This window comes from Mercurialis annua, linkage group LG5 (assembly GCF_937616625.2).
Source record: "Mercurialis annua linkage group LG5, ddMerAnnu1.2, whole genome shotgun sequence".
In the NCBI taxonomy this organism is placed as follows: Eukaryota; Viridiplantae; Streptophyta; class Magnoliopsida; order Malpighiales; family Euphorbiaceae; genus Mercurialis; species Mercurialis annua.
Genome location: NC_065574.1, coordinates 40167571 through 40239659, shown reverse-complemented (window position 1 = coordinate 40239659; position 72089 = coordinate 40167571). Strand labels below are relative to the sequence as shown.

General features: G+C 35.2%; 4 protein-coding genes and 1 long non-coding RNA gene across 5 annotated transcripts; 3 read left to right on the top strand and 2 right to left on the bottom strand.

Moving 5' to 3' along the window:
• The first annotated feature begins 31467 nt into the window (after positions 1-31467).
• On the top strand, positions 31468-36973 carry LOC126683188 (probable protein S-acyltransferase 4). Its single transcript, XM_050379029.2, has 6 exons — positions 31468-31856; positions 32206-32394; positions 32684-32992; positions 34097-34318; positions 35564-36286; positions 36713-36973. The coding sequence occupies exons 1-5, from the start codon at positions 31791-31793 to the stop codon at positions 36245-36247; spliced, it is 1470 nt and encodes a 489-aa protein (XP_050234986.1). The 5' UTR covers positions 31468-31790; the 3' UTR covers positions 36248-36286; positions 36713-36973.
• A 424-nt stretch (positions 36974-37397) lies between these two features.
• On the top strand, positions 37398-38962 carry LOC126680394 (magnesium-protoporphyrin IX monomethyl ester [oxidative] cyclase, chloroplastic). Its single transcript, XM_050375522.2, has 4 exons — positions 37398-37923; positions 38003-38330; positions 38404-38502; positions 38578-38962. The coding sequence occupies exons 1-4, from the start codon at positions 37427-37429 to the stop codon at positions 38839-38841; spliced, it is 1188 nt and encodes a 395-aa protein (XP_050231479.1). The 5' UTR covers positions 37398-37426; the 3' UTR covers positions 38842-38962.
• A 168-nt stretch (positions 38963-39130) lies between these two features.
• On the top strand, positions 39131-40406 carry LOC126680395 (uncharacterized). The gene is made up of 3 exons (XM_050375523.2): positions 39131-39628; positions 39700-39847; positions 39930-40406. Exons 1-3 carry the CDS (start codon positions 39278-39280, stop codon positions 40154-40156), a joined length of 726 nt encoding a protein of 241 aa, XP_050231480.1. The 5' UTR covers positions 39131-39277; the 3' UTR covers positions 40157-40406.
• On the bottom strand, positions 40337-42479 carry LOC126680397 (probable aquaporin SIP2-1). The gene is made up of 3 exons (XM_050375525.2): positions 42020-42479; positions 40705-40965; positions 40337-40627 (listed from the first exon to the last, which is right to left on the bottom strand). Exons 1-3 carry the CDS (start codon positions 42290-42292, stop codon positions 40460-40462), a joined length of 702 nt encoding a protein of 233 aa, XP_050231482.1. The 5' UTR covers positions 42293-42479; the 3' UTR covers positions 40337-40459.
• A 15895-nt stretch (positions 42480-58374) lies between these two features.
• LOC130015605 (uncharacterized) lies at positions 58375-61992 on the bottom strand. Its single transcript, XR_008790835.1, has 3 exons — positions 61864-61992; positions 60165-60264; positions 58375-58908 (listed from the first exon to the last, which is right to left on the bottom strand). It is a non-coding gene; the product is annotated as an uncharacterized LOC130015605 (long non-coding RNA).
• Between the last annotated feature and the right edge of the window lie 10097 nt (positions 61993-72089).

Sequence of the window (72089 nt, the reverse complement as noted above, 5' to 3'; positions counted from 1 at the left end):
GTATACGTGATAGAGAGGGAAATCCATCGACAAGATCGAAAAGGAGTAACTTAGACCTTTTATTGATAGTCGATGATGAAAAGGCTAAAACAAGAAGTGCAAAGAGATGTAGAAAAAACGATAACACAAAGATAAGAACCTCAATGGACTATGATAAAGAACTCATCAGTCCTATGTTCATAAGAGCCAAGAAGTATCATCTACAACATGCACATTGGAATAAGATGGATAATCAGAGTATTACAGCGAAAGCGCGAAAGAAAAAGATAAACGTAGACATGATCAGATGCGAGAAAGACGAGAAACGTCAAGAAAGCTGACGTCGGGTTCCGATAAACTCGAAAGTTATATGATAAGAAACAGAGATAGGAAAACGATAAAAGAATTTCCAAAGTGAATAAATTGGAATTGGCGACGACAGACGCGGTGCAAAGTTAGCCCACGAGGCTGTGTTCCGGGCGAAGTTCAGACTCCGAGACTCGATGATCGTAAATCGAAGTTAATGGATATGGATAGATAGTATCACATAGATTAAATTCGGATAATTTAATCATGGAATTACTTAAATGGATGGAATTTTTTGCAAGCTCAAAGATGAGCGAAAAACACAAAATTATGCAAGGAATACAAGTGTGGCTAGTAGCTAACTTCAACAACGATTTTGGAAATTGAAAAGATGTCGAAGGAAGTTCGACTCTTCATAAAATTTGTTGATTGGATATTGAAATATAGGAATTAATATTTATAAAAATAATATCGATAAAACGGTTATCGATAATTATTAAAATGAAATTTGAACGAAAAAGTTGGAAAAAGTGCATTTTAGCTCAAATTGGAAATTGAGCGTTTTAGGGCAAAATTTCCAAAATAAATCATCGAAAAGTGAGATTTAGAGATATGGAAATAATATTATTTATTTGAAATAAATAATACGGAATTTATCGGACCTAAAAGATTTAGCGTTCGACGGATGAAATTTGATAATTTATAAGTTAGAAATAGGAACGGTTTGAGTCGATTTCTTTGAGGACTAAATGAGACTTTTTCCATAATTATAAAAGGCATTAGAATTGAGTTTTAAACTCCGATTGACATTTGAAACTCAGCACCCAAAGAAAGACCATCTTCTCCAAATTGAAGAACACATGCAAAAACATCAAATCATCATATCTTCTTCGTTTTTGATCCGTTTTGGACGATTCTTGCAGCCACAGAAAGAGGAGGAGGAGCTCTACTGATATAAGCCTATTAATAAAGGTAAAAACTGTGATATGAGGTTAGGAATTAGGGCTGTTATTCCAAGGTTTAATGATTAAGATGGTGATTATATTTTTAATGCTAGAAATGAAGTTTTCGATGTGTAATTAAGTGAGTCTTGGCTGAAAATCGTGATGTTTGGAGTGAGGATGAGAGTTGTGTTTTCTGAGTATTGGTGAGGGTTTGAGGTGACTGTCCAGAGGTTGCTGTAATGGCCGGGCCTTCTGGACATGGCAGCCCAGCAAGCGCACCACCGTGTTGAATGCACGGTAGTGTTGAGCTGCCATAAGCAGCAACTCTTGTGCGTTGTACCAGAGCATAAACAGCCCTCCCCCTTGATGAAACAGAGGAGGGCATGGTAAAGGGGAAATATCTGAAGGCCAGTCCTTTCCCGAGGTCCAATGTAGCTAAGGTTTGACGAAAATGTCAAGCTACGTAACTAGTTCGAATTGGACGTAAAATATGTTTGAAAATGGACAAATGGATTAAGGTTTTAATGAATTGTAATGGATGAATATGGAGTATATAGGTCGGTTTTAAATGGATTAAAACATTAAGGAAATGAGTTTTAAGTTAGGCGTTTTAACTTAAAATGTTAATTGTTACGAGATAGTCTCGGTTTAAACGCAAAATGATTTTGAAACCAAACCTTAAGCTAAAGTTTTAATAAATGAAAATGGATGAGTATATTGAGGTATAGGGGCTGTTTTAAACATATAAAATGGCAATAAATTGAGTTAAGAGTTAAGCATTTTAAGTTTAAGACGTAAGTTTAAAATTGACGAAAAGTGCGAAATTGACGTAAAAAGGATTATAAGTCAAGTTAAATGTATAAGTTGGTTATAGTTGATATAAACATTAAGAATATGTTTAATAAAGCTTTTGAAAGTGAAATTTGGGTTATACGTATTTAAAACGATTAAATAAGTTGTCGGTTTTAATAAAACCGTTGAAGCTTATAAAAGTTAAAGTTGATATTAAAGAATATCAAACTTAAAGATTAAGTTTATATTAAAAGGGTATCGACCTAAAGTAATAAATTAGGTCTATGACTATTGGTTATACATTTATTAGATTTAAATGTATTTGGTTGTGATTGTGTAATAGGCATCGACGAGCTATGAATTTGACGATTGTGACTTGAAGGGTTCGCCCAAGCCAAATAAATTGTGAAAAGTGGAATAGAAAGTCATGAGTATATTTTACTCATTCGTATTATTGTATCAAGATTAATATTTGATATCTATATTGTATAAATAGAGTGAAACGTGTCGCATAATTGTATTGTATGGAATTGATTGTATTAGTTGATCTATACTTGATTGTATTTGTTTTGCCTATACTTGATTGTATTTGTTTTGCCTATTTGATGATTATTCACAAAAGGTGTATTGTGTACGATCTGAATTAGTATGTGATCACAAGTCGAGTCAGTCTCGACGAAATAAATAGATCGAAATAAACTAACTTATGTCGCTTTAAATACTAGGTTGAACTCGGTAAGAAACTATCTCGGGACCTATGTCTAAGAGTTGAACTCAGTGGAAATATCCCGGTTTACCCTTGTATTGTATGGATATAAGTGTGATAACTTTAAACTCGGTTGAATTATCCCGGGACTGTATCATTAGGTATAAGTTGAACTCGGTCGAACTATCCCAGGACTTTACCTAAAAAGAACATGAGAAAACAGTACTCTCGCTAAGCCTAGGAATAAGCCTAGGTTAAGAATTGTCCAGGATTAATATTAGGATCGGATCAATTTTTTGCCTAATTGAAATTGATTGAATTCAATATGATTGTATCGATGTGATTGTATATATGAAAAATGGTTTTTAAACGCGATGCTTATTTTGATAATATGTTTAAGTAACATATATCGCACTCAGCTTATAGCTGACCCTGTGTATTTAAACTTTTTTCAGGTTCCTAGATCCAGGACTTGACTAGAAGTCCCCTTTTTCTCGGAAGTCAAATTTTTCGCGTACAGTCCTGACATCCGTAGTCCGCTGCAATAGTATATGTTCGACCAATGCCGTAGCCTAGAGAGACAACGTTTTTGATATTGTATATAGTGTTTGTATTTATGGATACGTGTAGTTCGCTATGATATTGGTACTTTGTCTACAGGGGTAGATTCTCGTAGTATGACCCTGAACACTAAGTAGTTGTATGCCGGGTTTGTACGTACGAGATACGGAAATAAAAACCTGAGGTAACTTGTATTGTTTTTAATAATGTATATATGTACATGTGTTTGTTGAATGCTATCGCTTATAGGGTCAGTATGTAACTGTTAATTATATTATTTGTGGAAACGTTTTAGTGTATTTTTGGCTTGCTACGGGTTTCGGAACTACCATTCCCATTCTCTAGCGTCGGTCTCGGCTCGAGAATTCGTGTCATGACACTAGCGCCGGTGTCGGCTCATGAATTTGGGTCGTGACAAAGTTGGTATTAGTGTAATGGTTTTGTGTTCCTATACCATTGTTCTTTTGTGATTGGAGTAAAGGAAAGAGTCAATCAGTACCTAGGAACTACTATGGATTATAAGGATTTCCAGTCATGTCTTTTGAACGTTATCATCGTTTTCATCGGTTTTTCAAACGTTTTACAAAGATGTCCTCTCCTATATGTGCTATTAGGATTTGATTTAGATGTGTATATTAGCACAATCTATGTTCTGTGATTACTCGAGTGAGCTATACGCTTTTGAGTATCTATGTGTGAAGAGTTGCATACTCTAGAAACTTATAATATATGAGATTATCGTTGTTAATTATTATGAGTTCAATTTGATTGAATGTTATATAATGGATAAGCTATGTTATGTTTGCAGCCCGATAACTTAGGAGAGTGATAAGCTCACAGGTATGTAAGCCTGTGATAATTTATGCGATAAGTGAAATGTATGTTGCTATTGATTTCTATATGTAGAATTTGTGCATTATGATTAAATGCTGCTAAGTTAGATAAGTCAATGGTGAGCGGAATGCTTGCAAGATTTAGGATATGACACATAGCAGAGGAAAATCTAAGGGACACATATTTTCTTTGGATTTGGTTAATATAAATTGTTTATAGCTACGATTGGGATATAAGTAGAGTATGTACGTCATTATTACATGCTTTTTGAGTTTTTCTAAGTCCGCGATGCGTGAAAGGCCTAAAGGAATGAAATATTCCTAAGGTTCAACTTACGCATATGGCGTTTAGTTATGATGGCTTGTATATGCTATGTTTTAAGGAATTCCTCGGGATTCTTTAAATATAGTATGGCGGAACAAAGTAGTTAGCACGTGCTGTGCACAGCAAGTAAATAAGGCCCGAGAAGAGGCCAGAGGTAACAAAGGCGAATATGACCCAGTCCATTCAGCAAGTAGAGACCGCAGACGAGGTAAAGGTTAAAGGGAACCTTGAGTAGACCAAGTTGCGAAGGTATAGGCACCGGAAGTGCCACAACAGCTTAATGTCGATGTCAATCAGTTGACCATAGAGGTAACTGATATACGAAATTGTATGCTAATGAAGGGAAAGGTTGTACAAAGACAGTATCGAGGTGAAGAGATAAACACAAATAGATATTTGATATTGACATACATGAAGTTATATCCAAAAGAGTTTGACAGATCAAGCGACGCGCTAGATTTTCTAGACAAAGTGGAGAAAATTGCTCGTAGACTTCAAGTAGACGAAAGACAAATGGTAAAATTGATTGAGATATCAATGAAAGGTCCAGCCAAAGATTGGTTTCGACAAATAATTGAACCAATAATTTGTTAAATAACATGGACGAAGTTGGTGACCCGATTTAAAGGATTCTTTCTACCGTTTGCTTTGATTAAGGACAATTGAGAAAAGCTAATGTTGTTAACTCAAGGAGACAGACTACTTTGAGAATATGCTATCAAGTTTAATCGATTAAGTGGATTTTCCCCAGACTTGATGACAGATCGAGTGTGAGTCTATACAAGATTTGTGAAAGGATTAGGATCACAGTTTTGGGAATGTTGACCCAGACTAATAAAGAACTTAATCAGCTTGTCGATAGTGCTTGACAAATGGAAATTCATTAGTTCATTTTGACAAAATTCCTGATTTATCACATCCAGGTCAGATAAGAAATGAACGTACAAATTATGAACATTAGATATTTGAACAAACGAGTAAAGAACCCGGAAGGCGACATGGCGTAACTCATAAGAAAGGTAGACAACGGAAAGTAGCCAAAAGGGCTAGAATCAGTAGTTGCAAACGGAACAAGGAAGTTCCAGTTTTACAAATCGCATGTGCCCGCAATGCGGTAGAAAGCACTTAAGTAACTGTCAAGCTATGACAGACATAGGTTTTCAGTATGTACATCAAGGTCATTATGTAAGAGAATTCACACATTCCGTGTAATGGAATACCATGAGTAATACGAACCAACCGTCTCCGAAAAGACATAGTTTTGTTGCGATGGTTTTTGGTTAGATACAACCAGATAAACCATATAGTAACAGTGAATATCATAAAGTTCGAACACAAAAAGCACAATGGTAATCAAACCTTTTGAGCTAGTCTATTACAGACAAAAGCATTTAGGACGTACTCTTCGAACGACGTCTGAACAAGATGAGTAGAATTACATCTTTTTATTTGTAAATGATATATATAGTTTACGAATGTTAGAATGGTAAATGATAAGAATAAGTAGTTATGCAGAGTCTTATGTCAACAGAAACAAACGCAAATTCTGTTTTGTGAAAAGAAATGTATTTGATAAAATTAGATGTTTTGAAAAGACATAAATGTGCTGTGAAACGAATTATAAAGACATCGCATTGGCACGGATAGAATTGCATCACTACATCCATATTTCATTCACTATTGGGACATGCATAATATACATTGTGTATGTCTGGAATGAAAAAGAAGAATGCCATTGCAACTCTTGTGATGAGAGAAGTCATCCCACCGGCGCACAATTATGACATAATTTGAGATATGAAAAGTAATATGATTTGAAACGGTTGAGTTTTTAAACGTAAGTAAGCTTAGACAGTGACTCTGTACATAGAGGCATACGACAAGGAGGATCACCTTGTTAGGCCTACATAAGAACATCTGTATATAAGACGACGAGTGGTGTAATGCGATATAAAACGTGTCGAGATTTAAATCGCAGAATCTCTAGAGAAGTCTTGTATTGATTGTGAATACAAGGACATTGACGCTACTTTACAAGTATGTAAAGTAATAGCGACCACGTTTTAACTAATAGCACGTTTACCTTATAGAATGAGGAAATAGAATATGGAAGTTACTAACGTCATGGAATATGAACTCTGTGTGAAAAGAAGATATTATTTTAGAAGATCGAAGAAAGAAGAATTGATTCATAATAATTATTAATTAAGTATTAAGAAGATATCCAGTTAAGGATTGTTGGCATAATAAGTTACTCGATAAGTATATCGAGGAATTCCCACCCAAGAATGGTATCAAACGGAATATCGTATGAATCTAACTGTAAAGTCGACAATTAATGAATGATTAATCAGAGTATTGCAGCGAAAGCGTAGATGGAAAAGATTGATGAGGGAAATTGAAGATAATAACCTCTATGAGATACCCTTATAGCCTCAACAAGAAGGAATGAAGAGGAAGTATAAGTTCCATTCAATAATAATAGTTAAAGGAGATTATGAAAATTCGAGGATGAATTTTTATAAGGGAGAAAGATTATAATACCCTAAATTTTTAAGGGATTAAGTAATGTGCCTCGAGGAATAATCATGAAAATTAAGATTGAGAAGGTAGGAAATAATAAGGATTTATACCGAAGCGGGTCTATAGGAATTACTATAAAATAATAATTTAAATGGATTTGATTGGGACTAAAGAAAGATCACTAATTGAAATTAAATAATTGGTAAGTCCCGACCTAATAAATTTTACGATAAAGTTCGTAAAATATATTTATGGATCTAAGATTAAATTTTGTAAAATTTCGACCAAAGTATTTTAGTAAGCGGATTTTTAATATTCGGAAAAATAATATTATATAAATAAATTATTAGACCCGAATAGATAAAATAATACGGCAAATTTCATTATTTATCTGTAAAGAATTATCGTCGAGGTTTCATAAATTTACGAAATCGTTTTAAAACTTAAGCACGACGATTAATTGAAAATTTGGGTTAAAGTACAATTTAGCCCTCTAAGTTTAAATGGATTTAACCATTTAATGATGTCATTAACTTCTTAAGGAAGGAGTTGACATCTTCATCTTCATTTGATACAGAGATCAAAAAACTCCAAGCTAGCATTTCTCCTCTCCATGGCCAAACCCCTCACCATACATGCTAGGGTCATGATTCCTCAACCAAATTCAAAAATTCTTGAGACGAAAGGATCATGGATTGAAGAGTAATCAAGGTAAGTCAATTAATTATGGTTTGTATTGTCACGACCCAAAATCTCGAGTCGAGACCAGCGCTAGAGAATGGGAATGGTAGTTCCGAAACCCGTGGCAAGCCTTAAAAATGTTATAATTTTTTTTTGAAATCTTTCAATCAATCATTCATAAAAATGTTTTAATTAAAACTTTTCAAAACTCGACGTTTAGAAACGTCTATTCGATTCTTGAAAATGTTAAATAGGAACCTAGGTCTTATAATGCGATGTCTCACATCCTAGCATAGCACGTTCCACATTAACAAAACCATAAGGAGTAAGTATCCCGTAATTTTGTTCCCGAGATGACTCTGACGAGTTAACTAAAACCGTATGACTCTGAAGATCTCACTGGACTTTGCGCTTATTACTAGGCTGGAGTTTGACGGTCAGCCGATACCTTTTGACAGTAATTCTATGACCTTTGATTAGCGTGTAATATCCTGTAATTTTAAAGGATAAAATATTGCCACATGTCTAATATTTTATTAGACTGGAGTACGTAGATTAAAAGATAATATTAATTTATAAGTGTTTCTAAAAGTATATTATGGCAATAAAATTTTAATTTTAAATTTTGGATATTTATATAGTTTACGGGAATAAAATAAACTTATGGATTAGGTGCAGAATAATTCATAAGTCCCGTGCGAATATTTTTGGTGTCAATATTTGCGGAATATTTTAAAAGGTTATCGTGAAAATTTGAAAAAAATTGGAAGTAGAAATGTTATCAAGCGCGGTCAATATAGACCTAATAAATTAAAAATGATTTATTAAAAAAAAAATATAAGTCGGATGCAAATAAACATAATATTTTTATTTGTTTTACATTTTATTAGATTTTTGGGTAAATTTTCACGAAATTCGGAAGTCGATTCCGTTTGAGCTACGGACGATTATTTAAGAATTTGAGTTAAAGTGATACATTAGCCAAAGGATTAAGTTGCCAATTGACCATTACTATATATCAGTTGGCCATTTGAATGAATTGAACACACAATTCATTTGCTCCATTCTCAGAAAATAATTGAGCTACTTAGCTCTCAAAGAGTTATTGAGAAACTAAAGCTTCAATTCGTTCGTCCGCTTCTCAATTCTAACTCTGTTTCCTCGACGATTACTAAAGTAATCGAGGTATTAAACTCGTATTAAACGTTTATTGCGATATATTTCGAATATATATTCGTTTATAAAGGTTACTGAATCGAATGATTTGTGAGTATTAATGTGTTTATACCATAAGTGAGTATTAATGTGTTTCTCTTGTCTGTTTTGTGTGTTTTACCCGATTAGCTGTCAAGGATTCAGAATAGGACGCAGGGAAGTCTGTCATACATACGACAGGGCTAAGTAGTAACTTAGCAGTACTGTGAGTTTACGTGTTTACTTTTGAATATCAGTATTCAACTGTTTTAAATCCATAATCGCAGTAGTATAAAATAGCCAAGAGAGAGCCATTGGAACGAGCTACCTAATAGGGTTGCGTGATTACCGACACTGATTCTAGATATACTTCTATCGAGGCATAGAGGTATGTCTGTCGTGTTAAGTCATTGGGAAAGTGAATTCCTTGACTTCACGGATGAAGCCTAAGACGGCAGTAATATGGATACGGTCGCGGGTCAAACCGCGATGGCAGTTTCATGATTATGGTCCAGGTTTTAGAGATACGGAAGTGGACGACAGTGATTCAGTTCACGGTCCTTAGTCTGTAGTCTGTAAGATCAGGATGTGAGTATGTTTGCTAGGACATTTGTAGACTAGGGTTTCATATGGATCAACAAATTGGTAATATTTTATATATATAACTGTTTTATATACGTGCTGCGATTTTGGTATTTATCTGTAAACTCTTTACTCACTCAAAAATATTTATATTTCTGACACCGTTATTGTTTCCCATTTTAAGGCGATGAGCTTTGAGGTCAGTCAAGCTTCCACTTGCCTACTTCAGGGGAGCTCTTCTTTTGGTATTGTACATATGTTTTGTACTCTTAGAATGCTGCATTAGTATAAGTGTGATACGCCAGCAGCCGTGCCACTAGTCTTCTATTTAGATACTCTGATAGGATCTAGTGCACTTGTATGTACCTTTTGGGTGGCTGCGTAGTGGCATTATCTATATAGGTACCGAGTCGGCCTCATGTATTTTTGGGTGTGTCCAAAAAAGTATATTTTATATACGCCGGCTATGTGTAACCGGTCCGATGTGTATTTTAATATTTTTAATACCATCGTTGTGAGACATAGAGGTGTCCGTATTATTTTATTGAACATATTTACATTGGCGTGCAGTTTGGAACAGGGCTGCCTATGTGTTAAGGCAAGCTAGTTATAAGTCTCTGGTTTCCAGTGCTTACCATGCCAGGTGTTGAGATAACACGGTTATCCAACCAGTACTTCTGAAAACCAGTTTTCGCTTATATGTGTATTTTAGAAACGTGTTTGTGTTAAATGAGAAAAAATTTAACGGTATTTTATGAAAACGGATCGTCTGCGAGACGCGATCCAGTAACAATATTTGCGAAAAATTTCTAGAGGTTCTAGGCTTGCTATGGGTTTCGGAACAACCATTCTCGTTCCCTAGCGTCAGTCGTCACTTGGTATAGGGTTGAAATCGGGTCATGACAAAGGTTGTATCAGACAACGTTTCGAAGTACTCAACTATTCAAAGTACTGTTACTGATACTGTTAAGTAAGTTATGTTAGGAATTATGGGGATTCTTACTAGACTATTGCAGCAACATAGGATTCAAGTCATGTCTTGATCAATTTTCAGTTGTTGAAAACATTCAGTTATAAGTTATAAACCGAATACATGTGTTGTATATGTGATATTTGATCAGGAACATATGAGATGTTCTTGTGTTTGAAACGCGATACTAACGAGGGGACATGTAAGATGTTTATGTGTTTGAGATACGCTATTAATGTAGTGTGGAATGGTCATATTAACTGACCAGTATTCGAGGAAGATGATTCTGTTCGAGTACAGAACGAGGCGAAGACTCCAGAAGAATCGTTTGTTCGAGAAAATAGTTAGATTTTCTCTGAACTATATATGTGATTGCAATGTGTTTTGTTTCTATGTATTTATAAGATGTTGTGTGTTATATGAAAATATGTTTTTCTATAACTGTTATATCGGGTACTAACGTTATGGCTACATGTGTTTCAACATGTATGGGCCAAGTCGAGCTTAGTCGCATGTTGTGTCTGATCCACATGGTTTGCCTGATCAGCCAGTTATGCCTGATAATCTATTAGAAGCTGGAGATTTTGCTTCGGTTTATTATATGGATATTGAGATTGATGCTATCAGATCAAAGGATATGAAAGGATATGTGGAGGATCATGATAGTTCTGACGATAGTGACGAATCAGAATATGATTCTACAACCACATCAGCCTATACGGGGTTTAGGCTAAAACAATTTTTAGGAGAAGTGAACCATCTGAGAAGTATCCATAAAAGGATCAGTCATTCCTCGAGTCAAAAGTGGGAAGATGTGTATGCTAATGAGGAGCAAGAGGAACAAAGTCTGAATAGGCTGAAGCATTCTCAAAGTATGTTCACAAGAAAAGATTTACCAGGGGGAGCCTATGATATAGAGTTCACTAGAATAAGTGAAGAGGTTCCGGAATTAATGAGAGATGGAGTAGAAGTTGGTGAGAGGTTTGTGAGAGGCTTGGGTCCAGAGTTTGATGAACTGCTGGTAGAGCAATCTGATTTAGTGATGTTATTTGACTAGGCGTGTCATGCAAATTGAGCAGCGATTGGTGAGTAACAATACACCACCACAGCTTTTCTACAACATCAAACCTGACGAGCCTACCTATACATTCCCCAAAATTAGCAGGTCTGAAGCTGAGTGGAACAACCCTTACTTTGCTCAGCGAGGAGGAAAAGCAAAAGGAAAACTTGTGCGCTGATGCGAACGAGGAAAAGGTTTGATGATTCGAGAGGCACTACCGCCTCGACAATCATCCTAAGGTATCATTTAGATATGTGTCATATGTTTAAGTTAAGTACGTTTATATGTTTTAGTATGCGATACTAAAACTAGAAAACATAAAGTACAGATAGAAAGAATATCCTTAAAAAAGAAAACACATACTAATGAATAATAGTTGTTAATAAACAACCTGACGATGAATAATAACATATAAGATAAATGTTAAATAAAGAATATTAAAGCCTAATATGATAATTAGGAAAACCTTGAAATGGCATAGAGAAGTAGTTTGAAAAAAACTTATTAAAGTTTTGTTTTACATATGAACGTATGAATGTGCTCAAATGCATTAAAGGTGCATGTTACGAAAATCACTATAGAAGAAGCATACCTGAATTTTATACATTATACATATATACATACAATGATTTTGATTAGGGCATGCATCATATTATGAGCGGAGCGGGTTCGAGGGTCGCTCGCCCAAGGCTTATGGCTGACTTCTCGATCTGAAAATGGTTTGAAAAATGAAGTCGCTACCCAGTTCAACTAGGAAATGCCTTTCAACCGACTAGATAACCTTACTCGCCTCTGGTAAGATTATCGTGCATCGGACCAAAAACTAGGGTTCGTGGACCTCTCCGAGACTCTAGTGCTTGGCTTATTTGTTACCGGCTTTATTTACAGGACATATTCACATTTATTCTCATCTCAACAGTATATGCAGTTCATATGATATGAAAGTTGTAGATAAACATGTATCAAAGCATTTAAACACGTTTGACGCGCATATGACTCGATCTGCACTGGCATTTGAGGAAAGTAGCAAGTACCCCTAAACATACATCTAACCTTAGAGGTTTCTAACAAATAGGCATAAGTCTGGCTGGTCTGGATATTTTACATGCACAAAGCCTAAACCGGATGTAAATGTTTGTTTGATTGATTTTATTAGGCGAGTCTTGAAAAACCTATACAACCGCTACTACATTTTTGTGGCAGTCCTACTATGTCTAAGTGATGGGCTGGAATTGCATTAATGGGCGAATTTTGAGTGATTAGTCCTTGAACCAATTATTATTTGATTTGGAATGATTTTGGAAAGCAGTAAACAGTGCGGGAATGTTCAAGGTCAGTTGGATATACATATAAGGTTAGGAATACTTTTTAACCTCGTTGACTTTTGAGTGCCTGGAACTCGCGCGTGTTTTGACCATTGGTCAGGTCAGAATGGGCTCTTGGTTATATCACAAGCGTTGTGCGTCTCGTCAAGCCGGTTCTACTGGTTTGATCCAGAGTCCATTCCGAGTTCGGGTTAGCCCGGAATTGGCTCTGGAAGTTGCTGGTTTGCTGGGCCTCTGGCTCGTGGACCCGGTTTATATACTATGTTACATATTTAGATTTTTGGGTCCATTTTACATATGTTCTGAACCGTTACATTAGAGAATATTAAAGTACATGAAATTGTCTACGTCTGGGTTCAAACAGGGCCTGATTCGGAGTCCAGATGAGCCCGGAAAAATGTTTTAAACTTCGGATCGAAGTATGGAGGATCTGCGAGGCGATTCTAGAAAGCTGACGATGAAGAACATGGCGCCAATTTAAGCTGCCGGAGCCGGCAGGTTATTGTGGTAGCGCAGCCACTTTATCTGGCGGCGTAGTCGGGTTCAGCGGCGGCAGCGGTTCGTCGGCAGGTTCATAGCTCGTTTTGTTTCACTTCGTTCTTGTTGTTTTAAGTCCGTTTCTCATGCAAAAGTAGTCAAAATCACATAAATATTGAATAAGGAATCCAAATATAGCATTTGCAGAGTGTTTAAAGCTCATTTAAACAGAAAATATTTTCTGGGCAAAAACTCGAAAACAGGTTTTTTTCATGGTAAAAAACACTTAAAAACACCTTCAAACATGCATTCTAAGGCATCTAATCAATTATTTTCTGGGTTTGAACATTAAAAATAGCTAATTATAGTGATTAACATGCTTTTTCATCGAATTCATGGCAATTTATTGAAAGCATAGAATTTAGCTAATATGGCAATTTTAATGGCAAAAGCAATAAAAAGATTAAAAATGCATCCTAAATCATACAAATTCAGCAATAAAGACAATCATGTCATTAAAATGATGGCAAATCAAAGGAATAAAATATATAGGGTCCTCATAATTACCGGTTTTGAGTCCTCGGCTCGTTTGCTGGCGAAGTGGATGCGGAATCCAACTTCGAATCTGTGAGATGTTGCGTTCTTAGAGAACTAACACGTATTAGTATTTTCAGGACCGGAATCGATGTGATTGTGTGTGTGTGTGATATGTAAAATTTGGCTATGGCTAGTCTAGATGAGGGGATCAAATTTTCTAAGTATTTTTCTATGGTTTGTGTGCCACCTCTAGCCAGACTGGCTTAAGGCTGTATTATAGGGGTCTAGTTAGGTCTAAGGTTAGCTTAAGTGTATTTACAGGTTCGTCCTAGTCAAAGTTTGGTTAAAGGTTTAAAAAGTGTTAAGTGATAAGTCTAGATGTATTTAGGACTAGCGTTTAATTGATTAATTAGGATTTTAATTCGAATTTTCGGATTTAGACTTGCTAGCTAAGTAAAGAGGTGTTAAAAGTCTATTTTGGTACCTAAAAGTGTCAATAACAGCTACTAAAGTCCTATAGGTTTGGTCATGGTCAATTTCAGCCTGTAAAACTTGCAAATTGCCTATAAACTTCTAAGACATTGCAATTAGTTCAATTTCTGGACTTAGATTACAATTTCTTTGGATTTTTATGGGCTACTTACGCCTAATTGCTTTTTAAGCCTCCAAGTTTGCAGTTGTGCACAAATTACGTGTAATACCCCAAATATTTTAAGATAATTAAGTCGTGCCACGTGTCGTGAATTCCAATAAATTAAATTAAGAAGAATTTAATTTAATTATATCGGGAATTTAAAATAATTTTTATTAAGTAAATTAGCGGGATTTAAGGAATTAACTTCGAAAATTAATATAAAATAAATTATAAATCCTGAGATAATAATTATTTAGCCAAGGTCCGCGAAATATTTTATAGTATTTATGGTAGAAGTTTCTAGTCAATCGGAGACCGTTTAAAATTTGGACGCGGATAGGTTTTGGGCTAAATTGTAACTTTTAAAAAGTTTCAAGGACCAGAGTGAAATTTAGCCAATCATATATATAAGAAATGAGACAAGGAAATGAATGATCCAGAAGCTATCAGATCATCATTTTCATTTCTTCGTTTCCTTCGCCGTTCTCACTGTTTTCATCGTACGATCTCCGTTTCTCGTCCGTTTTCGACGTTCTATAGCTCGAATCGATCGTATTTCAACCGGTAATCACGGTAAGCACGTTGTTTTGCCATTTATTTGAGTTTATTGGATGGGTTTTTAATTTGAAAATTAGATTACGGCGAAATCGTATCGCGATTACGTATTCGATTCGTTTTATACGTTTCTTTTGTGTTTTTGGATAGATTAAGATGTTATATGGGTGTTGGATGAGTTCGGGATTGATTTAGCACGTCGGAATGGCCGTTTACGTCGGCCGGAGTCGTGCCAACGACGGGGCACGACGTGCTCAATGTTAGAACACATCGTGCAGGGGCGCGACGTGCCCTAAGGAGGTGCACGACGTGCACCTCCCAAAACCTAGGTGCACGACGTGCCCTAGGGGGGTGCACGGCGTGCACCTCCCCATTTTTGAAGGGGAATGATCCTAAAAACCTAATTTGACGATTCCCTATCCCGATATCGACTCTCGGACTCCGAAAATGTGAGATTCAGACGTTAAACGAGTAAAATAAGACTAGTTGTTTGGAATGAGATAGTTTATGGTTTTCAATTGATTTTATTAAGAAAACCTATATTCTATACTGAGAATTGAATCAAGAAGTATTAAGGAACGAAAGAAGTATATTCGTTTATCGGAAAAGATTACGTTTGAAGCATGACGGTTTATGCTTTGTGTCTTGTCGTGTCTCGAGTCTAGAGTTAATCTTAGAATAGGACTCTGATTTGAATTTTCCATTTTAAATCGTTTAGATCCGGCGAGGCAAGAAGCAGCTGGACCAGGAGCTCGAGAAGCTTGACGTTTCTAAACCCTAACGTATTTTTGGATAAGCATTTTCTGTGAGTTTATACGATTTACTTTTAAAGTATTTAATCAAGCAAATATTTTATATTGCTTTACGTTTGATTTGAATGTTGCAATGCGAATTCTTTATTTAAATTGCATATATGTTTAATTTGAAACCGGTATTGATCTGATGGAACGTGCTACCTATTGGGCGACAATAGGACTGTGTGATCACCAGTTTTGATTTGATACAGCTTTTAATTTGATTATGAATATGAATTTGATTATGATTATGAATTCCGAAGTTGGACAATGAATTCAATACGAGTGAGCACTCGGTTACGGTGTAACCTGAAGTCCCCGTATCTAGTGAGTTGGACTCACACTGTGGGATTAAGAGTCTGGTCGCGATCGACGTGGTAGAGTGTGAACACTCCCGGGTCGGACCATTTGGATCAATTTGATTTGATTATATATATACGATTGATACGTTTGAGGATTAGGGTTTCAATCGGATCCTGTACTTGGCTGCATATGATTTGAATACTACTGCATTGCTTTATGTTTTATTTGAATACTTATTAGTAAATGTATGAACTCATTCAGTATATTTCCATATACTGACCCCTCACAGATTTCCTTTCAGGTGAAAGATGTTTTTGAAGCAACGGACTTCTATCCTACTTCCAGAAGTCTGTATTTTTGAAAGTATGTAAAGAAATAGTACCTTACTCTGAGAGCTGCAGTAGATAGATGTTTTGTATCAAATGGTCTTCTGTATATATAACTTTATGTTTTTAAAGTATATATGTTTTATGCTTGCTGCGTTTTGAATGATTGTGATTGCTAGAGGATATGTATACCTGGCATATGTTTAGCATGACACGTGTATGAGTACGTCATGCATGATGTTTGATATTTGCAAAAAATTATTTCAGGTTTGAGGCTTGCTACGGGTTTTGGAGCAATCACTCCCATTCCCTAGCGCCGGTCTTAGCGCTACCAGAAGAAAGTGAAGGATTCACAATTTACTGTGATGCATCAAGAGTTGGATTAGGATGCGTCCTAATGCAACATGGTCGACTAATCGCGTACGCCTTGCGACAACTGAAGAAGCATGAGACGAACTATCCGACGCACGATCTAGAACTTGCAGCAGTGATCTTTGCGCTGAAGATTTGGAGGCATTATTTATACGGCGCCACGTGCGAGATATTTATAGATCACAAGAGTCTCAAATACATCTTCGACCAACGAGAGTTAAACCTCAGACAGCGAAGATGGATGGAGTTATTGAAAGACTACGACTGCACGATACAATACCATCCGGGTAAAGCTAACATAGTAGCGGATGCGTTAAGCAGGAAGTCGGCAGGAAGTCTCGCGCATGTTACAACGACATGGCGGAGACCATTAATTAACGAGATTCATACGATGTTCAGTCAAGGAATCGAGTTCGAGATTTCATCTCTTGGAAACCTAATGGCTCAACTAAATATACGATCGATGTTGATAGATCAAATCAAAGAGTTGCAAGAAGATGACCCTCAATTAAAGCATCTGATTGAGGAAGTTCAACAAGGAAAAAGTCAAGATTTCAGTATCGTCAACGGAATACTGGGATACGGCAATCGATTGTGCGTACCAGATATCGACGACTTAAGACAAAAGATCATGGAAGAGACGCATGGAACAATGTATAGCGTACATCCAGGTTCCAAGAAGATGTATCATGACATCAAAGGAACGTACTGGTGGAGTGGAATGAAGAAAGACATCGCAGAATTCGTGGCAAAATGTCCGACTTGTCAGCAAGTCAAATTGGAGCATCAGCGACCATATGGATTTCTTCAGCCGTTGCCCATTCCAGAGTGGAAATGGGAGCAAATTACGATGGATTTCGTGGTTGGATTGCCCAAAACGCAGAAACGTTTTGATTCCATTTGGGTAATCGTGGATCGCTTGACGAAGTCAGCGCACTTCATACCTATCAAGACGACATATTCGACAGCAAAGTTAGCTCAAGAATATATCGATAAGATCATGAGTCTACACGGAGTACCAGTATCAATCGTGTCGGACAGAGGTTCCATATTTACCTCTCATTTCTGGAAAAGCTTGCAAGAAGCGTTGGGAACACGATTAAACTTCAGTACTGCTTTTCATCCTCAGACGATGGCCAGTCTGAGTGAACGATTCAAACGTTGGAAGACATGCTTCGACTGTGCGTACTAGATTTTGGAGGTAGTTGGAATACCTATCTACCTTTAGTTTAATTCGCCTACAACAATAGCTACCACTCGAGCATCGAGATGGCCCCGTATGAAGCATTATACGGGCGAAAGTGTCGATCTCCTATCTGTTGGGATGAAGTCAGTGAACGGAAGCTAACTAGAGCAGATATCATCCAGATTACGTTAGAAAAAGTACCGTTGATAAAGCAACGTATGAATAATGCTTCCAGTCGACAGAAGAATTACGCAGATCCCAAGAGGAAGGATATAGAGTTTCAGATCGGAGACTATGTATTTCTCAAAGTATCACCGATGAAAGGAGTGATTCGTTTCGGAAAGAAGGGAAAATTGGCTCCGAGGTACGTCGGACCTTTTCAGATCATAGAACGTATAGGCGCAGTCGAATACAAGCTAGACTTGCTACCGGAGATGTCGCAAGTTCATCCTGTCTTCCATATTTCCATGCTTCAGAAATATGTGTCAGATCCTTCTCGAATAATCCAAGCACAAGTGGTGGACGTGAGCGAAGAATTAACCTATGAGGAACGACCAGTGCAAATCGTTGACACGCAGATACGACAATTGCGGACAAAGAAGATACCTATGGTGAAAGTTCTTTGAAGGAGTCAATCCGTAGAAGAATGCACATTGGAGACAGAAGAAGATATGAGGCAGAAGTATCCATACCTATTCACTCAAGGTACGTGACTAAAGTTTTAAATTCGAGGACGAATTTATTTTAAAGGGGGGGGGGGTGAATGTAATACCCCATATATTTTAAGATAATTAAGTCGTACCACGTGTCGTGAATTCCGATAAATTAAATTAAGAAGAATTTAATTTAATTATATCGGGAATTTAGAATAATTTTTATTAAGTAAATTAGCGGGATTTAAGGAATTAACTTTGAAAATTAATATAAAATAAATTATAAATCCCGAGATAATAATTATTTCACCAAGGTCCGCGAAATATTTTATAGTATTTATGGTAGAAGTTTCGAGTCAATCGGAGACCGTTTAAAATTTGGACACGGATAGGTTTTGGGCTAAATTGTAACTTTTGAAAAGTTTCAAGGATCAAAGTACAATTTAGCCAATCATATATATAAGAAATGAGATAGGAAATGAATGATCCAGAAGCTATCAAATCATCATTTTCATTTCTTTGTTTCCTTCGCCGTTCTCACTATTTTCATCGTACAATCTCCTTTTCTCGTTCGTTTTCGACGTTCTATAGCTCAAATCGATCGTATTTCAACGGGTAATCACGGTAATCACGTCGTTTTGCCGTTTATTTGAGTTTATTGGATGGGTTTTTTATTTGAAAATTAGGTTACGGCGAAACCGTATCGCGATTACGTATTCGATTCGTTTTATATGTTTCTTTTGTGTTTTTGGATAGATTAAGATGTTATATGGGTGTTGGATGAGTTCGGGATTGATTTAGTACGTCGGAATGGCCATTTTCGGCGGTCAGAGTCGTGCCCACGACGGGGCACGACGTGCTCAATGTTAGAGCACGTCGTTCATGGGCACGACGTGCCCTAAGGAGGTGCACGACGTGCACCTCCCAAAACCTAGGGCACATGCACCTTCCCATTTTTGAAGGGGAATGATCCTATAAACCTAATTTGACGATTCCCTATCCCAATATCGACTCCCGGACTCCGAAAATGCGAGATTCGGACGTTAAACGAGTAAAATATATGACTAGTTATTTGGAATGAGATAGTTTATGGTTATCAATTGGTTTTATTAAGAAAACCTATATTCTATATTGAGAATTGAATCAAGAAGTATTAAGGAACGAAAGAAGTATGATTCGTTTATCGGAAAAGATTACGTTTGAAGCACGACGGTTTATGCTTTGTGTCTTGTCGTGTCTCGAGTCTACAGTTAATCTTAGAATAGGACTCTGATTTGAATTGTCCATTTTAAATTGTTTAGATCCGGCGAGGCAAGAAGCAGCTGGACCAGGAGCTCGAGAAGCTTGACGTTACTAAGCCCCAACGTATTTTTGGATAAGCGTTTTTTGTGAGTTTATACGATTTACTTTTAAAGTATTACTCAAGCAAATATTTTATATTTATTTATGTTTGATTTGAATGTTGCAATGCGAATTCTTTATTTAAATTGCATATATGTTTGATTTGAAACCGGTATTGATCCGATGGAACGTGCTACCTATTGGGCGACAATAGGACTGTGTGATCACCAGTTTTGATTTGATACAGCTGTAAATTTGATTATGAATATGAATTTGATTATGAATTCCGAAGTTGGACAGTGAATTCGATACGAGTGAGCACTCGGTTATGGTGTTACTTGGAGTCCCCGTATCTAGTGAGTTGGATTCACACTGTGACATTAAGAGTCTGGTCGCGATCGACGTGGTAGAGTGTGAACACTCCCGGTTCGGACCATTTGGATCAATTTGATTTGATTATGTATATACGATTGATACGTTTGAGGATTAGGGTTTCAATCGGATCCTGTACTTGGTTGCATATGATTTGAATACTACTGCATTGATTTATGTTTTATTTGAATACTTATTAGTAAATGTATGAACTCACTCAGTATATTCCCATATACTGACCCCTCACAGAATTCCTTTCAGGAGAAAGACGTTTTTGAAGCAACGGACATCTATCCTACTTCCAGAAGTCTGTATTTTTGAAAGTATATAAAGAAACAGTACCTTACTCTTAGAGCTGCAGTAGATAGATGTTTTGTATCAAATGGTCTTCTGTATATATAACTTTATGTTTTTAAAGCATACATGTTTTATGCTTGTTGCGTTTTGAATGATTGTGATTGCTAGAGGATATGTATACCTGGCATATGTTTAGCATGACACGTGTATGAGTACGTCAAGCATGACGTTTGATATTTGCGAAAAATTATTTCAGGTTTGAGGCTTGCTACGGGTTTCGGAGCAACCACTCCCATTCACTCGCGCCGGTCTCGGCCCACGAGATTGGGTCGTGACATTACCGCTGCTTTGATTCCAATTAGCAAATCGAAAGCTCGTCACCCGGATAGATTTCTCTAGAAAACATCATTGGACGCTTCAGTTCCTTATCACTTTTTACCTGTCCGATAGGTTCTTACCGTTTGCCCCCTCTTTAATGAGAGTTGACGAAGTAGGTCAATTTTTGTTAAAGAAGAGACTTGTTGTTAGACAAGCAACAAGGATACTGCCCACCGTCGGAAGCGCTCGCTCGCCCGGTGGTATGGTAATGCCCTAGTCTGAGCATTACCCGTCGTGGTGCATTGCTCTGGCTTCATGCACCCTGGTTCTGGTCTACTCCTCATCTGGCCGGGAGTAGTCTTCTCAGCTGCCGTTGAACCTGGGTTGCCTGAGTGCGCGCCCCGTCGAAAGGAGCTGTAAACTCTCAACCGTCGTGAGAGTGATCCGATGGCTCGGACCCCGGTAATTATCCTGTCCGGACCTTCTTAGGTTTGTAGAAGGGACAACATCTCCTTGGCTGTCCCAAGGGCCACCCTATTTAATAGGTTCCTGGATTCCGTTAATTACTCCACAATTAATGGATGTTGGTGTCTTTCTACCAGGCTTTGGCCTCTTTCTGCCATTCTCGGTGTCTTTCTATCGACTTTCGGTGTCTTTTTACCGTATGCTGATGTTTTCTACTAGGCTTTGGCGTCTTTCTGCCATTTATGGTGTTGCTATACAATGTTTTGATATGTCTCTATTGTATCTTAGCATTTTTATGCCATTTAGGGAGCCTAGCTCTATTGGTTGTTTGGATCCCGTCTTATGGGAAACTTTCTGTTTCTCTGGGGTTTGTCTTGATGACTCTGGGGCTTGTCTAACGGCTCTAGGCCTTGTCTTGATCCTATGGGGCTCATCTCGGAGGCTCTGGGGCTTGTTCTGAAGGCTCTGGGGCTTGTCTTGAAGGCTCTGGGGCTTGTCTTGAAGGGTCTGGGGCTTGTCTTGGTGGCTTTGGGGCTTGTTCTGAAGGCTATGGGGCTTATTCTAATCCTCTGAGGCTTGTTTTGAAGGCTTTGGGTCTTGTTCTAATCCTCTGAGGCTTGTTTTGAAGGCTTTGGGGCTTGTTCTAATCCTCTGGGGCTTGTTCTGAAGGCTCTGGGGCTTGTCTTGAAGGCTCTGGGGCTTGTCTTGGAGGCTCTAGGGCTTATTCTAATCTTTAGGGCTTATTCTGAATGCTCTGGGGTTTATTGTGAACCTCTGGGTCTCGTCTTGAAGGCTATAGGGCTTGTCTGATTCTTTGGGGCTTGTTTTGAAAGCTCTGGGGCTTTTTTTGATCCTTCGACCTTGTTCTGAAGGCTCTAGTGCTTAATCTGATCATGTGAGTTTGTTGATGATCCTCTAGGGGTGCCTTTATTTTTGACTGTCCATCCTTTGGGATGTCTGTATTTTTGCCTGCCCATCCTCTGGGATGTTAGTACTTTTGGATGTCCATCCTTTAGGATGTCTGTACTTTTGGCTGTCCGTCCTCTGGGATGTTTGTACTTTTGTTTGTCTGGATCCAGTGGGGAATTTTCTTATTTTGAATTTATTGTGGAGCCTCTTGGTCCTGGGTTTATTGGAAGAAAAATGGCTCTAAGTAGCCTGTCCACGGAAGACTTGCGCTTTTAAATGCCTCGGGGGAAAATGGATACATACTTATTCACTTTTATCTGTAGTTTCTCAGATTAGGGTGATTTCGTCTAGCACTCTTTCAGGATTTTGGCCTTTCATCAGTGATAGGCTTCCCGTTGCTGAGATTTCGGGATATGCTTCATATTTTGACTCAAAGTCTAGGAGTTTCTTGTAGAGAGTAGCTGAATGAGCTGGCCTGGATTTGTATACACAACATATAACAAACTGGTTAGTGTTTAAACTGTATTTGACTTGTATACTTACTTGGAGTATTTTGTGCATCCATTTGTCGCGGAACATCCTCCAGGGGAGACTTGGCCTCGCTGGCTGCAAGAATTGCAGGTCTTGGTTCTTTGGTGAGCGCATGCTCTATTGAAGGGTTGGACCCACTGTTCGTGTGGTTCCTAGTGAACCACCCCCATTGATGCTGTGTGGTAGGGATGTTGTGATGTTTTCCCTCTGTTCGGACCACCGGTTATCCGGTGGTTGCGTTTGTATATGCTCCCCAACGAAGCTACTTGGACGATCTTGTGTTACCCCATCTTCTATGTAAGCTGCCTCCAGTTGACGTGCAAGGGCTTCTGGTTCCGAATGATGTTGATACGCTCCCTGGGAGCTGGGATAGCGACCCTGAGTCGTTGTCGCGGGGGTTGAACTTCGACGTGTTGATTGTACGTTCTTGTACTGTATATATCATTTTGCCTTGACATTGCTCTTTTATTAGTGAATTTTGAATACATATTCGCATTTCTGTCTTATGGGAAACTTTTATTTCTTGACTTCTCGCTGGTAGAGACCTGATGCCTCTAACTTTTGGCTGGTGAATATGTGATGCCCCTTGATTTCTGGCTGGTGGAGACACGATGCCCCCTGATTCTCTTGCTGGTGCAGACATGATGCCCCCTATTCTGTGGCTGGTGGAGACATGATTCCCCTGGTTCTCTTTTTGGTGGAGACCTGATGCCCCCATGTCTTCTACTTTTAAAGCTGATATTTGATGCTTGTTCTGGTGTCGGAGTAAGGTTGGCACCTTCTTCTAATTCTAGGGTGAGATGGAGCTTCGGAGCCTGTTGTTCCTGGAGAGAGTATTTCCTCGCTCGATGGCCCGCTGTCTCGCCTGTATCTTGTCTGCTCTGAGCGTTTACCGGTAGTGTAGGCTTGGGGCCTGCTGATTTTGGCAGTGGCTTTTAAAGATAAAGGGCTGGCGCCTGCTGGTTCTGGAATAGGATGGAGGTTGTGACTCATTGTTCTTGGAGAGATCAGATATGTATCGTATTTGCACAGATGAGGGGAAAAAATGCCAGAATGCAATATGATATATTCTATATGTATACATGTATGCAATTTTTCTGCTGACTGCTCTCTGGTTTCTTGCAGTACTGCATAGACAATTTGGGTCGTAGGTTGCAGCGGCGGGAGCTGGCTCGTGCTGAGAGTAGAGCTGTTATTCCCTTGGGTTTCATGGCGGTAGCTGATGTGACTTCCGTTTCGGTGGTCGTGGACTTGGAGTCCATGGCGGTCGTAGAGACCCTGCTTCTTCTCCTAACAGTATGTAGGCTAGGCGCGATGACGACGCAGATGATGATCTCTCCAGTGGAAATGATGGAGATTCTGAGACCTTGGTGTATAACTAGGATTATGATGAGTAGGATGTTGGTATATTGTTTCCTACGCGCGGATACTTTGCTTGCCGAACTTCATCGTTGGTTCGCGTTCTGGACGTATTGTTTAAGTTTATGGTTTCCAAATATCGATCTAATTCTTCATCTTCTTCTAGAATCAACCCGACCTTTACTGTTATGTTTAGGAGTCCGTGTACTACACAAATGAGGCTGCCAGCACTAGCAAACAAAAGTGAGCACAACCTGATTGGCTAAGTCAGCCTAGAATAGGCTCCTCCTCCTGTCACCTTGCACACCTTGCCTTGAGGATAAGAATTGAAGAAAATAGGAGGATGACTCAGCCCTAATTTTAGAATATTTTATCCTCTCTATAAAAGGAAGACTTCACTCATTGTATTGTGTGTGGGATGTGAGAGCATCAAAGCACCACCAAAAAAAGCTTCATCTTTGGTTTCTCTCTCTATCTTTAGGGGTTTATCATGTATTAAATGAGAGAGTAAACACCACCATTTTATATGTATTTGTGAGAAGGTTGCAAGCACCTTGTGAGAATAGCTTGTGTGAAGCAGACTAGTTCTGGTAGAATTAGGCTGTGACCTGTTAGTTGCTGGAGCTAACAAAAACTAGTGGTTCAGGGAGCAGATTAGTTTTGGGTAAAGCTAAAGTTGTGACCTGTTAGTTGCTGGAGCTAACGAAAACCAGTGGTTCGGGGGAGCATATTAGTTTTGGGTAAAACTGAAGCTATAGCCCGTTTGTTTGCTGGAGCTAATGAAAACCAGTGGTTGGGGAGCAGATTGGTTTTGGTTAAAGCTAAGGCTGTGAACCAATTAGTTTGCTGGAACTAATCAAAACCAGTAGGAAGGGAAGCAGATTAGGTTATGAGTAGAACTAGGGCTGTATCCTTTCAAGGCTTATCTCTAGCCCGTAATAGAGATTGAAGTGAAAGTCAAATACTTAAGGACGAGGTCCTTAAGGAGTGGAAGTAGGCAGGGTTGCCGAACCACTATAAATCTGGTGTTCTTTCTTGATGCTTTCAATATTGCTCCATTAGCTTGCTGTTTCATTAGCTTACTGTTTTACTAGCTTACTGTTTTTACAAAAGGATTTTCTAAAAGACTTTAAATGTTTTGTTTTATACCATTACTTTGAAATGCTTTACATGTTATATTAGCTTGGACATCTAGCTTACTAAAGAGTTCATCAAAATATTTTTCTAAAAGACTATAGCTAGCTTATATTTGATTAGCTTTTGAAAGGTTTCTAATCAACTAGCTTGATAAGTATTTCAGTATAGTATTATTTCAGAAAAGTTTTTAAAGTCTCAATTCACCCCCTTCCCCTGTTGAGCTACTGTCGGACCCAACAGCCTCCATCATCGTTCTTCCCTTTAGGGGATGAACAGCTTCTGTTCATCCCTAATGTTCATCCCTTTTAAATGGGATGAACATATCTGTTGTTCATCCCATTTAAAAGGGATGAACGTTCATCCCTTTTAAAAGAATGAACCAGATCTGTTCATCCCATTTAAAAAGGGATGAACCAGAACTGTTCATCCCTTTTAGAATGGATGAACATTCATCTCTTTAGATGGGATGAACAATTTAGTTCATCCATAAAAGGGATGAACCCAGATCGTTTCATCCCTTTTAGGGATGAACGGCTGCACAGATAAGGCGGCGGCGGCGATGGAGGTTCCGATGAGTTAAATTCACGTTTAATTAGTTATAATTTGATTTAATTAGTTTTAAATAGGGTTTAAATTTTTTGTAATTAATATTTAATTAGGTTTACAATTTGTAATTAACTAATCCACCCTCTTTTTGTGTCAGAAGGGCTTTTTTTATACGAAAACGCAAGTTGCGGATTTTTTTGATACGAAAACGCAAGTTGTGGGTCTGTTTGACCCAAAACCTTTTAAAATGACTTTTTTGATATTTTGTGCCAAGTTGAAGGGGTGAATAAACCCTTTGTTCATAATGCCGATATAATTGGGAGTTCATACGAAAAGAACAAGGTTTTACCTGGTATCCTATGATAGCCAATACGAACTAATTTGATTATGGCCTCTACATCGGATGGACACCAGATGCCAGCATAAGTTACACCTTCGTTGTTTATGTTCGGCTCACGTTTTTTAAGTTTTTTCTTAAGTTTTGGACTGGGATTGGCCGAGGACATATTGCAACTATGGACTACTGGACTTTTGTACTCAAACTTAGGACGAATATGGGAAATAAAATACTCATAAGGAAATGTGCTATACTTGTTTTCTCATACCGTCTTAATACTCATGATGTTCTATCAACCAGTTTTTGAAAGTGGTGTTGACCTAGATGGAGGAATAGTGCGGAAGAGAGAAGCGTGGTGGGGCTTCGTCATGAAGGGAGAAGTTGTTTTGCATAGTTGACTAGGCGTAGTAAGAATGGGTCCGACACATAACTGGTTATCGCCAGCATCAACAATTACCTTGAAATCTGTGTTGGGTGAGGTAGCGTGCGTGTCATCGATCTTGGCGGTGACTTGAGCAGCGAGTTCGTTGTTATGAGCAACCATGGTCGCTTCAAGAAAAGAAGATCGGTCGTCAAGCGAGCAGATAGGAAATAAAAAGGCGAACACTTACGAGAGGATAAGATAGCAAAAAGTTGAAGAGAGAGAGACAGAGAGAGAGCTCTGAAATTTGCAAGACTATTTGGTAATGAAGAAATGACTTAAAATTGTTCTTAATAAGAGTGAATTTGGGGGTGACCGAAGAGTTCATGGGATTAATGTTTGACATCGTGGCATAGTGGATGATAAGCCATTCGCTGACGTGGCATCATAGGGGTACTGAAGAGTCTATAAATGCGTACACGCAAGCCTAGCATGGAGCCCATGAAGAATAAGGCCGATAGGAACAAGTCTAAAATTGTTATTTGAGAAAATTACACTAAATCACCCAAAATCTCAAAAGTTTGTGTAAATCACCCAACTTTTTTTTCTTGCAAAAATCCCTCAATTTTATAAAATGATTTTCATGCCTACCTTTTTATATTTACATTTCCTATTTTATCCTTATTGTGTGTGTCTGTTACAATGAATCATTTCCTGCAATTCATCTTTCTTCTTCGATTTTTCAGAATTGTTCTTCCGTTATTCTCTCATTTTTACTCCACAACATATCAACTGCTCAACATCTCAATTGATGTTAGAATATGGATGTGGTTGTTGCTGGTTAAACCATCGGTGGTCGGACCTGGCTATGGTCGGCTGCGGCGGCGGTCGGACTTGACGATGGTGCTTTGCTAAAACTCTTGAACTTACAAATAGTGGAGCAGCGCATAGATTGGCTAGGAGAAGTGATCGAGTGATTCATTTATTTCTTTGGCTTTGTTTTTATTTTTTGACATCTCAACAAGATCTACTTCCGATGAAACTCCGATCATGGCCGCCGCGGTGAAAATTTTGAAAAAGGAATTTGTATAAACTGGTTGAAGAAGAAATGGAGGTGCTTTTTTTGACAAGTCTCCTGCTGTTGAAAAAGAATTCAGATGGACAGCCCTTAAATCTCCGTTGAACTGAATCGCCATATTTGGTATAATAGGCAAAATGAAAATTCTAAAAACATGTTTAATTTGTCTATTGTGATAATTAAATTTGAGATATTGATTTAAAAAGAAAGTATTTTGTTTTTTAAAAATTATAAAAATAACTCAATTGTAACTGTTGTAACTGACGAAGAAGCTTATATGCAGAAAATAAAAGAGGAAGAAAAGATGGTTAGGAATAGTAGGAATTTGGAAAAACAGAGTGGTTCAAGGTTGGTGGATACTGAAAATGTACACTCAAAGTTGAAAGTACATAAACACTGAAAGTGGTCAAAAAATAGCTTTAATGTATATTAAAATAAATTTTTATTAAATTAATTATAAATTTAAAATTGGATTAGTGTAATTAAAATAATATTAATGTGAAATAGAATGTAAATTGAACATAAATTTAAATGTAAACTAAATGTCAATGTAAAATAAATGAATTTAGTCTAAATTTTTATTAAATTAATTATACATTTCAATTAATTCTGTCTAATTAAATGAATTTATTAAAATATAGTTTATTTTTTTACAGTGATATGCATAAATTTAATGTAAATTTGATATAAATACAATGTATTTCTGTAACAACTCAATAGCAACTCAATATAAACTCAATGTGAACTTTATAAAGTAAATTCATAACAAGCTTATTATAATTTTAAAATTAACTTATTCTAATAAAATTTGTCTTATTACTCATTACGATTTTAACTGACATTTTATATATGGAGAATTTTGAAATTTAGCGTAATTGAATATATTTTTTAAGTGAAATATATTTGACACTCTATAAAACCGAAAATCAATCTGATGTGAACATATATAAACTGACTACCTTAACTCAGTTTTTAATAAAATTTGTCTTACTGTCCTTTACAATCTTAACTGACATTTTATGTAAAAAGAATTTTGAGATTTAGTGATATACAACTTGCATATCTCTTGTAACTGAAATGTATTTGATAATCTATAAAACCGAATATCAACCTGATGTGAACCTGTTGTGAACCTATATGAATATGAAATGAATAGAATCGTGTTTTACATGATAGATATGCAGAGAAATTGTTAATTTTCAAAACTCCTTTAGAATCTTAACTGACATAAACTAAACTAACTTAATTCAGTTTTTAATAAATTTTGTCTTACTGCTCTTTACAATCTTAACTGAATTTTATATAGAGAGAATTTTGAGATTTAGTGTAATATACAAACTGGATATCTCTATTAACTAAAATGTATTTGACAGTCTATAAAATCTAAAATCAACCTGATGTGAACCGAATGTGAACTTATATCAACTGAACTATCTTAATTCAATTTTTAATATATTTTATCTTACTACTCTTTACAATCTCAAATACATTTTATGTAGAGAGAATTTTTAGATTTAGTATAATATACAAATTGAATATCTCTTTTAAGTGAAATGTATTCGACAGTCTATAAAACCGTATATCAACCTGATGTAAACCTTATGTGAACCTATATCAACTGAACTACCTTAATTCAACTTTTAATAAAAATTGTCTTACTGCTCTTTACAATCTTAAATACGTTTTATATAGAGAGAATTTTTGAGATTTAGTGTAGTATACAAATTGAATATAGCTTTTAAGTGAAATGTATTTGACAGTCTATATAACTGAAAATCAACCTGATTTGAACCTGATGTGAATTTTGTATCAATTGAACTACCTTAATTCAATTTTTAAATGAAATTTGTCTTGCTGCTCTTTACAATTTTAACTGACATTTTATATCGAGAGAATTTTGAGATTTAGTTTAATATACAAATTGAATATCTCTTTTTAAATGAAATGTATTTGACAGTTTATAAAACCGAAAATCGACTTGATGTGAACCTGATGTGAACCTATATCAACTGAACTACCTTAAATCAGTTTTTAATAAAAGATTTATTGCTGCTCTTTATAATCAAAATTAATCAGTCAGAATTAGTCGGTTCTAGATCAAATGCTCAGCAAACGCCAAAATAAACGCACCACAAAAAACCCTTCATAATACTCATCTTAATTGTCTAATTTATTACAATTAAATTGATTTTTAAATAAAATGAATGCAAAACTCCATCAACAAACTAAGTGATCACATGTATCATTCTAAAGCAAAATCATAAAATCAGCACTTTAAACTTTATTTATCACTGTCACGCTCTTGAATTTGTAGGGATTCGTCTAAGAAACCATTTCCTTATAAACTTTCTAAGATTAATTAACATGATTCAACTTTTAATAGATGATTCAAAAATATATTCCAAACATGAACTATAATAAAAAAAAACCTTGTACTTGCAACCACCTGATATAATCCAATCAATTTTTTTGCAACGAACAGTATATCAATTATACCGTTTTGAATTGAAAAACATATGAATCACAGTACAAGAAGATTTTATTAGATTGGAAACAATTTTCAATCTACTATTGATTTTTAAATAACAAAAATGTTGTCTACTTTTTCACTTCATTGCTGCAATCTTGCTTCCATGGCTACCGTCTCCGATTTGGGTCAGTCAAATTTTAAAATCTGAGCAATCCGCTTCATCCTAGCCGCTGCCATCACATCCTTCTCATCAACTGCTGCAGTCGCATCCCTCTAATCAACCGTTGCCGTCACATCTCGCTTCATCCTAGCCGTTGTCGTCGCATCCCTCTCATCAACCGTTGCCGTCGCATCCTGCTTCATCCTAGCCGTTGCCGTCGCATTTGGACGAGCAACAACCACACCAATACCCCCTTCTCCGCTGGAGCAATAACCCATTCTTCTTCCTTCGATGAGAATCGTCCGTGATTGAACTCAATTTAATTGTCATCTTCGTACGCGCTGTTGTTCATGAAGATCGGAGTTAGGAGGTTAAGGGCAAACAATGTTTTTATGGGTTATACATGTCTTTAACATAGAAAGGGTAGATCTGTCCTATTTCACTATAAAATCAACTTATTTTCGAGTATGGGTGATTTACGCTAACTTTTTCATCTTTTTGGGTGATTTTTGCACATTTTTATTTTGTGAGGTAAAAACAATAGAGAGTTGCTCTTTTAGGGGATTTGTGTAAAAAACCCTTGTTATTTCAGACTTGTTGGGGGCATTGATTATCCCGGCCCAAAAAGAAAAGCCCAGAAGATTAAACAGGCTTAATCAGGGCATACGGCCCAAATGAAGCCTTTTAATTTAGCAAATCTTGTGCAACTAGAATTAGGATTAGATTATAACTTTTTTCTTAGAAATAAAAATTGAACTTTTATTTTGTAGAGACATAAATAGTTCAGAGAATCAGGATGTTGGATCTCTCAATCAATTAATCAAAAATCAAGTTCAGTGCTTTTTATCCCACAATCCTCGGATTGTTTTAATTTAAGAGTGGTTCTGATATTAATCTCGCCCGAGTTTCTTAACTCCCAGATTAATCTGGTTAGTTTATTCGGTTAATTTATTAACTAAAGAAGCTCTGCGAACATCTTTTTACAAGTTTAGTTTAAACATCAAACTTCAAATCGATCCTTTTTATAAATTTAAAAATTCAAGTCAATAAATATTTCCGGGCAATATATATATATATTACGGAAAAGAAACTTATATGATAAGAGATGAAATTAGTGGTGCATAGGAGCAAGACAAACCAAAATGGTTGCCAACACAAACAAAAGAAATGATTGTCAACCGAAGCGGACCCGTTCCAAAGAGTAAGCGAACAAAACCACAACAAACGTGGAATAATATTTATACACAATGTATTTGAATTGAATAACAGGGTAATTAAAAAGTGAGCGAAAAAGGCGGGAGAGAATTGAAAGATCCGCCAAAAGGAAGGAACATGTAAGATTGTATGCCAGCGTTGCATTTGAATAATATAAATTAGTAAGAAATGTACAGATAGACAGAATGTGTGTCATTGGTATAATCGGTCTTCTTCTCTAACACCACCATTACAACAGCTACTGATTTTTCATTTGCTGTTGTTCTGGTCGTCGTTATGAATTCCAATTCCATCTCTAACCCTAAACCCAGAAGGCTCTATCAACTTTGGAAAGGAAGCAATGTGAGTCTCTTCTTCTTTTGCCTTTTTTTTACATGTATTTTTTAAACCAGACAAACCACGGTATGAATTTGTATATTTTACCCATATTAATGATGATATTCTACTAATAATTTGTGTTTTGAGTAAGAGTCGTTAATTTTAGAAAGAAAAAATTGGGTGAAGGAAGAAATTCGTATAAATTGGCACTGAAAACACGATATGGGCTCTTTGATGGGACATGTAAAAATAGCGTATGTTTGTTCTTAAACGGGACGAAGGGAGTATTATTGTGTGTTTATGTACTCTCTATCAGTTTCCCATTCTGCTAATATCAATTCATAACTTCAATACTAACACTTTGTTTGTTCAGAGATTCTTTTGTGGTGGAAGATTGATATTTGGTCCTGATGTGGCCTCAATGTTTCTGTCCACGCTTCTTGTTGCTGCACCTGCAATTGCGTTTTGTGTCAAAACCTACTTCAAGATTATCGACAATCAAACCAGACATCCTTACCATTGGTATCCTGTCTTAATCGTGGGCGCTTTCTTAACTATACTCGTAAGTATTCATTTTTCTATGCGTGCTACATTTGGTTTTTGTTTTATTTCCATCCGGAAAACGCACCTCGTTTTCCATTAGTAACAACTCACATCGCTGCAAAGTCATTGAAATGCACATTTTCTTAAACCATCGGACAGTCATTGAAATGCACAGTTTATATATTCGTGGTACCAAGTTGTTTTTGCTTAGATACGTAAAACATTATGCCATGAATAATCTTCTTGCAATGACTGCTTATACTTGTATAGGAAGATTATTTTTTTAATTGGAATTCATCTTTCAACAGGATTTAGTGTTCCTCTGCTTGACCTCTAGTAGAGATCCTGGAATAGTCTCTAGAAATTCACGGCCTCCTGAATCTGATGAAGCACTCGATGCAGCTACACCTTCTATGGAATGGGTCAATGGTAGAACCCCACATTTAAGATTACCGCGGACAAAAGACGTAATCGTAAATGGCCATTCAGTCAAAGTTAAGTACTGCGATACTTGTTTGCTTTATCGTCCTCCCCGTGCTTCCCATTGTTCAATCTGCAACAATTGCGTTCAGAGATTTGATCATCACTGTCCTTGGGTTGGTCAGTGCATTGGAATTGTAAGTTTGTTTTCTTTTGTTCTTTTACATTCTTATGTTTTCAGGAAAATAACGGTTATATTGGTCATCATTAGTATTGTTAGACTAACTTTCAACTTTTGTGGGTGACTCTTCAATTTACCCATTACATAGCTTCTAAATTCTTATAGAAATTAGAGCGAGTAAAATGAAATCCTCAAAAAGAAAATTCCTTTTACCAAACATGGATGCACATCTAATAACTTCTTTTTAGTTTGAGAAATGTAAAATACAAGGGTTTTGAGCAGGATTTAGTGAAAATTTTCCTGAAACTTCTTTCCATTTGGATCTATTGGCTGGATGTGCCATGAAGATAATTTGTTAAGTAGAACATCTGGTTCGCATATTTTCTCCTTATGAAATGTTAGATCCCTTTTTTGATTTTAAGGTGAACCTTGTACTCTTATATTTCCTTTTTGTCTACTTGAATGTATCCTGGACTTACATATGATATAAACTCAACTTTTTGATGTGTTAATAGCTGGTCTTATTATTCAAAATTGCTCCCTAATTGAGGTGTGCGCATGCTTATTTTCTTGTTGAAAACAAAAGGTTGTAAAAGTTAGACTGCTTTGAAATGATCTCAGTGTCAAGGACTAAATTTTATGATTTACTTATTCATGTGGATATCATCTGACGGTTAAAAATACGGGCATGTTTTGATTTCATGTGGTAATTAGGAGACACATTCTTCAGTTTTATTGGCAGAAAATTTCCCTAACTGATTTGTATTATTAAAAGAAAAAACCCCTATCATGGGAAATATGTTTTGAAAAGAAATCTTACAAAATAGTGTACAAATGATTGGAAAATTTAAGTCAGAGTAACAGGAAATAAACTTACGATGGAGAACCAGCAATTTTCCTAACTTGGATGTATTTGCATTTAGAAAATTGTGTGTATCTATCCACGACTTGGTATGGGTGAACTAAACTGTGTGTATCAGCAATTTTTCTTGAAAAAATCACAATGTGAAGCTGATCAGCAAATTGACTTTCAAATCTTTGATGAATCTTGAATAAGCATTATCACGAATTGTTACTTTTCTATTTGAAACTAATTATCACAACTTGACTTTGTTTGCAGCGTAACTATCGCTTCTTCTTCATGTTTATATCAACAGCAACTATTTTGTGTATATATGTGTTTGTGTTTTCATGGATTCACATCCTTAGCAAGAAGGAGCCCGTTTGGAAAGCTATAACACATGACATCCTCTCTGATTTTCTCATTGTCTACTGCTTTGTAGCTGTCTGGTTTGTCGGCGGCCTTACAATTTTCCATTCCTATCTGATTAGTACAAACCAGGTGATTGTCTTAGTTCCTCAACTGGGTGATGTTTTTCTTATTATTCTTTAGCTCTTTTTATAGTTGGTTTACTTATTTTTTGAAGTGGCTACTATTACCTTAACCTTATTCTTTCATTTGTAACATCTTATTGTGATTTTGCTGTGAGTATGGAGGTTTAAAAGATAAATTAGATAGAATGTGATGTTAGGAGGAGAACTATGTGATCTAGCTTCCTCATATCAGCTTAAGATGGCTTTTTCTCTTCACTCAACTCAACTGTTTCTAGTAGCAACAAATAACAAATGCTTTCAGGTTTAAGAGTTTTTTGTGATTATAAACTAATTTAGATGGGGACATGCGATTAGGAATAAGGTGTTGGGCTATAACATACATTTAGTGGAATAAGGAGGTTTCCTATTCCATAATTGATGATGGGCGTTTATGGTTTTGCTTTTGGAGTAAGTTTGAATGATGCTTGTGTTGGACATTGTTTAAGTGGCTGTTGCTTTAACTTTTGTTGAAGTAATTTTCATTTATTTAGCTTGTGGATAAAATTTAAAGCTTGTGTCATAGTAATGTTATCAGTCTTAGTAATTATTTTCTTTGTAGCTTTTCGCTTTTTACATGAGAGTGTGGTTGTCGTGAGATTTTTGTTCTCGTTGTGCTAGAGAATTATACTATCTACTTAAATAAGAAAATTGCAATTTCCAAATTTACTATTCGACTCCCAGAAGATTTCAACCCAATTTCTTCTTTATTTGAGTCTCCAGTTTTATACTATGCGTCCTTATTAGGCAGGTCACATATTCCATTATGAGAACTCCAATCCTATCCAGAGTATGGACCATGAGAGAAACAGTGAATGAAGTCCCACTGTATTAGGAGGATTCAATAGTATTTTAAAACAATTTTTTTTCTCTCGCGGAGTATATGCTGGCTTATACTTTAGGTGTGTGGTGCCATGGATTTCCTGCCTATCATATGCATTGCAATTTTCCAGTTGTCCCGTTCATTTGAGTTGTGACTATGTCATTGCTTATGATGTCCGATGTCTCATCTTTACTTGGCTTTGTTTTCATGTTTATGTTGGTTTCTTGGTAACTTTTTCCTCTGCTACATCAGTATACTTTTGCTTTTCTTTTTGGTATTGCCAAATACAATAATATATGCACATTTAACTCTTGATTTTTTCCGAAGTGAATTCAGCAAATGGTACTTTGGTTATTTCTTTATCAACACATTCTGACTGATGTTCTAATGCAGACCACCTATGAGAATTTCCGCTACAGATATGATAAGAAGGAGAATCCATATAATATGGGTTTGATGAGAAATGTCAAAGAAATATTTTTCACTAAGATCCCCGCTTCAATGAATAAATTTCGATCATTCGTGGAGGAAGATGATAGTATAGTAGCAACACCAGTTATGCCAAACCTTGGGGATGGTTTTGTTAGCTCAAAAGAGAAAATTGACATTGAAATGGGAGCTAAGCATGCAGAAGAAAAGAATTATTCGCTTCCAGAAATTCTACGAAACTTGGATTATGATGATGACTCGGAGGATAATTTAAAGACAAAACAGGAAGAAGGAATGCCTTCTTCTGATCCATTCTTACCCAATGAACAAGATGCAAAAATGTTGTTGCAAATCTCTGTTGTTAAAGATGAAGTGAGAGAACCTGTACAAGGTTCAACTACCGGGGATGATGGTGTGGTAGAATCTGTGTTGAGCTCGAGGGGATATGTGGAATGCTCTACTGCTGGAGACGGGATGGAAGATCCTGTTCAAATGTCAAGTCTTGAAGATAAAATAAGAGGAAATGCTGCAGCTGACGTGAGAGAATCTCCAGAAAGTTGTGCAGCAGAAGATGGCGTGCGAGATTCTATCAATTCAAGTGCTGGAGAGGAGACTAACTCAGTAGAGGAAATCAAGAAACAATCGTAATTCACAAGAAATGACGGAATCATTCCTTCAAGCATAGAGGTTTTTATTCATGCTTTTCTTCCAAATACAGTTATTTGTGTGTGTTGGCTAAAATCTGATCCTTGAGAAATGCTGAACTAGTTTTATTATAGAATAGTTATAGCAGTCCAAATGAAGGAGCAGAATAGAACATATAGGATTTTGTTTTGTGCTTTCTGCATCATTGTATATCACCTGCATAATATGTTGAAGAAGTAAATCCCATCTGTTGGTTTGTTTGTTCCATTAAGGCGACGGGGTTGGACAAAATATGCATCATTAGACTTGGTACATTTGAAGGATGATTCTTTGCAGTTGATTATGAAAAACGCTGAAATATGTAACATATGACGGATGAGATTTAAAGTATCCATTTATCGATACGAAACTTTTAGGATTCTATAGACCATCGGTTATGCTCATAGTTTTTTACTTGATCATGTGCAGGTTTGAATAGAAGCCTCTCTCCTCAGTTGAGTGCAGAGGTTGGAAGATTGTGTTGGGAGAAGAAGTTGATTAAAATTTGAAAATGTAAATGTAATAATGTAAAAACACAAGGAAGTCTCTTGTTGTTTTACATTTCATAATCTCAAGACAGATGAGTTGATAAAATTAGGAAGATTTTTCAACAATTTGCTACCAATGTTCATTTTTAACTTCAATTTATTGTTTCAATCTTTTCTCTATAAACAAACTTGTTCAATTGCATCTTCAGTTTTTTTTATATATACTATTAAATCTTAAAGGAATTGAAAGTTGAAGCGCCTTACTTGTTAAAATATCAGCCCCTCTCATTTTCGGGAGAATAACAAATATGATCTAAACACGCTCAAATTTTTAAAAATATATTAATGTCAAAAAGCTTTTACCAAGTATATATTTTTTTAATATTTGTAGGCTTCCAATAAGAAAAAATAGAAATCAAAATTAGGGAATTTGTGGATGGAAATCAAAATTTAGGAAGTTTAGTAATAAGAGGTCCAAAATTAGGGATAGGAAAGGCATAGTCCAAAATGGCATTATCAGATATCAAAGCAATCAACACAGACCTATAAAAAGTCGCCACGTGTGAAATAGGCATTATGAGTTGGATGAGATTGAGTGAATTATAAGAGAAAAATGGTATCCTTGAGTTTGTTTAGTTGTGGTTGGGAGTTGAAAATGGCAGCAGAGATGGCGCTTGTGAAACCCATGTCAAAGCTGAGCAGCACTCGTCAGTTTGGTAACCCCAAAAGGACGGCTCACTGGAAACCAAGGAGCATTCAAATGTCAGCAGCAAAATCCAGCAAGAAAGGTGCCATCAAAGAAACCCTGCTGGCACCCAGATTCTACACCACTGATTTCGACGAAATGGAGACTCTTTTCAACTCCCAAATCAACAAGAACCTGAACGAGAGCGAGTTTGAGGCGCTGCTCGAAGAGTTCAAGACGGACTACAACCAGAAACACTTTGTCAGGAACAAGGAGTTCAAGGAAGCAGCTGATAAGATGGAGGGCCCTTTGAGGGGTATCTTTGTCGAGTTCTTGGAGAGGTCTTGCACTGCCGAGTTCTCCGGCTTCCTTCTCTACAAGGAGCTCGGAAGGAGGCTCAAGAAAACCAATCCCGTTGTGGCCGAGATTTTCTCTTTAATGTCCAGGGATGAAGCCAGGCATGCTGGGTATGTTTCTTTCGTTCCCTTTCTTTTTACTACTGAACATGCCTCTTAACATACATTGCTTTATTTATGGCATCCCCAGGTTCTTAAACAAGGGTCTCTCCGATTTCAATCTCGCTTTGGACTTGGGATTCTTGACAAAGGCTCGCAAATACACCTTCTTCAAGCCTAAGTTCATTTTCTACGCCACTTACTTGTCCGAGAAAATTGGATACTGGAGATACATCTCCATCTACAGACATCTCAAGGCCAATCCTGAGTACCAATGCTATCCCATCTTCAAGTACTTTGAGAATTGGTGCCAAGATGAGAACAGGCACGGCGATTTCTTCTCTGCTTTGATGAAGGCTCAGCCTCAGTTCCTCAACGATTGGAAGGCTAAGTTGTGGTCTCGTTTCTTCTGCTTATCCGTAAGTAACATTGCCTCCCCCATTTCTTCTGCTTGCTTATCCCGCATACATTATTAATATTATGCAACTGCAGGTGTATGTCACCATGTACCTTAACGATTGCCAGCGAACTGCTTTCTACGAAGGCATCGGATTGAATACCAAGGAGTATGATATGCATGTTATTATAGAGGTACTCTAAATTGTGTTCTACTATTATTACTTGTGAACTTGGCTTCAATTTTCTTATGAAATTATGTTGATGCAGACCAACCGAACAACGGCTAGAATATTTCCTGCTGTGCTGGATGTTGAGAACCCAGAGTTCAAGAGGAAGCTGGACCGGATGGTGGAGATTAACCAGAAGCTGATTGCAGTTGGGCAGAGTGAAGATAATTCATTTGTAAAGAACTTCAAGAGGATCCCACTGGTTGCTGCATTGCTTTCTGAAATCTTGGCTGCCTATCTCATGCCACCCATAGAATCTGGATCCGTCGATTTTGCAGAATTCGAACCCCGTCTTGTTTACTAATATTCTCTTCATCTTCTATGTAATATCACATTATCAAACAATTGTATCAACAGTGTTGCTTCAGATCATTGATTTCTCTGTAACCTTTTACATGTTTATGCAAAATGCTATTTTCTTCTCATTGATTGAACTTCTTGTGAGATGACTAAACAAAATTAATTCATTTAGCCTTAATATCTTCACTTTTTAACTATCATGAATACCACCATTCTCATAAACTCTTTTGTAAACAAGATTTTAGCTCAACTTTGAGTATCATTTTTGCCTTGAGGAAGCGAACGGGTGGTAGTGTTCTTAATCAGAAGAAATAAAAAGCCAATGTTATCAATTACAGCTCTCATGTTGACCACTGCTTGAAGATAATTAGCCTCCACCACACAAAACAATGAGATGAAAATTCAAACAAAACAGAACATTTATCTCAAAATTATCAGAAATGGCAGTTCGTCTTCCATTGTCGTCATTACTATTATTCACTTCACCTCAGAACAAGTTATCATCACCAACAGCCATATTTCCTCATTCTGCTGCATCTCAGCAGCAGAAACGGCAACAACAAACGACTGACTGTGGCTTTCGCCTCTCATATCGATATAATCGTGAATATGAAGACGGAGAAGCAGATGGTTTCAGCTTTGATGAAGCAGTTGCTCTGTTTAACAGGAGGGAGTACTACAAGTGCCATGACTTTCTTGAAGCTCTTTGGACAGAAGCACAAGACCCTACCAGAACACTTCTTCATGCTATTCTCCAATGCGCCGTAGCCTTTCATCATCTCTTCAACCAGGTATCATTCATATAACCACACTTGCAACCATTGCTCTCACTCATTAAACACAACGACAAATATGCATGCAGAACCATAAAGGAGCAATGATGGAGTTGGGAGAAGGAGTGTGTAAGCTTAGAAAATTGGATTTTAAGAGTGGACCATTTCATCAGTTTGAACAGGAAATTTCTGCTCTTCTCCAATTCATATATCAAACTCAGATTGAACTCGCTGCTTGTAAGTGCAATTACTTTTCATCAAACCTACTTCACCATATATGATTATGTATGTTGTCATGGAATGAATAAAAGATCTGCAGGCAGTGATGATTTATGTGAAGCCATAATGGACCAATCTGAGAGATCGTATCAACTTCTTGGGGGGTATGCTGCTGGAGAGGTTCTGTACACTTTAGAAACTGATGCAAAAGATGAGAGTGTCTGGATTGTTTTCTGCCCTCGCACATCTTCTGTTGACTCCCCTAGAGTCAAACTTCCCACCCTCAATGCTACTCAACAACATCTTACGGCCCTTAACACGTACTAATACGCATTCTGAGTTAAGATCAGAAAACCCCAATCCGTCGTGAACCTGATTGACGGAACTTGAACCGCCCTTAATTTTCAGTATGTGTAAGATTTATTATAATACTATATTACATACCTGTAAAATTTGTTATATTTGTAAAAGGTATCAATGCTCAAGGAAAGAGGGAGAGGGAAGGAGTTATGACTAGAAAGATGTTTTCATGCAATAAACAGCAAAATCCACACTGATGAATCAATTAATTCCTTCACTATGCCTAGCATAAGCTTAAAAAAAATGAAGACACGGAAAGAAAAATGAAATTCAATCTGATTTCCTTTTCGGCATTTCCTTGTTTTCTTGTGTTAGAGGTCCAACTACCAGCTTAAAAATCCATACTGCTAGAAGAGTTGCTTCTATTGGAGCAAGCCAATATACAAGTATGTGCTCCTTAGTTATATGATCCCCACGGGCATAAGCCCATCCCATCACCTACAAAATTTATAAAGTTTCAGTTGATGTTTTCCCTAAATTCACATTGGAAATTAATCAGTGTAGTCAATACTTACAGAGGCCGGGTTCATACAACCGCCAGTTAGATCAGAACCAAGTATGTGAAGAGCTAATTTCGAGACGCTGGTGATCCAAGTCTTCATAAAAAAACTTCCAGGGATTTTTCGTGACAGCCCAAGAGAGATGGTAACGATAGCGAATGTCAGCAGCCCTTCTGTGAGTGCTCCTCGATGAATGTCAACATTCAGACGTGGCCCAAATCCTATTTCAGGGAAGGTCTGAAGAATGAGCCTAACTCCAGTGATAGATCCAATTATCTGGAGAAGAATAAAAGCAAATGACATGATATATAAGTAACAAGTATTTCCAAAACTTCAAAATAAGGAGGTAACTTTTTCAGCAATATCATCAAATTGTTTCAAGAGAACATTTTTCCTAAATTAATATAAACTGAAGTTATAAGCTTTCTACAATGCCAATTCTTTTACTAAGGCCACTTTCTCTTCAGAATAATTCTATAGCAGTAAGCTTTCCACCTGTAAGCATTCGTCGTTATTTAATCATTATAGAAGAAAAGACTCGACTCATTATATTCCAAATATAAGTTGCAGTCAGGTACAAAAAGGATCACTTTTCTTCTACATTTTTAATACGCTAAACATTCTGCGCAGGTCCGATATGCTGTCGGTCTTTCATATTCATGACCGTTTATCTAAGCCTACCTAAAATCATCAATAGTTGAAATAACATTTCTATAACATAATTGCAGGACAAAGTCTAATTTTTACAATATGGCCAATTTCTCCAATAAGCTAGAACATCAATAAAATTTCATGCATTCCATCTATCAGATACGGGAAGTTTGTGCATAGTGGAATCTTAATAGAACAGATTGTTTCGGTCAGAGAACCTGGTCAGCACACAATCCCTATCCATACCATAATTCGTGACTGTTACATGATCGTAATTCAAAAGCTTGACCGTGCCAAGAGAGTTACATAACTTGTATTCATTACTAGAGTCTATATAAATGATTATCTCCCGAATATGTGTGTGCATAAGTGCATTCCGTAGCACAAGATGGTAATAATGAATGCTAAAATCGTAGTTCTACTAGATTGAGAATCTACAAAATGGTTGAAGCTAATAATGATTCTTTTCAACCTTCATGATACATGTAATTTAACACCAGCAGTACCATCATCACTATGAACACCAAAAAGCATCCACAAAGTTGCCACTGCGAATCATCCTATAACAATTTTAAAATCAAATACGTACAGAACAAAATTCACAGATTGAATTTAAGATATTTATACAACCAGCTTCATCAAACACATAGGAATAAATAGGGGGAAAAGAGCAGCTGACCTGGGCAGGAATTCTAGCCCCAAGAGTGAGAAGAAAGCGATTGGAATCAGCAGAAATGGCAGAAGATAAAACAGTGAGGGGATTGTAAGCACCCATCTTACCCAACCAGGCGAACACAAACATGTTTATCACAGACAGAATATACTTTACCACCTCGCCACTGGGTTCATGTCCCATCCCCAGAACACCATTCACAAACATCTTGATTACAGCACCGGACCATACCCACATGAAAGAAATCACAAAATCTGATATTATCAAACCACCGCCCATTTTCTTGTTTTTCGCTTTGATTTTGCTTTTATTTCCTATCTAATAACTTCGCCTGCCTTCTGCTTGTGCATGCAAATTTCGACCTTCCTTTGATTGTTTCATCACGATGACCATCATATTCTTTGCTTTTTACATTTGAACAATTCCACTTAGGAGAAATTTACACATTTTTCAATTATAGAACAAATTACCTCAAGTCTGCCATAATTTACAATTTAATATTTTTTATTTAAAAATTAAATAATATATCACCTTAATTTTAATTTCGTTAATAATTATGAGCTTCTGCTATTCCTGGAACAATTTAATATTCATTTTCAAACAATTTAATATCTCACTTTTAATTTTATTAATAATTTAGTACTCTATTTTCAATTTTATTAACGATTTGGTATCTTACTTTTACGTTCGTTAATAATTAGGTATCAAATCTAACAAAAATTCCTAATTGTTTGAATAATTAAAAGTAAGGTAACAATTCGTTTTATTTTTAAACAAGATTCAAGTTATGAAATATGAAGAATGTGAAAGGTTCCATAATAATTTGATGTGCTTAATATCATGGATTAATATATCATTTGGTCTCTAATCCTTTTGTTCTCGGAGACTTCTAAACTAATTTCATATTCTAATGGACCTTTAAATTATTATTATTTTTGTTCTATTTAAATCCTAGAACGCGCATGCAACTAGCGCAGACGTGGTTAAAATTTTTGACATGGCTTTTACACATGTCACATTTAATTAATTATGGCAAAACTCATGTGGAGGCCCCTGTACTATACCTTTTTTGTTTGAGAGGTTCTTGTGCCAAAGTTTGTCGCGCTATAGTCCCTGTACTTGTCATTTTTGCCATATTGAGACCCTTTTGTGAACGGAATTTGGCAAGTGTATCTCACTTGCCGTTAAAGAGAGTACAAATAAGTAAGAGGAAATCACACCCTATACCCTTAAAACTATTATCTTTGCATATGTACCTCATCAAAAGAAACAATATCAAGCGTGCTCCTTTTTGACATTTCATTTTTAAATTTACTTCTTTTTTATATTGTGGCCTTCCACGTGCTTGTTTCCACAGGTGTATCCATACATGTATGTTTTTATTTGTAACGATATTACATACAATATCTTTTATTATATTAAGTTTATCATTATATATGTTTTTTTTATTTGTTTTAATATTATCACACTATTTTTTATACTAATCTTTTTATTTTTATAATTGCTCAATTCTATTATTTGATCTTATTTATTTGATTTTATCTTATTTTATATTCCAATTTTTATAATTCAATTTAGCTATTGTTTATTAGCATGATAAATATAAAAATTAATATATATTCGTAAATGTTATATGATTCATGTTAATAATTAGATTTTATCATTATACACATGTTTTTCTCAACTAAACACTTGATATGTTTTTATTTAATTTCCTTTTCACTTGGACATTTCTTATCTAATTTTAGATATTTGTATTTAATGAGCAATTTTTTTTTAATTTAGACACTTGTCCTTTGTAGTTAAATTTTATTATCTTTTTTCTTTTGATTTTTTTTTAATTTAGACACTTATCTTTTATATTTATACACTAGTTATTTTAATTTTAATTTTTTAAATTAAAATTTTTAAAATTACTTTCATCATAATGTTTTTACTTTTGAAGTTAGTATGTGTAGTATTTTTTAGGGGGATTAGCAAATAAATCCTAACGTTTCACCTTTTTAGCGATTTAAACCTAACATTTAAAACGTTACGAAACAAATCTCAACCTTTTTAGTTCTTTCATTTTGTAGCTCCAACAATTTTTCGGCCACTATTTGCATACGTGGCAGCTATATTATTGGCATATTTAATTCCAACGTTTTAAACTTTTGCAAATAAAATGCCAGCCTTTTCACATTTTTGAAGTATGCAACCTAAAAAAGTTGACAAAATGGACGGAATTCTTGATGAGGCTACAAAATACAAAAATTAAAAAGATTATGATTTGTTTCGTAATATTTTAAACATTAGACTTATCTCGCTAAAAAATAAAATGTTGGGATTTGTTTTGCCAATATTCCTATTTTTTACTATCAACAATATATTATCATGAATTTATATTTTTGAATAATGGTGAATCATAACTTTTTTTTAAAATTTCATATTTGATGAAAATCATTTATTTTAGAGTTGATATAAAAATACTTTGACAATGCATGTTTCTTAAATATTTTAATAGCTACTAATGAGCTATTTAAAGTAACTAACGATTAGAATGCTGCTAACAAGCTAGTAACGAGTTACCTAAAAACAACTAGCTAGTAGAATGTTTCTAACAAGCTGCTAACGAGTTACCTAAAAGAAACTAATGAGCAACTAAAATTCTACAACGATCTACCTAAAAATTATAAGTCAATAAATACAAATTAAAATATAAAATTTTTTTAGTTACTATAATATTTGAATAATAATGTCATGTTATTGTATAAATTTAAAAAGACGTTACAAGAAGTTACTCGACTTATAATTTTGATACAATTATAAAATTATAAATAAGGTTCTTGCGTCATTTCGAGATGTTTTCTTATTATATTCGTACACCTTACATTTGCTACATAAAATTGTCTTCATTGAAAGAATTTTAATTTTTTTACACCTATCTCTAATTAGTTTTTTTGTATTATGCAAATAAAAAAATTATCCATATTCATACATTATAACAAAAAGTAAGTTATATTGTAGATAATCATATTTAATAAATGAAATTAATATTTGTTATAAGATTATAATTGTAAAAACTAAATCCTCAATAAAACAAGCAACTAAAATGAAAATAAAATACAACAAGACGAAGAGCAATTAAAAAGCAACAAACAAGCTACCAATGAACCACTAATAATTAATAATGATCTATTGATAATCAACTAAAAAGCAACTAATGAGCTAATAAAAAATAACGAAAGTTAAAGAACAGTTATAATCAACCAACTATCAACTAATTATTAATCAAAATGTACCGTTTAAAATATTTTATTTTAAACTATTACGAAGAGATTTTAGAGAGATTCAACGAGAAACTTAAACGTGTATTCAAAACATCAAATTAGATTCAAATTGCCTCTTAAGGTATTTTATCGAACGTCTTATATAATTTTATAAAAAAATTAATTTACATTCATTGAACATAAATATCTTTCATAATATATTTTAATTTTAAACAATCAAAGTCTAAGTTTATAATGTTAAAATTTTGATTGTTTAATGAGTACAATATCTATGCATATTGATCAAGCATATGTTGCTTCGTTGACATCCTTTAGTAGTAGTAATTCACATAAACGAGTAACTTAAATATTATATTAATTGTTGGACATCACTTGCTATAGTCGTGAGTTTAATTTTTTTTCCATAATCGCTCCTCCTTTTTATTATAAAACAACAGTAATTGTTCATAAAATTTAATATATTTTAATTTTTAAATTAAATAAAAAATTTATATTTATTTTAAATCAGCTACCAAAAATTAATGAAAGAGAAACCAATGAGCAAATAAAAATCAGCCAAGAATCCACCAAAATATAACGAAAAGCGATGCGAATGATCAAAAAATTATATGACAGTATAATTATTTGTAATTGGCTGGTGGTTTTTTGATCTCAACTGAGCAATTTAAGTTGTAAAATTCAAATGTCTTTTGGTTTCTCATTTTTAACTTTTTTATTAACTCACAATTGGATAACATTCTTTTTCTTTTTATTTGATTTATCAATTTTTACAAATTTTGTTTAAAAACTAAACTTTGCACAAGTTTTAACTTGACAATTAGTTATAGTAAAATAAATTAATGCAATATTGTCATTAATATATACTATATAACCTCATTAAATTATCTTATTTTAGACTAAAGATGGCTATTATTTAGCCAAATCATGTAATTTAGTACAAAAAATAAAATAAAACAGTTGAAAATACTAAAAAAGATGAGTTCTGCATCTAAAGATGAGATTATCTCACTCAAAAAATAAAAATTTAATGAGAAGTTCACTTAAATATTAAAAACATACAAATTACACATTACGAATAAAATATTAAAAAGTAAGATTAATTTTATAAAAAATAAATGTAAATATCCAGAAATCAAAGAAATTGAATGAAATATTTTTACTTTAAATTATTGTTCTTTTTTTTTTAATTTGATTGATGAAAAAATGGATAAAGAAAATAATTTTTCAATTTTGATGAAATAATTTAAAGTAACAGGTACCATAAACAATGGACAAGAAGAAAGATGAGGTGGGTGAAAATTTTGGAGTATTGGATGTTTTGACTTTTTTCAACATATAAATGATCTCAGTTTCTTAAAAAGCGTACTAGTGCATAAAGTTCATTGAAAAAGGCGTAATTGTGCTTAAGTTTCAATATCAGAGTATTTTTGCATATCCATAGCCCAATTCAAGCATTTATGTACAAAGCCCAATAAGTAATCAGACTATTTTTGTAGCCACGTCAGTACATGGATCCTAATCATATGGTAAATGGCGGGCCATAACAAAGACAAAAATTAAAGAGGAAATTATATGTAGCACTTATTTTTAGAAAATAATTTTAAAAATACGTGGTCAACAAATTATTTGCAGTAAAAGTTTTATTTTATTTTCAACACTTAATGGGCTTGTTTTTATTTGACTCAGCACTTAATAGGCTTCATTAGTTTTTGTCTAACACGTAACCTTTCTTCTTCCATTTTCTCTCATTTGCTTGGTAACAGTTGTCCTCTTTTCTTCAATTTGACCTAATTCAATCAAGATTCTGTTTTATTTACTCCCTCTTTTACTCTCTCTTTTCGGCAACACAGTCACCATCGACATTGAAGAGGATTGCTTTGCAATTTAATTTCTATTTTTAATCTCTAACTGTTTTCTGAAGTTGTCAATTTGCGCCACTGCCGACAACGATTTTTTTCTCTCTAATTGCTTGAAGATTCGCATTTTTTTAAAACAAAATCGAAGATCAATTAATCTCTTAAGGGTTGTATAATTTAATTGGTTTTCTTTTCACTGGACAATCCTTGACTTAGACTATCCTTCTTAGTTGCGCTTAGCGATTGAAATCTATTTCACGCGGAATCGATCGAAGCCGGTTTAAATCGATTTCAGCTAAAAATCAATTTCAATCGATTTCAGATTTAAGAATTGCTTAGTTTTTTGTGATGTTACTGTTGTTGTTTTTTCATGTTGCTACTACTGTTGTTTTCTGTTTTCTCTTACTATTGCTGTTGTTTTCTAGAGCTACTGTTGTTGTTATTTTTAGTATACTTTTTATATACTTTTAGTATACCCTCACATAATTTTAATTTGTTATTTCTTTTTATATATTAACGATATTAAAAGATTAAAATGACAAAGTTCATCCAAATTAATAAATTTTAAATTACAATTTTAAGGCTAATTAAATTATGTATACTTTATTTACAGTATAGAGAGAAGTTAGAGAGAGAAAGAAAGAATATTGTGGTTTTGATATATTTAAAGTATACAGAAAGTTATGTTTGTTTTGAAATTTTAAAATTAGTTATTTGAAATTCAGTTCAAATTATTGTTGTATACTATTTTGTCTACTTTTAGTATTCGTTTTGTATACTCTACTAGCTAAGTCTTTTATTGGGCTAAATAATTTATATAAACTGTTGAAAATGATTTTGTTATATTAGTCGTATACTTTTTGACTTCTTACCTGCATCTTTTTTTATATTTTGTTAGATTTTGTGTATAGTTTGTTACTTAATATCTCATTTGGTTAATAATTTGATAAAAAGTGTTTAATTGAATATTGTTGGTATACATATTGTATACATAAAGTATACGAACATACTGTAATCAGAAACTATAAACGTAAAAGGCATGTGAAGGATATACATAAAGTATACATAAGGTATAACAAACACAGTGAGCAATAATGCTTATATCAATTCTAAAAAATTTAAAAATTCAATGGAAGGTTATGAATTAAAATAATATCAAACTATTACATGTTTCTCTTTACCAAATTTTTACAAATCTTATTATTATACCCCTGTTGTCTATATCTTCGTCATGTTACTGATTTCTTTTTCTCCCATGATGTCTTGTATTTTCGTTTTAGGCCTTTCTGATGCAAGTTTACCATAAGGTGGAAAAATAGCTGTTTTTTCATTATAATAGATGATAACTGCTATTTATTCCATTTCTGATCATTAATAAAAAAAATAAAACACAGTAAGTATACAGAAAATATACATAAGGTATACAAAAACATTGAAAACGGAAATAAAAGAAATGCAAGATGTACCAATATACAATAAATATACAAACAATATACAATACACAAGATAATACCAATAGAGAATTTTAATATTTGAAAGAAACAAAGTATACATAAAGTATATAACAAAACTGCAAAAAGTAGAAAAGAAACATAAGATTGTACCTTATGTTCTTTGAATGTCAACTATAATCAATCAATTACAAATTATGCAATTACAGTATACTTAAAACATACATAAAGTATACCAAAACACTATAATCATCTAAAATAAAAGAATCATTTCATATAGCAATTAGTATATATTACTACTTTAAAGTATACATATAACATACAAAAAAATATCAGAATATTATAGTCTTTATTTAAAAAAATAAAAAAAATGAGTACATATAACAAATTAGTACTTATAACAAATATACAATATATATAAAATATACAGAAGGTAAATATCAAAATGAGATTAGTTTGAAATCATTACAAATAAACACAAGTTATTACAAAATCCAATAAGTATTCTAATAATATATAAAATATTATAATAATATACATGAAGTATACAAAATTCGATTAGTATAAACATTGTAATCATCTTAAATAATAGTTCATGTAACAAATAAATAAATATAACAAATATACAAAATATATAAAAATTCAAAAGTTATACCAAACCATTATAATGAAAAATGAAATAATCAGTACATATAACAAGCTGAGAAACATATGAACAATATTCTAGATATAATATTAAAATTAGATAAGTTGGATACATTTTGTCATTTTAATCTTTAAATTGCGTTAAGATATAAAAAGAAATAGTATACTAAGAATTATATGAGGGTATATATGAGGGTATACTAAAAATATACACAAAACATACAAAAAATATACTAAATAACAACATTAGCTGCAGAAAATAGCAACAGCAGTATGAAAAAACAGAAACCAACAGCAACAGCAACATAAAAAAAATTAATAGCAAAAGCAATATGAAAAAAAAAAAATAACAGCAATATCACAATAAAACTACGCAATTCTATAAAGCATAAATCAAATGAAATTCATTTCTAGATGAAATCGATTTCCAGCTGAAATCGGTTGAAATCGATTTGAATCGATGTTAACTGAAATTGTTTTCAATCATTCCTAAAATTTTAATTAAAAATAGTAAAACCTATTAAATTCTCAAACCCATGAAAAATACAAAAGACATAAATAAAAAAACAAAATTTACAGAGATCAAAAGAAGAAGATGAAGATGAAATATGATGGATAGGCGGAGATGAAGGAAAAAAGATGGCGATTAAGCATGGATCGTGATGGGTCTGTTCCTTTTTCATCTTTTGATGAGAGTCTGTTTGATAGTTGAATTTGTGTTTTTGAAAAACACGTGTAATTATGGGATTATTTTCCCCTTTTTAATATTTTTCAATTTTTTCCAAAATTAAATGAAGGATCAGTCTTGCTCTTTTTTCCTAATTAATCTAACTAAACATAGTTAAAGTATAATTAAGATAATCCTCATCCGTGAACATAAGTCACTGCCTCCACCATTAGAGGCCACCAACTTCGGCCTTCTTCTTCATTCCCTATTTGTTTCAAGCACAAACTAATTAAACAATTCCAATAGCAGAAAAATTAAAGTAATTCAAACAAGACCACTGTTGTTTCCATTATGCATAATGTTTTCTAAACAAACTAAATTTAAACAAATCAAATAGTACAAAAACCAAACAATTATCAGTGCATCAAAATAAATAGCCGATGCAAACCGTTGTGCCTTCCTAAGATCCTACTACTTCTGTCACGACCCGAAATCTCGAGTCGAGACCGGCGCTAGGGAATGGGAGTGGTTGCTCCGAAACCCGTAGCAAGCCTGAAAAAAAAAACACTATAAATTTTTCGCTTTGAAAATAGAAATGTATGAAACATTTATTAAATAACTGATGGGACAAAACATCAGAGTTTAAATGCGCTTTAAAATATTTGAATACAATAAGACTATACTAATCTACTGCGGATAACTACTACTGTAGCGCTACTGAACAAAAATACCACAATTCAAATGAGGAGACTTCGAGAAGCAATTAAAGTGAAGTCTCGTCCAAAACACAGGTAACGAACCTGAAAAATAATTCCACAACGTGGGTCGGATATACTGGTGAGTTCATGCCGTTACAAATAAATATTACATAAAGTTAAAAACGTTTTATATTTAAAATAACTTTATATATTTTTGAAATCCTTTAAAAATATTTTTAAAAGCAGTTGAACCTTGAACTCGCAAATAACATATTTCGACAAGACTTCAATATCATTGAAAATCAACCATACATGTTGACCTTTAAATTAAACCACATTTCTTAAATTCGCCCATCTACATTGATGGCAAAACTAACCAATATAACATACATGCACAATCTTATGGGACCGATAGCACAACCAACCGATCAACCATAATCACCTGACATCGATAGCACAGCCAACCGATGAAACACACAATCCTGACATCGATAGCACAGCCAACCGATGTAACACACACACAATCCTGACATCGATAGCACAGCTAACCGATGTAACACACACACACAATCCTGACATCGATAGCACAGCCAACCGATGTAACACACACACAATCCTGACATCGATAGCACAGCCAACCGATGTAACACACAATCCTGACATCGATAGCACAGCCAACCGATGTAACACACACACACAATCCTGACATCGATAGCACAACCAACCGATGTAACACACACACACAATCCTGACATCGATAGCACAGCCAACCGATGTAACACACACACACACAATCCTGACATCGATTGCACAACCAACCGATGTAACACATACACACAATCCTGACATCGATAGCACAGCCAACCGATGTAACACACACACACACAATCGTGACATCGATAGCACAGCCAACCGATGTAACACACACACACAATCCTGACATCGATAGCACAGCCAACCGATGTAACACACACACACATTCCTGACATCGATAGCACAGCCAACCGATGTAACACACACACACAATCCTGACATCGATAGCACAGCCAACCGATGTAACACACACACACAATCCTGACATCGATAGCACAGCCAACCGATGTAACACACACATAAACTGACATCGATAGCACAGCCAACCGATGTAACACACATTCAAGCATAAGCAAATGCATAATAATTATCAAAATTATGTGTGTGCCTTTGTATATCAAAATAATATATACATATAGTATATACATAAAACATATATCCATACAAGGCATGTAAACATTTAACACCGCAACGCACATATCACATAGTATACTAAAATATGAAACTTTACGAATACCGAAATATAAAAACATGTACTCACAGAAACCGTTTAACTACGGTATTACTCCGTCAATGCTCCTTTAAACAACTCCGTTAATTCCCTTGGTCCTCCGACCGATAGCTCGACAACTTGTCGAATCTAGTTAGGATCAAAATATTAATTCTCTTAATTAATAAAATCCTACTCTGGAATTAACTCTATACCATCTTAATTTAATTTAATTAATTAATTCTAACCTCCAAATACTTTCTTATTTAATAAGTACATAACTTATTTTATTCATGTAACTTTTCTTTACTTATCTCTTTTTACACATAAAATCATTTTTCAGAAATATTCATTTAAATATTTCATTTTTCATAAATATACTTTATTATATAAAATATATTTCTTTATATCAAATAATACTTTCCACTTAAGGTTATTTATTTAAATCTATTAAAACAGCCCCATATTAGCTTAAATTCCATTTTTGGTCAAAATATCAAAATACCCTTAAACTTTTCAAAATTGACCGTTTAGGTCTTTTCGTAAATCAATTAATTTCAAAATTGACAAAATCATTTTATCTCAGATTATTAACTTACATAATCTGGAATTTTCGGCTAACATACCATGTAACCCCTCAATTTTTAAAAAATACAATTTAACTCAAAAACTCTAGTTTTCGGCAAACATATCCAATTCTTTCAAAAATCATCAAAGTTCTTTAAAATTCTCAAAATAATTTCCCATCAGATTATATACATCAATAATCTGGAAATATGGTTAAATTACAGGTTGGTCCTTTATTTTTACAAAAATTACATTTTAACCCTTAAACTTTAAATTTTGACAATCAAGTCCAAACCCAACCAAATTCAATAAATCATCAACTCTCAAACTCAGAATCCCATTTATGTTTTGATCACTCCGGTCACCAAATTCAGGTCACCGGATTCTGGTCAAACTCCGATGAGCTTTAAAAACCGTTAAAACGTTCAAAAATCATTTTTACACAATTTTAATCACCCAAAAATCTACCAATACATATTTATTTTAATTATCATATTAAAACAGCAGCCTTAAAATTAAAATAAATTATTTTTCATAATTTTAACAATTTTAACAATTTAAAACCGTATAAACAATTAATAATCAAAATCGATTATTAATCCGTCAAAACACCTCAACTAAATCAATTAAATTCCATAAATAATAAACATGTATATTTCATACATTTTCCATGAATAATTTCTGTCCAGAAATTAAAATGACAAAAATACCCTTTTTAAACATTTTTTTACCGATTAAACAATTATAAAAATTAAACCCGATTAACAACCATTAAAAAATTACCATTAAACATTTATGCATCATCAACCCAACATTTAGATCAACCATGAACAAACTCATTTCCAGAAATTTAAAATCCATTTATTTACCCTTTTTAAGTGATTTTTAAGCCTTTAAAACTGTTAAAAATCGAACTCCAAACCATTAAATTAATACCCGAAATATTTAACATTTTTAATCCACAAAAATCACACTTTAAAGCATATTTTAACCTCACTATTTAGATCAGCCCAGAAAATTAAAATAATTAATTTAATTTTACGGAAAAATTATTTTAAAACCGAAACCCAACAAACTAGCAATTAAAACCAACTAATCAACCATTAAACAACAAGTTTTAATCATCCCAAGCATGTATCTATGGTTCATTCAACATCAGCAAATAAAAGTTAAGATTTGAGCTTTGAAATTCACCTTGATCCAACATGCAAAGATAGATTAACGATCTACGGAAAATGCTCAACGTTTTTCGTTAAGAAACTTTTGTGAGTAAAGTTAAAAATCTAGGACTTGTGTTTTATTTTTTTATTTGAGAGCTTTGGCACCCACACAACAATGGAGAATGAATTATACTAGAGAAATGAAGAAGATGAGTAAGAAACTTGGGCATCAAGTTTGCTTATGGAAATGTCTAGATATTCTTTCATGTTTCATTTATTTACAAGTTTGCCATTATGGCATTCTTGTAATTAAATCGAACTCTAGGGGCAAAATAAACTCAAGTTTCTCAAATATTCAAAAACATTAAATCATAACATATGGGTTGAATTAAAATATTTTTGGGCCTTTAAAATAATTAAAATAATTATTTTGACGGTTTTAGCGTAAAATCACAAAATTCACATTTAACACATAAAATTGCCAAAAGTCAAACTTAAGGCAAAACACACACCAAATCACATTTTCATACTTATAAATTCATCTCGTGAATTTAATAACTATTTTCGGGGTCCTAATTAATTAAAATTGGACACGCGCGAAAATAAATACTAACAAATAATACGGGGTATTACATTCTCCCCTCCTTAAAATAATTCGTCCTCGAATTATAATATCACTTATACTTCAACATCTATTATTTAGGACTAATAGGGTGCTTTCCTTTATCCTATTCCTTTGTTTACATTACAGAGCCAATGTCTCAGCGTACTTACGTTTAATACTTATCCTTTTAAAATCACTTTTCTTTTCCACATAAAAATCCATGTCATAATTGTGCACCGGTGTGATGACTTCTCTCATCACCAAGAGTTGCAATGACATTCCTCTTTTCTTTTCAACATACATAATGCACATGATGCATGTTCTAATAGTGAATACAATATGAATGTAGTGATGCAATCCTATTCGTGCCAATGCAATGCTTTCGTGATTCGTATCCGGGCACAATTATGTGTTCATAAAACAACTCCTTTTTCATTAAACACATTTGTTTTTACAAAAATGGCGCCTGCATAAGTTTCTGTAAACATAGAGCTCTGCAAAATTGCTTATTCCATAATTTTTCTTTTTAAGCTTTCTACTCTATACTACACATCTAAAGGATCTAATCTTATTCCTTGGTTTCAGGCATAGCTTGCGAAACTAGCCCAAATATTCTTATTAATCCTTGATTGATTGAGGGATCTGCGCCACTATTTAACCTTTCAAGTTCGTACTTTCATTGCCTCAATCTTAATCGCGTATCGCGTTAGGTTGACCCGGTCTAGAAACCATTGTGTAAATAGACCTTGCTTGTTGAGGAAGTGGTTGGTCCACATTCTCTGTCGTATTCTGCTGCGCGGAATACGGGTATTCTCTCGCGTAATGACCCTGTTGGCCGCATGAAAAACATACATTCATAGTAGCTTGACAAATACCTAAATGTCTCCTTCCACATCGTTGACACATAGGATTTGCAAAACTAGAGCTTCCTTGCTCAAAATTTTGACCAATGGTTCTAGCCTTCTTGGCTTCTTCTCCTTGTCTACCTTTCTTATGGCTTCGACCATATCGTCGTTCAATTCTTCCACTAATTTTCCTCGAAGTTTGGTTTCCATAACCAGAACGTTCATCTCTGACTTGATTTGGTTGTGAGGGGTCAGGAATTTTACCAAATTGGATTAATGCGCTTTCCAGTTGTCTTGCGTTGTCGACAACTTGCACAAAATCATTGTCTCTCTGAGTCAACAGCTCTATAAACTGATGTCCTAATCCCTTCACAAACATGGTGTTTACTCTGACTTGATCTGTTATCAAGTCTGGAGCAAATCTGCTCAATCGATTAAACTCGGTAACATATTCTTGTACAGATCTGTTACCTCGAGTTAACGATAACAGTTTGTCCCGGTTACCTTCGACTACCGCAAACGATAAGAAGAAGTCCTTATATCGGGTCACAAACTCTGCCCATGTTATACGATCCATTATTGGTCCAATTACTTGTCGAAACCAATCCTTGGCTGGACCTTTCATCGACATCTCCATTAACAACATTGTCTGTCTTTCGTTAGCTTGAAGTCTACGAGCATTTTGCTCAACTTCTTCCAAAAAGTCTAACGCATCACTTGATCCATCAAACTCTTTTCGGCTCAGTTTTACGTATGCTAACACCAGATCTCTATCAGCATTTCTCACTTCTCGCTGATGCTGGTGTTGCATCCACTGCCCCATCATCAACACACAACTTCGTATATCAATAATTTCTGCTGCTAAATAATTTATATCAATATTGGGTTGTTGCGGCATTCCTGGTGCCTGCACATTCCCAGCTTGATATACTCTAGGTTCTTGTTGACCTCTATTTTGTCCGCGGTCTCTATCCGCCTGTTGGACTGGATCATACTCTCCTAAATTAATTTCGGCCTCCCTTCGGGCCTCGTTTACTCGTTGTGCCGCTGCACGCGCTCGAGTGGTTCTTTGTTCAGCCATTCTAAGGCACAAAGAAATCTAAATGAGCTCCTAATAACATGGCATACGCATCATGTTCGCAAAGTTCTACCGCACAAATAGTCGTGTCTCATTCTTACTTTACGACTTAGGCTCTAATAAAATTTCATTCGTCTATGTCATATCTGGCTATAACTCACGTGTTCTATACGTTTCATATACACTATTCCATTGCATGCACATAATAATCAATCACATTGCATGCACATAATAATCAATCACATTACATGCACATAATCAAATCATAGCCATCACAAATACATAAAAATTAGGTTCAAAGAAAACCCAATTCATTTATGATTTACTCAATCATAACACATTCTATAAGTCTCGAGAGTATACTACTCTACGTAGACTAAACAACACTCAAAACATATAATCATTCAAGTAAACAATTCTCAACACACATGTCAACATATATCATACATATAAGCCATATCCTAATGATAATCAACTCATTTAGGAATTCTCGGCTAAAGCACATAATGCAAGTCTCGTGAGTATATCTCTCTACGCAGACTTTATCACATTCGAAAGGCCAAACGCATATTTGGGTCCCTGCACTATCCCTCTTTTCCAACTTGGGTCCCTGCACTCAAAAATATCCATAATAAATCCCTGCACTTTCCAAAGTGACCATAATAAGTCCCTCGGATAGTGCGAGTTAACAGAATACAAACGGCGTTAAATAGTAGTAGAATATACTTTACACGTCACTGAAATAAAAAAAAAACCATATAGATGGCTTATGTGTCATTGACACCTAATAACTCTCTAAAAAAGACATACAGATTCTCTTTCTTCTCCAACATGACTTTATCTTCCTTTTTGCATATATTTTTTCTTATTCTCTCTTGATAACCCCTCAACTCATTCATTACTTATCATGTCTGGAAGAACAAACAATACAATAACACAACTAAAATATACATTTCGTTTCTCACGTATACTAGGTCCAGCTGCAGCAGGTGCAAAATTGGACGAATGAGAATTATGTACGCTGATTTCAAACATTAGGGCATGACAAAGAATACTTATACGGCAGCAAAAATTCTTGAACCCTGGACTCATCCAGCAGCAAAATTTCCGCATTTTAAACAAAGAGCAACAAACAAATGTTCCATCAATATTGCACTAAAATGAAATAGCATTAGAATTAACAAAATTCTCTAACATCAGAGTCACTGTCAGCTAAAAATCTCTTTTTTTCATTGTTGTTCAACTGGGCATCAAGCCAAAAATATGAGACACCAAAAGAGAACAAAAGGGAATGCGAGTTGACAGTTGAAATTTTAAAACATTTTCCATTTTAGTGATAAATATAAAGCTTTGAAACTCAAGAAAAAGAATACCCAGATGGAAACAATAAGATCAGACAAGAAACAAAAATAAAGCGGATACCCAGATGAAGGAAACAGAGTAAGATAAGAACCACTTGCGGCAGCATCGGAACAAATAGACGAGCAGACGAGCGGGTCAGAAACGAACAAACAAGCGGCGCCGTTGAGAACGGACTGTGTCGGCGTGGAGGAGCCGTTCACTTTTTTGCCAGATAAAGGAAATCGACACTGGGTTGAGCAAGTTCTAGAGGAGTAAAAGATGGCTTTGAGGAGATGAGTTTTGAGGGGAATAAATGGAGAAGTAGAAATCAAATATGCGAGACTCATTCATTTTGTTTTCAAATTTGATTCGGTGATTATCTGTAAATGGGGAAGAAAGTATAAAATGATCCTTTTAATTGTTTTGAATTTTTTTAAGTTATGGCTGATGTGTCGTTCATTTAAATAGACCATTCTCAGAGATGATTTCGTGCATTCCACGCTCTAACGGAATGAGACTGAGGGATTTAAAATTAATGTTTCTGATAGTTCAGGGATTTACTATGGATATTTTTGAGTGCAGGGACCCAAATTGGAAAAAAGGGATAGTGCAGGGACCCAAATATGTGTTTGGCCCATTCGAAAGCATATCACTCCTTTCAGTGATCACGCTATAAACATACAACATCAATCAATAAATCATACTCATAATAAACACATATTTCATAGATAATATGAGTCTCGAGAGTATACAACTCCTCGCAGACTATATACTCGAAAGCGTAATGCTTACTCGAGTAACCACAAACATATATTATGCTAACACACACATCTAACTCAGATCATGACACCACACATAGGACAAGACGTTTTGAAAATCATTTGAAAAACCGATGAAAACGATGAAAACGTTTAAAAGACATGACTGGAAATCCTATTATCCGCAATAGTTCCTAACTTAACCTAGTGACATTGTATATTGCTCCTAGGTACACACAACATCTACACAGACTAACAGTGGTATCTCTGACCAACTGCACTCAATTCCCATATTAGCAGAGGTAACTGGACCAACTGCTCTGATACCACCTTTGTCACGACCCGAAATCTCGAGTCGAGACCGGCGCTAGGGAATGGGAGTGGTTGCTCCGAAACCCGTAGCAAGCCTGAAAAAAAACACTATAAATTTTTCGCTTTGAAAATAGAAATGTATGAAACATTTATTAAATAACTGATGGGACAAAACATCAGAGTTTAAATGCGCTTTAAAACATTTGAATACAATAAGACTATACTAATCTACTGCGGATAACTACTACTGTAGCGCTACTGAACAAAAATACCACAATTCAAATGAGGAGACTTCGAGAAGCAATTAAAGTGAAGTCTCGTCCAAAAGACAGGTAACGAACCTGAAAAATAATTCCACAACGTGGGTCAGATATACTGGTGAGTTCATGCCGTTACAAATAAATATTACATAAAGTTAAAAACGTTTTATATTTAAAATAACTTTATATATTTTTGAAATCCTTTAAAAATATTTTTAAAAGCAGTTGAACCTTGAACTCGCAAATAACATATTTCGACAAGACTTCAATATCATTGAAAATCAACCATACATGTTGACCTTTAAATTAAACCACATTTCTTAAATTCGCCCATCTACATTGATGGCAAAACTAACCAATATAACATACATGCACAATCTTATGGGACCGATAGCACAGCCAACCGATCAACCATAATCACCTGACATCGATAGCACAGCCAACCGATGTAACACACAATCCTGACATCGATAGCACAGCCAACCGATGTAACACACACACAATCCTGACATCGATAGCACAGCCAACCGATGTAACACACACACACAATCCTGACATCGATAGCACAGCCAACCGATGTAACACACACACACAATCCTGACATCGATAGCACAGCCAACCGATGTAACACACAATCCTGACATCGATAGCACAGCCAACCGATGTAACACACACACACAATCCTGACATCGATAGCACAGCCAACCGATGTAACACACACACACAATCCTGACATCGATAGCACAGTCAACCGATGTAACACACACACACACAATCCTGACATCGATAGCACAGCCAACCGATGTAACACACACACACAATCCTGACATCGATAGCACAGCCAACCGATGTAACACACACACACACAATCCTGACATCGATAGCACAGCCAACCGATGTAACACACACACACAATCCTGACATCGATAGCACAGCCAACCGATGTAACACACACACACATTCCTGACATCGATAGCAAAGCCAACCGATGTAACACACACACACAATCCTGACATCGATAGCACAGCCAACCGATGTAACACACACACACAATCCTGACATCGATAGCACAGCCAACCGATGTAACACACACACATAAACTGACATCGATAGCACAGCCAACCGATGTAACACACATTCAAGCATAAGCAAATGCATAATAATTATCAAAATTATGTGTGTGCCTTTGTATATCAAAATAATATATACATATAGTATATACATAAAACATATATCCATACAAGGCATGTAAACATTTAACACCGCAACGCACATATCACATAGTATACTAAAATATGAAACTTTACGAATACCGAAATGTAAAAACATGTACTCACAGAAACCGTTTAACTACGGTATTACTCCGTCAATGCTCCTTTAAACAACTCCGTTAATTCCCTTGGTCCTCCGACCCGATAGCTCGACAACTTGTCGAATCTAGTTAGGATCAAAATATTAATTCTCTTAATTAATAAAATCCTACTCTGGAATTAACTCTATACCATCTTAATTTAATTTAATTAATTAATTCTAACATCCAAATACTTTCTTATTTAATAAGTACATAACTTATTTTATTCATGTAACTTTTCTTTACTTATCTCTTTTTACACATAAAATCATTTTTCAGAAATATTCATTTAAATATTTCATTTTTCATAAATATACTTTATTATATAAAATATATTTCTTTATATCAAATAATACTTTCCACTTAAGGTTATTTATTTAAATCTATTAAAACAGCCCCATATTAGCTTAAATTCCATTTTTGGTCAAAATACCAAAATACCCTTAAACTTTTCAAAATTGACCGTTTAGGTCCTTTCGTAAATCAATTAATTTCAAAATCGACAAAATCATTTTATCTCAGATTATTAACTTACATAATCTGGAATTTTTGGCTAACATACCATGTAACCCCTCAATTTTTAAAAAAAATACAATTTAACTCAAAAACTCTAGTTTTCGGCAAACATATCCAATTCTTTCAAAAATCATCAAAGTTCTTTAAAATTCTCAAAATAATTTCACATCAGATTATATACATCAATAATCTGGAAATATGGTTAAATTACAGGTTGGTCCTTTATTTTTACAAAAATTACATTTTAACCCTTAAACTTTAAATTTTGACAATCAAGTCCAAACCCAACCAAATTCAATAAATCATCAACTCTCAAACTCAGAATCCCAATTATGTTTTGATCACTCCGGTCACCAAATTCAGGTCACCGGATTCCGGTCAAACTCCGATGAGCTTTAAAAACCGTTAAAACGTTCAAAAATCATTTTTACACAATTTTAATCACCCAAAAATCTACCAATACATATTTATTTTAATTATCATATTAAAACAGCAGCCCCAAAATTAAAATTAATTATTTTTCATAATTTTAACAATTTTAACAATTTAAAACCGTATAAACAATTAATAATCAAAATCGATTATTAATCCGTCAAAACACCTCAACTAAATCAATTAAATTCCATAAATAATCAACATATATATTTCATACATTTTCCATGAATAATTTCTGTCCAGAAATTAAAATGACAAAAATACCCTTTTTAAACATTTTTTTACCGATTAAACAATTATAAAAATTAAACCCGATTAACAACCATTAAACATTTATGCATCATCACCCCAACATTTAGATCAACCATGAACAAACTCATTTCCAGAAATTTAAAATCCATTTATTTACCCTTTTTAAGTTATTTTTAAGCCTTTAAAACTGTTAAAAATCGAACTCCAAACCATTAAATTAATACCCGAAATATTTAACATTTTTAATCCACAAAAATCACACTTTAAAGCATATTTTAACCTCACTATTTAGATCAGCCCAGAAAATTAAAATAATTAATTTAATTTTACGGAAAAATTATTTTAAAACCGAAACCCAACAAACTAGCAATTAAAACCAACTAATCAACCATTAAACAACAAGTTTTAATCATCCCAAGCATGTATCTATGGTTCATTCAACATCAGCAAATAAAAGTTAAGATTTGAGCTTTGAAATTCACCTTGATCCAACATGCAAAGATAGATTAACGATCTACGGAAAATGCTCAACGTTTTTCGTTAAGAAACTTTTGTGAGTAAAGTTAAAAATCTAGGACTTGTGTTTTATTTTTTTATTTGAGAGCTTTGGCACCCACACAACAATGGAGAATGAATTATGCTAGAGAAATGAAGAAGATGAGTAAGAAACTTGGGCATCAAGTTTGCTTATGGAAATGTCTAGATATTCTTTCATGTTTCATTTATTTACAAGTTTGCCATTATGGCATTCTTGTAATTAAATCGAACTCTAGGGGCAAAATAAACTCAAGTTTCTCAAATATTCAAAAACATTAAATCATAACATATGGGTTGAATTAAAATATTTTTGGGCCTTTAAAATAATTAAAATAATTATTTTGACGGTTTTAGCGTAAAATCACAAAATTCACATTTAACACATAAAATTGCCAAAAGTCAAACTTAAGGCAAAACACACACCAAATCACATTTTCATACTTATAAATTCATCTCGTGAATTTAATAACTATTTTCGGGGTCCTAATTAATTAAAATTGGACACGCGCGAAAATAAATACTAACAAATAATACGGGGTATTACAACTTCCGCCTTCTTCCTCTCTTTTTCACGATGAATCGTTTCTGCTGCTTGTTCCATTGTTCGTCGATGTTGCTTGTTCGCCGTTCGTCGCTTCTACGGGAGTTGAAAACTACCGATGATGATGCTTGTTTAACCGGCAGGCGACGATTGATGGGTAAGAATGGACAGGCGGCGACGGAGGTAAGAGAAGATAAAAAGGTTATTAAACAAATTAGGGTTCCAATAATTAGAGGAAGAGATATTAAAAGGAAAAATGATGTGGCAATTTGCTACCTCAAATTATCCAGGCATGGATGCAGGTGGGAAAATTTATGAAGAATTGGAGATTAGAATCGGAGAAGATGGCAAATTATCAATTTACTCCCTCAAATTTTCTTATTTTATTCAAAGGGAATGGTGATGTGGCAATTTGATGTAGCATTATATAATTTTTAATTTCAGAATTAATGACAATTTTAATAGTTAACGGCAAGTGAGATGCACTTGCCAAATTCCATCCACAAAAGGGCCTCCATATGGCAAAAATGACAAGTACAGGGAGCCCAGCGCGACAAACTTTGGCACAAGGTTCTATCGAACAAAACAGATAAAGTACAGGGGCTTCTGCATGGGTTTTGCCAATTAATTATCTCTCCACCTCATTTACACATCATACCAAACACCCTAAACGACTTTCTAACCCAAATACCCAAATTCACAATTTCAATCCCTAAAAATCTAACCTTCGCTCCATTCACTAAGACGTTTGATTTCTTCTAGAACTCAGAACACGTTTGATTTTTTCTACAACTCAGACGTTTGATTTCTTCTGCAACTCAGACGTTTGTTTTCTTATCCAACTTGTTCTCTAATTCTATACATCTCAAGCTTTTTCTCTGATTCTGTACATCGATAAATTTGATTCTCCTTGTCTTTTCAGAGGTAAGATTTTTGTCTCTTTATTTTTTGGTTATTCTAAATAATGATAATAGGGTTAGTTATTTTGTTATTTTAAAGATGAAAGTTAGTTTACGGTTTTCCATTTGAACAGTCCAAACAAATAGATTGTGGGGTATCTTGGTTGCTGTAAAATTGTTTGTTTAATGAAAACTTTAAATTAGTGGTCATGTTAGTTGCTTTGAAAATCAAACTTTAAAGCATTTAAAACTCATTTTTTACTTTGAAAATGCAGAATGTAAGGGGATAGGATAACTTAATCACAATGGCACCATGGTAGGACCTTGATTAGAGAGCCAGAGCCTAAGTATGTTGGAAGATGAGAGAGAGCTATTAATGATAGATTGCAAAAAGTTTTCTCTTTCAATGGTAATGTGTATGCCAAAAATGATGGGGTATATAGATGTGTACTGTGTTTACTACAGGCCTAGAAATAACAATGACTTGATATTATTGAATGAGGACAAAGTTATTTTTGAAGCATTTAGCATTTGGAAAAGTGGAGAGACAATTGATCTCTATGTGGTCCGTGAAGCAGTAATTCATGACGACCCACAAGTGGTTGAGGAAATAAATGAAGAGGAAGGCTTAGTTAGTGAAGACACTCTTGTGGAGGGTGAAAGTGACAACAATACTGATAATGAACAAGATAATGAAGAAGAGGAAGATAGTGATGTCTGTTTAGATGAGTATGGTGGTGATGGTAGTGATGTTAACGAGTAGGATGTAGAAGTTATGGAGGAGGTAAGAAGATATAATGAGGCTTAGAGGAACAAGCCAGAAACTATACAACAAATTTCTATTAGGTAGACAGGGAATGACGATGGCTTTGAGGATCTTGATAACCCTTATGGAGACAATAGTAGAGGAAGGGTAGCTAGAGATGAAGCCTTCTGTGATATTGATGATCATGGGAGTGAAGATGAAACTGACTCTGATGTGGAGCTGCCACCAAGGAGACCAGGCACTTACCACCATTACAATCATGCCTGTGTTGTGCCAAGATGTCAACTTGGAATGATTTTCTTAAATGTAGTTCAATTTAGAGAAGCATTGTCTAAGTATTCAGTTGCTAAGGGCATTTCTTTGAAGTTTAAACCAGATCATATTGATAAGTTGAGAGCAAAATGTAGAGAAAAAGAGTGTCCAGGGTTTATTTTTGCAAGTAGGACTAATAATTTTACTATGAAATCTTATAACCCTAGACATATTTGCTTTAGGTATACTAAGGCTATCACAAGCCAAATTCATACATCGTGACCGGCGCTAGAGTATGGGAGTGGTAGCTCCGAAACCCTTAGTTAGCCTCGCGGATAAACACACAAATATAATACAACAAACAACATGCATAAAACGAATGCTCGTGGGAAACCGAGACTCCAACCTTAATCTAGCAGTTTAATTAAGGGATAAGGTACAAAAATGACCCTAATGTTTGTTATGTGGCTCATCTAGCCCCCTAATGTTTTCTGAGTCTCAAAAATGACCCTAACCTTGCGAAAGTGGAACGAATATACCCTCCACCATTAGACAGAGGGTATATTAATTCCAATTAGGTAACATTAGGGTTATATTTGTTCCACTTTGACTTTATTAGGTGATCTTCAATGCCCCAACCTTTTACTACATTTTCATGTTAGTCCTAAAATGTCTAAGTGACTGGCTGAAATTGATTTGATTAGATAATTTAACGTGATTAGTCCTTTAACCTGTTAATATTGGATTTGGAATACTTTTGAAAAGCAGTGAACATTGTAAACATGCTCACCAGCAGTTGGTATGTATACAAGGTGAGGAATACTTTTAAACCTCGTTCACTTTCTGATGTTTGGCCCTCGCGCAAGTTTGACCATCGGCGTGGTCAGCACAGTTTTTCGGTCAGAAAACAAAAGTTGTCTGTCTCTTCGATACGGTTCTATTGGTTTGCACCGGGGTTGATTCCGAGTTCGGATGAACCCGGAATCCGGTCTAGAAGTTGCTGGGTTTTCTGGCCTCGGTCTCGTGGGCCCGACTTATACTTTATGTGACATTCTTGGGCTTATGGGCCCGATTTACATTGGTTTTGACCCATGATAATGCGTAAAATTAAAGTACATTAGATTATCTATGTCTAGGTTCAAACTCGGCCTGATTCTAAGTCTGAACGAGCCCGAAAACACGTCTGGAAGTCTGGATCAAAGTTTGGAAGATCTGGGATGCTGGTTTTGAAGACAGGGGAGAGAAGAACACGGTGCTGGTGTGACTGCCGGCACTGGCAGTTTAAGGTGGCGGCGCTGCCGGTCATTCTGGCGCCGTCGGTTACAAGGGCGGACGCGGCTTCTGGACAACAGGTTCAGCAGTTCGTCGTTTCATTGTTTTGGCTCGGTTTTTCATGCAGAAATACTCAAAACGCATAAAAAGATACAAGGAGGCAAAAAATACTGGATTGATTTAAAGTATCTAACCTCAAACTAAAACACAAAAATAGCTAATTTCATGGTGAATTTAGCTAAGACAATTTGAGATAAACAAGAGTAAAAGCACCCTAGCATGCAATCTAAGCTCATAATTCTGGATTGTCAGCATACAACGTGTATTAAAACAACCTATAATCACATAAATTTTGAATTGACATGGCAAATTCATTAAGAACACACAATTTGGCAATTATGGCAAAAATAGCCTAACATGCATCCTATTTGACAAAAATTCAACAATATGCAAATAAGTATGGCATAAGTGATACAGGAATAAACTAAGGGTTCGCAGAAATACCGTTCTGAGTCCTTGGCTCGTTTGCTGGCGAAGGGGATGCAGAATCCAGCTTCGAATTTGTACAGGGCTGTGTTCTTAGAGAATTAATGCGTTTTTAGGTGTTTCTAGCACTGGAGTTGAATGATTTTGTGTGTGTGTGTGAGGGAATTCGGCCAGGGCTATGGTTTTTCTAGGGTAATTTGAATTCTAAGCTAAGGTTTTTGTATTTCTGGTCCTTAAAACTTACAAATTTGCCCATAAACTTCTAAGATATTACAATTAGTTAGTCCAGTTTTTAGACTTAGTCTACAATCTCTTTGGATTTTTATAGGCTATTTACGGATAATTACGTTTTAATCCCTCAAATTTGCAATTGTGCACTGATCACGCCTGCTTGGATTCAAACAACTGAATTGATAGCTCGCCAGCTGGACGAATTTCTCTGGAAATCATCATTGGACGCTTCAGTCCCTTATCACTTTTTACCTGTCCGGAAAATAGGTGTCTCCACAACTGCTATGTATTACCTTTTAACTTTCTATATATATATAGCCTTCTTGATCACAACTAAAAGTCAATCTCAATACTCTATAGCCACCAATACATTAAATTAACTGACTATCAACTTCTCGCTCCATTTTCAAAATATTTCATATCAAAAAAATATCTATTTCACACTTTCCACTTTTGGTCGGCCAAACTTTACACATTTCTGACACGATATTCAAAATACATGTACTCTACATGTAAAACTTCATAGTTATAAGGCCAGGTTATCGGAATTTTCACATTTTGAAACCATTGTTTCACAACAGTTTTCAATTTCGTTTACATATATATGGAGCTTACATTGATAATCCTAAGTTAATTAAACTGTATACTTCAGATTTTCATTACTTGCACTTTTGGCTTATTGCCAAAATTCACGCAAGCTTCCCAATGTTATTGATATCGATCTAGAAATGTCTGAACACCAGGATCTGCCTAATGAATTAGGGTCGCCCATGATATCTCATGGACACCTAATCTTAGCCCTCCCCAAGTCGAAGTATTAACATCGCATATCACTATGATGCAAACATATCAGATAGTTATGGTCACCTATACTATCCCACTATCCTAAATAGTCAGAGAACATGGCCTAAAACTAACCAAAGATCGTGGCCAAGACCCACTATCTCCAAGAGAATAACGCATGAAATATCCTATAAATAGAGGCCTATCCAGTTAAGGGTAGCGACGACGCCACTCCTTCTGGCGCCCCCACCACTTGTTTTTCGACTATCCAATATGAGAATAACCCTAGAGGATCATAATAGCCCTAAAGGATCAGAACGGCCCCAGAGGATCAGAACAGCCCCAAAGGATCGGAACAGCCCCAGAGGATAGGAACAGCCTCAGAAAATTGGAATAGCACAAGAGGATCGGAATAGCCCTAGAGGATCAAAATAGCCTCAGAGGATCAAAATAGCTCTAGAGGATCAGAACAGCCTTAGAGGATCATTATAGCCCAGAGGATCAGAAAGTTGCCTAGAAAACGATATTGAAACGACCAACAATATTCGCAACATAACATAGCCAAACTATACATGCAAATTATGGTATAAAGACACCAAAGTACGGTAGAAAGACGCCAAAGCCTGGTAGAACGACATCAAAGAATGGCAGAAAGACGCCAAAGAACGGTAAATAGACACCAAAGATCGGTAGAAAGACACTGAAGCATGGCAGAAAGACGCTAGGTAGAAAGAAACCATCATCCGTTAATTGTGGAATAATTAACAAAATCCAGGAACCTATTTAATAGGGTGGCTCTTGGGATGGTCAAGGGGATGTTGTCCCTTCTACAAAACTAAGAAGTTTCAGACAGGATAACTACCAGAGTCCGAGCCACCGGATCACTCTCAGGATAGCTTAGAGTTTATAGCTCCATTCCATGGGGCATACAATCAGGCAGCCCAAGCTCAATGGCAACTGAGAAAACCTACTCACGGCCAAATGCTGAGTAGACCAGAACCAGGGGACAATGAAGTCAGAGTCATGCGCCACGACGGGTAATGCTCAGGCTAGGGCATTACCATACCAGCGGGCGAGAGAGTACCTCTGATGGTGATCCCCTTTGTTTTCATTCGCCTCATAACTCCTAGGTGAGCCTCCCAATCTTCTGAGGGCTTGCTAATAACTTCTGCACTTGTATCGCCAGTTTTCGGCACAAGCGGGAGGTTATCTTCGCTGTCAAAATGAAGGAAAGCTTTGACTTGAGTCGAAACAAGGTCATCATCGGCCAGAGCGGTGGTGTCAGGAATTTGCCAAGATCACCCATAGTAAAATATCAGCTGCCATACAGGCTGTCAGAATATCAAATGAGCGAGAAAAAAATACCTCAGTGGCATTCTTGGCCGCTATTCTTGCCGGAAAGTTTAGCAAGTATGAACCAAGTGGTGATAGCGGGAAGGGTAGAGGCGATATCGCCAGGATCTGCGAGACAGTAGGAGTTTGCTGGGAGCTTGTCGGTTGCACAGAGAAGGACCCTTGAACTTGGTGGCTCTCATCTCTAGTTTGGTCATCACCCGTCTAGGTGTCGCCCTATGATGATGAATGGCCGCTTCGCGAAGGCAGGGAGGCATATTCTATTTCGGTCGGGCTAGGGTCAAACATATGTGAGCCCCTTGGTTCTACCTGCTGCTTCTTGTACTTCGATTCCTTCTTAGGTTTCTTAGTCGTTGGGCGTTTTTATTTTGACTGCTTGGTTTCAAGTTTGTCATCGCCCTTGCTATCAAAATTATCATTATTATGCCATAAAGGCACACCAACTGCTAGAAAATCAAAGCATTAATAAGGCATCGTAAGAAAAATTCAAAGAAAATGGTATGCTTTTTACCTGGTATTCTATTATAGGCGATTCTGACTAATTGGTTTATAGCTTCGACATCATATGAACATCTGATGCCAGTGTACGATACACCCTCGTTGTCTATGTTCGGCTCCAATTTTTTAGGTTTTTCTTACGTTTTTTAATTGGATCAACCAAAGACATATTAGAACTAGGAACTGGTGGGCTTTTATACTTAAGCTTAGGATGAATGTTTGATAAATAATTGTCACGGCCTGAAATATCGAGCCGAGACTGGTGCTAGGGAATGGGAATGGTAGTTCTGAAACCCGTAGCAAGCCTAAAAGACACTAAAACTTTTTCACAAACATCATACATTTAACAATTATGTGCTGACCTTATGAACGAAATCATTTAAACAAACATACTTTTATACACTAGTGAAACATATCACTTCCTTCGGGGTTATCATTGTCGTACACTGTACATACTAGCCCGACACATGGTACTAGTGTTAAGGTTACTTCACGGGAGTCTACCTCCATGGACAAAACATAGATATCTTAGCCAGACATCATATACATACAGACGACAACTATACACAAATGGAAAACTTGTTGTCGTACTAGGCCATGACACTGGACGAACATTATACTACTACAGCAGCTACGGAAGTCGAGACTGTACATGCAAACTTGACTTCCGATCAATAGGCGGACTTCTATCCAAGTCTAGAGTCTAGGTACCTGAAAGAAAACACTATTGGGGGGGGGGGGGGTCATCGTTAAGCTGAGTGAGTTATATGTTACATACCCTATTATCAAAATAGCATCGCATTTTAAAACCATTTTGTGCAAAACAAACATTTCATATACATATACTTTCAAACATTTCACAAAAGGCAAGTACTTGATTCAAACAATTCTTAATCTTAGACTTATATCGCTCTAGGTATTTACCTAGTCTTAGCGAGGGTATTGCCTTTTTGATCCATTTTGGTAAGGTCCCGAGATAGTTCGACTGAGTTCAACCTCTACAAAGTGATACAGTCCCGAGATAGTTCACCGAGTTATTGGTATCACGCTCAAATCCAAACAATAAAGGAAGTGTCGAGATCAACTCCCTAGACACAGCTCCCGAGATAGTTCCACCGGGTTCATCCTCATGTCTCGGACACAGGTCCCGAGATAGTTCCAACGAGCTCATCCTCGTGTCTGTCGCGAAAGAGTTAGTCTATTACTACAGTCTATTTCTACTGTCTAAGACTGACTCGGCTTTGTGATCACATAACTAATACAAACCATATACACATTCACAATTTGCATATACAAAGCAATACAAAGAAGTTGTATACAAAACGACACAAACCAATCCAATCAAACAATCCAACCCAAATCAATACAATCCAATCCAAAATAATACCATCCAAACAAATACAAACCAATCTAGTTCAATCAATTCATACAATACATATATGCGATGCATTTAAATACTATTCATATAGTATATAACATAAGTTTAATATGATAATGCGAGTAAGTAAAATATACGCACGCCTCGCTATCCAATCTTTTACGATTTCCTTGTCTTGGCTGAACCCCTTAGCCAAAACTGTCAAACTCGTAACTCGTCGATACCTATTTCACAAGCAAAATTCAAATACGTTTAAATCTAATAAACTTATAGCTAAAATCTATAACCCAAATTATTACTTTAGGTTACTATCTTTTAATTCCACATATATATATATATATATATATATATATATATATATATATATATTTGATGGTTATATTAACCATTTCAACTTATAATCATTTTCAATTTTATCGCAGTTTTTGCGTTAACTTTAAAACTTACGTTTTATACTTAAAAACGCTTATTTCGTAGCCATTATGCTTTAGCATTTTCAAGCTCAAAACAGCCCTATATACAACCCTACTCATCCAATATCATTCATTAAAACCTTAACTTAACATCAAACTCATTCCAACATGAATCCAACAATAAGGCCAAACCTATCATACAATTCCCATCAAACTTTAACCATCTTTCTTAACTCAAATTCACTCTATACTCATTGATAACAACATAATTCCAAGCCTATATTTATCTATTACATTTTATTCCTTTTCTTAACATAGGGACTGAATACCCTTTACCCTTTTCATTTGACAATTTCATAAAAACCAACACATAATCAAGCTTAAACATCAACCATTAATTATCTCCAACATAATAGACATAATATCAATTTTCAGCAATATAAACCTCACCTTGATGGTAGATTCCATGCCGAAGCCCTAACATCACAAATTCCATCAAAATCATGCCAAAGATATCATTTCTACATCACAAATCATCATAACCATTAATCTTAACAAATCTCGAATTCACAACAGCAAACCCTAACTCAAAGGTGATGATTTTTATCTCAAATTAAAGCCATAATCCAGTAGAGGATCCTTTTCTCGTTCTGTGGCCTTAAAAATCGCTCAATTCCGTTGAGAAACGATGAAGTGGCCTTTAGAAGATTTGGCATGAAGCTTTAATGGAGAAAGGGAGATACGAGATTCTTTTGGAGCTGAGATCAAATGGGTTGATGAGTGTAAAACTCAACTAAACCCTTATTCATTTATGGTAAAAGTGACTCTTTTGGTCCTCAAAGAATTAGACTTAAACCGTTCACAATTCTAACTCTTAAATCATTTAATTTCATCCGTCGAACGCTAATCTTTTAGGTCCGATAAATTCCATATTATTTATTTCCAAATGAATAATGTTAGTCCCATATCTTATAATTTCACTTTCTGATATCTTTCCAAATTTCATTTTAATAATTATCGATAACCCTTTTATCGATATTATTTTTATAAATACTAATTCTCGTCTGTAATCTATTTAATTTCTACTTTCCCAGGATTAAAAGCTTATTTTCCAATTTTGGGCTAAAGTGTAATTTTAGCCACTTTCTCTAATTCATCTTTTTAACCCAATTCCATTTTATTTATGGAATATTATTATTGAAATTTTCTTATTAAAATTTCAATGTCTACCTACTCGGGTCCTCTTTTATTTATTCCGCTTAATTCATTACTTTTCTCATTTTATTATTAAAAGGGTTA

Coding starts and splice junctions, on each gene's coding strand:
- LOC126683188 (XM_050379029.2), top strand. CDS start 31,791: ATGAATTCCAATTCCATCTCTAACCCTAAACCCAGAAGGCTCTATCAA. Junction 31,857..32,205: donor AACTTTGGAAAGGAAGCAAT/GTGAGTCTCTTC, acceptor TTGTTTGTTCAG/AGATTCTTTTGTGGTGGAAG. Junction 32,993..34,096: donor TTGGTCAGTGCATTGGAATT/GTAAGTTTGTTT, acceptor CTTTGTTTGCAG/CGTAACTATCGCTTCTTCTT.
- LOC126680394 (XM_050375522.2), top strand. CDS start 37,427: ATGGCAGCAGAGATGGCGCTTGTGAAACCCATGTCAAAGCTGAGCAGC. Junction 38,331..38,403: donor CTCGTTTCTTCTGCTTATCC/GTAAGTAACATT, acceptor ATGCAACTGCAG/GTGTATGTCACCATGTACCT. Junction 38,503..38,577: donor ATATGCATGTTATTATAGAG/GTACTCTAAATT, acceptor ATGTTGATGCAG/ACCAACCGAACAACGGCTAG.
- LOC126680395 (XM_050375523.2), top strand. CDS start 39,278: ATGGCAGTTCGTCTTCCATTGTCGTCATTACTATTATTCACTTCACCT. Junction 39,629..39,699: donor TTCATCATCTCTTCAACCAG/GTATCATTCATA, acceptor ATATGCATGCAG/AACCATAAAGGAGCAATGAT. Junction 39,848..39,929: donor TCAGATTGAACTCGCTGCTT/GTAAGTGCAATT, acceptor AAAGATCTGCAG/GCAGTGATGATTTATGTGAA.
- LOC126680397 (XM_050375525.2), bottom strand. CDS start 42,292: ATGGGCGGTGGTTTGATAATATCAGATTTTGTGATTTCTTTCATGTGG. Junction 40,966..42,019: donor GGGCTAGAATTCCTGCCCAG/GTCAGCTGCTCT, acceptor ATTCTTCTCCAG/ATAATTGGATCTATCACTGG. Junction 40,628..40,704: donor GTTGTATGAACCCGGCCTCT/GTAAGTATTGAC, acceptor TAAATTTTGTAG/GTGATGGGATGGGCTTATGC.